This window comes from Carcharodon carcharias, chromosome 27 (genome assembly GCF_017639515.1).
Source record: "Carcharodon carcharias isolate sCarCar2 chromosome 27, sCarCar2.pri, whole genome shotgun sequence".
Classification (NCBI taxonomy): Eukaryota; Metazoa; Chordata; class Chondrichthyes; order Lamniformes; family Lamnidae; genus Carcharodon; species Carcharodon carcharias.
The window spans coordinates 17,204,561-17,276,649 of record NC_054493.1 but is presented as its reverse complement, the minus strand read 5'-3'; the positions used below and the strand labels follow the sequence as shown (position 1 = coordinate 17,276,649).

The 72,089-nt window shown below is 44.5% G+C and overlaps 2 protein-coding genes and 1 pseudogene across 3 annotated transcripts; 1 reads left to right on the top strand and 2 right to left on the bottom strand.

The window, feature by feature from the left end:
- Positions 1-3,450: 3,450 nt before the first annotated feature.
- LOC121270319 lies at positions 3,451-16,163 on the bottom strand (annotated as a pseudogene).
- Positions 6,005-9,899, top strand: LOC121270548 (zinc finger protein 235-like). Its single transcript, XM_041175909.1, has 2 exons — positions 6,005-6,340; positions 9,154-9,899. Exons 1-2 carry the CDS (start codon positions 6,315-6,317, stop codon positions 9,443-9,445), a joined length of 318 nt encoding a protein of 105 aa, XP_041031843.1. The 5' UTR covers positions 6,005-6,314; the 3' UTR covers positions 9,446-9,899.
- A 10,718-nt stretch (positions 16,164-26,881) lies between the features above and the next one.
- On the bottom strand, positions 26,882-41,761 carry LOC121270639 (gastrula zinc finger protein XlCGF8.2DB-like). Of its 2 annotated transcripts, none has more exons than XM_041176025.1 (2): positions 41,713-41,761; positions 26,882-32,817 (listed from the first exon to the last, which is right to left on the bottom strand). In XM_041176025.1, the coding sequence occupies exon 2, from the start codon at positions 32,457-32,459 to the stop codon at positions 31,521-31,523; it is 939 nt and encodes a 312-aa protein (XP_041031959.1). In that variant the 5' UTR covers positions 32,460-32,817; positions 41,713-41,761; the 3' UTR covers positions 26,882-31,520. The 2 variants fall into 2 exon arrangements, with proteins under 2 accessions (XP_041031959.1, XP_041031960.1); XM_041176026.1 differs by lacking the exon at positions 41,713-41,761 and adding an exon at positions 33,431-33,525.
- Between the last annotated feature and the right edge of the window lie 30,328 nt (positions 41,762-72,089).

Here is a 72,089-nt window from a genome sequence, read left to right as displayed (position 1 = left end):
AGTTATTGCTTTAAGTCAGCCCTTGAATTGATTGTGCTTTTATCCTCATGTTTCCGCAGTTCACTAAAAAATGTTGAAATGATTGCTTCACATCCACAGGATTTCATCTGTTTAAAGCCACAAACAGAAAGGTCCAGTTTTCTCCTGGAGTTTCAGACAAATCAGCTTTCAAAATGATGCGGCGTTTCAGCCAATGAGCGAGATCTGGGCTCAGCCCCGCCCCCCATTCACTCCGATTGGTTGGAGGACCAGCAGCTTCCGCCCCAGCCCCGTCCCCTCTTCCTATTGGTCCGCAGCTGCCGTCTACCAGTCGGGCAATGTGATTTGGAGCATGCGCAGTGCGAGTGACGTCCATGGACAGACGCTTGTTTGTAGCATCTTCAGGCCGTGAGCATTAAACGACACAGTGGCGGTATTAGGGGCCGTGGGTGGGCGGGAAGGTTTCATAAACACCAATTGTAGGCGAGAAATTCCAACTAAGAGGCTACCGGTCCCGCGGCCACACTGAGCGGCAGCTATCGGCCCTTCCCCTGTTATGAAACCCGGGTTAACGGTCTCCACTTTTATCGGGGGCAAAGAGCAGCAGGACGCATGCGCAGCCGCCACCTTTTTAGGGGGCAACTTGTAGCAGGGCGCATGCGCTTTCATCACTGGCTGCAGGAACATGTGAATGAGGAGCAGAATCAGGCCATTCGGCCCCTCCAGCCTGCTTCACCATTCAATAAGATCATGGCTGAACTGACTGTAACCTAAACCCCACATTCCTGCCTACCCCCGATAACCTTCCGCCCTCTTTGCTTTTCAGGAATCTATGTAGCTCTGCCTTAAAAATAAAAGACTGCTTCTACCACCTTTTGAGGAAGAGAGCTCCAAAGACTCACAAGCCTCTGAGAGAAAAAAAAACTCATCAGTTCTAGATTCTCCCACAAGAGGAAACATCCTCTCCACATCCACTCTGTCAAGGCCCCTCAGGATCTTGAACAAAAGTGAAAATACCTGGAAAAACTCAGCAGGTCTGACAGCATTTGCGGAGGGAGATACAGTTGACGTTTCGAGTCCTTATGACCTTTCATCAGACCCTCCCCTCAGGATCTTAAAGGTTTCAATCAAGTCGCCTCTTACTCTCCTAAACTTCAGTGGACACAAACCTCGCCTGTCCAACCTTTCCTCTTAATGCAATCTGCCCATTCTTGGTATTAATCTGGTAAACCTTCTTTGAAATGCTTCTAATGCATTTATATCCTTCCTCAAATAAGTAGACCAATACTCTACACTACTCCAGATCTCTCACGAGTGTCCTGTACAACTGAAACATAACCTCCCTACTTTTGTATTCAATTTCCCTCACAATAAACAATAACATTCTGTTAACTTTGCTAATTACTTGCTTACCTGAGAGAATGTTGTGAATTTCTATCCTGGACTGACAGGGATGGATTTTGCAAACTCCCTTTCCAGGGGGTTAGATGGGAAGGATTTACACCCAGCAAACTCAAATCGAGAGATATGTTTGTCATCTCTGATATAGGTCTTTAAAATTCTGATTGGGTTGGGCAGATAGATGTGGACAGAATGTTTCCACTTGAATGTCTAACCAATACTGGGGGCCATGAATACACAACAGATATGAATAAATCCAAGAAGAACACAGGAGATATATATTTCTTAAGACAGCTATGAAAATGTGGAACTCACTACAACTGGATGTGGTTGAGAAAAATAACAGATACTTTAAAAAGGAAACTAGATGAGAACATGGGAGAAAAGGGATTAGAAAGATGAGCTGAAAGCCTGAGATGAGGTTGGCAGAATGGAGGGGGACTTGTGTGGACTAGAAACTCCAGTACAAACTGGATAGACTGAATGGCCTGTTTGTATCATGTGTACTCTATGTAAATCTTTGTAACTTACTTTACAGGAAAATAGAGGAGGAGGATTTGCAGTCAGGAAAAGCAAACCAAACCTCACGTCTGACATGGTCAATTGGTTCATTGGAATCTGAAGATTCGTACATCTGAAGGGATTTAATTGACTGCCTCAGCTGGAAACTGGTGAGAGGCTGTTCACCTGCTCCTCCTGTGGGAAGGGATTGATAGAGCTGGTAAACATGCTGACACGACAGCGAACTGACAATAGTGAGAGACCATTCACCTGCTGTGTGTGTGTAGGAAGAAATTCATGTGTTCATCCAACCTGCTCAATCACATTTATGAGGATCCTCTTCAATACTCTGACTGAGAAAAGCTTTAAAATCTGTGAGGAACTGGTCCAACACCAGCGAGTTCACACTGCGTTCACTCTGATAAGAGACCTTTTCAATGTTCTGAATGTAGGAAGAGCTTTAAAAGAAGCAGTGACTTGCTGAAAAACCAACGCACCCTCACCGGGGAGAGGCCGTTCCTCTGCTCCGAGTGTGGGAAGGGATTCGCTCATTCGTCCGGCCTGCTGAGGCACCAACGCACTCACAGTGGGAAGAGGCTGTTCACCTGCTCCGAGTGTGGGAAGGGATTCATTGATTCATTCCGCCTGCTGAGACACCAGCGAGTTCACACTGGGGCAAAACTGTTCACCTGCTGTGTGTGTGAGAAGCAATTTACTCAGTGTTACAGCCTGCTGAAACATAGGTGGCTTCACATGTTACCGACAAAGTTAGCATCGGTTGTTGCTGCTAAGAATCAAGTCCAGGACTGAACCTTTCCTCCTTTCTAACTTTAGATTATTTCAGTTCTCAGACATTCAGTTACTCTTATGAACAAGTCCCACCTCCCCATACCTTCCTGAGTGTCTCTCCTAGCCTTGAGATCCAGGGAAGGTATCAGTAACATGCACTGGATCAGGGAACCCAAACTTAGTCTGTTAATCAGTTCAGCTATTGGACTTAGTGTGGGTCCGATAGCATCTCTCTCACCTTCGATGTGTGAATAGAGTATCACATCTGTAAACATGGTTTAAATTGAAATCCATTCAGTAAATGTATTGGAGAGGAGCCTGCAGGTTGATGAGACTCTGTTAAACTGTCAGTGTGCTCCTGTACTGTACTCTGTGTTTTGCCTGTAATAGAAAGTGCCTGAACCTTTGTCCTGGTGGAACCTTTGCTGTTATGAAATATGGGTGTATATTAACGAGCCTCACCTCCTCTCATGTCTGCTGTAATTGTGTAGAAAGGGGATGTGTAAAAAGTTGGTCTTTGTATGGAGATGTAAACCAAGGAAATGGTACCTGTGTGTGATAGTGACACAGCCTTGTGTGACTCAGAACAATGCACAGATATCCTTGTGGTTGTGGTTTGAGCAAGGCCAGATCATGAATGGAGTCAACAAGTTAAATATAAATATCTCGAGTGTAGCTGCAGCTTGTTAGATCAGAACTGGGGAGAAGGGAACTCTGAATCCATTGTATTATCTCTGTTCTCTGGATAGGGTAACTACGTTTTTTGAATATAATGGTATTTTATTCAAGAAATATATTCACAGCTCAAAGGCTGAATTGTAACTTAAATCAAAAAAATTCATAACATTTAAAATAAAGACTAAATAATCAAGTTAAAAACATGGAAACGTGACAATCATATAATGATAACAATAGATAAATTCAGCAGCTAACAGGGAAGTGGTGAACAGGATATTAAAAGAAAGAATATAGAATTAAAATTATGTTAAAATTACACACCAATACACTATTCCTATATTATAGGCTCTGAAGAAAAAAATATGACATTTATAAGTACTTCATTGAGGACTGGAATCATGTAAGGAATTACTCAGTCTGTATGATTGCAGTGCTGTTAATAAAGTCAGGAAAAGACAATCTGTTGTTGTGAGCTTGATTATCTGGTGTCTGAAACCACAAGATTCAATATTTAGAGTCAACAAGATGAACAAGGAAATACGTCACAGCCCAATATTCCAGCTCGATATTCACAGGAGAAAGTCTGTTATCTAACACCTGGAGTGGACAGAACAGAGAAAGATCCCAACTGTAAGAAACCCTCAAATCATTTGTAAATATCTTTCAAATGCTGACAGATTCCAACCGTCAGTTTCCATTACATTGAAGTCAGTGGAAGGTGAGAGAGGTTAAAGGTTCTGTATACAAACACAACTTGATGTTGTCATTGCTTTACATTGGTAGAATTAGGAGTGTCACATAAAACATTTTAAATCTTCATCATAATTACCATCATTTTCAGGCTTGAAACTTAAACCTGTTTCACATTCAGTCAGGAACAGATCACAGTTTTACACCAATCTCTGATTTGACAGCACGTTTCCAGCATTCACCATTGTTCTTCCTGACTCTAAACACAGTTGCAAAGGAGCCTTCTGTTCTGTGTCTAGGAGCTCTGAACATTGGAAGAGTGCGGCTGGGCCACATTTCTTACACAACTCAGGATTAACCTGCAAGTTCAGTCCTGGATGTAACTAACAACAGCAATAACAGAATCCAACTCCTGCAGTCAGTTGTGAACTCACTGGTGTCTCACCAGGTGGGATGACTGAGTGAATCCCTTCCCACACACAGAGCATGTAAACGGCCTCTCCCCAGCGTGAATTTGCTGATGTTTCAGAAGATGGTATGACTGAGTGAATCCCTTCCCACATGTGGAGCAAGTGAACGGCCTCTCCCCAGTGTGAACTCGCTGGTGTGTCATTAGGTCAGATGACTGAGTGAATCCCTTCCCACACCTGGAGCAGGTGAATGGCCTCTCCCCAGTGTGAACTCGCTGGTGTATCAGAAGGTGGCATGACTGAGTGAATCCCTTCCCACACCCCGAGCAGGTGAACGGTTTCTCTCCAGTGTGAACTCGCTGGTGTGTCAGAAGGTGAGATGACCGAGTGAATCCCTTTCCACACTTGGAGCAGATGAATGGCCACTCCCCACTGTGAAGTCGCTGGTGTGTTCGCAGATACTTCTTGCTTTTAAAGCTCTTCTCACAGTCAGAACATTTAAAAGGTCTCTGGTCACTGTGTACAAGTTGATGTTCAGTAAGACGGGATGACTGAGTGAATCCCTTCCCACAGACAGAACAGGTGAATGGACTCTTCCCAGTGTGAACTTGCTCATGCGCCAGCAGGTCAGATGAGTAAGCAAATGCCTTCCCGCACACACACCTGAACGGTCGTTCCCCCGTGTGTACTCGCTGGTGTGTCAACATACTGGATAACTGAGTGAATCCCTTCCCACATAGAGAGCAGGCGAACGGTTTCTCCCCAGTGTGACTGCGTCGATGAGTTTCCAGCTTTGAAGGGGAAATGAATCCCTTCCCACAGTCCCCACATTTCCATGGTTTCTCAGCAGTCCTGGTGTCCTTGTGTATCTCCAGGTTGGACGATCAGTTGAAGCCTCGCCCTCACACACTTGTACGGCTTCTTCCTGCTGTGAATGGTGATGTTTTTCAGGCTGTGTAACTAGTTAAAGCTCTTTCCACAGCCAGTTCACTGGAACACTCACTTGGGTGTGTGAATGTCTCGGTTCTTTTCCCCCTGTAAAAGGCGTTTACCAGAGTTATCATTGTAAACACAGGATAGAAATTCAGAACAGAAAATTCTAGTTTCCTCTTTCATTCCCCCAAATCTATAAATCTCTGTCCCACACACTCCTCTCCCTCTCTGCTCGTTGTTCCAGATTCAGTGTCCTTATTCTTTTCTCTCCAGATTCTCTCTCCTCCTGTCCTTGAACTGGTAACTCAGGCTGTGGATCAATTCCACTCCTTCACTTTAATTCCACCAAATACTTTGGGTCAAAACAGCAAATTATATTTCATGTCTCTATTAGTAATTTTAAATAAACAGAAATAAGCACCTTTTCCCAATTGGGCCTTAGGTTAAGGTGGATGCCGAACAGAAGCCGGAAGCGACAGATAGAGATTCCCGACCAATAGGAAGAGAGGGGGCACGGCTGGAGGACCTATTGAGAACAGCTTGTCCTCCAACTAATCGGAGTGAATGAGGGGCGGGGCCTTATCCTCGCGGCATGAGCCTCGCACAGGCGCGGTGCAGAACACTGAGGAGCGTGCGCAGTGTAGGTGCTGTGGCATCCACGGGGAGAGTTGACCCCGGGCAGGGGAGGAATAGAGCCAGTGGGTGGACTGAAAGGCTTCACAAGTATCTTTTGTACGTCTCAGGATCCGAATAAGAATCTAGAGGTTCCGCGTTTTGACCAAACGCAGCAATAGCAGCGGGGCTTCCGATGACAGCCCCGGGGTAACGGCCGCCATCTTGACAGCAGGAAAGTGCAGAAGTGCGCATGCGCGGGCATCCCTGTCCCTTTCAGCAGGAGAGAATGTTGTGCATTTCTATCCTGGACTGACAGGGATGGATTTTGGAAACTCCTTTTACAGGTGATTAAATGGGAAAAGATTTCGGGTATCAGCGTGATTGGAATAGCACCGAGATATTCAAAATCCTGGTCAGATCACACCTGGAGAACTGTGTGAGAGTTCTGGACACCACAGCGTAAAAGGACATGCTGTGTAGGCCTCTGAGGAAGTGCAGATTTACCTTAATGACATAAAAGCAAAACTCTGGGGATGCTAAGTTTGGAATTAAAATAGAAATTCTCGAAAAACTCAGCAGGTCTGGCGGCATACGTGGTGAGAGAAACAGAGTTAAGGTTTCGAATCCAATATGACTGTTCTCCAGTTCCAGCATTTTCTGTTTTATTTACCTTACCTGAACCCGGACTCCAAGGGTTAAATTAGAATGAGTTACATAAATCAGTTATTACGGCACAGAAACGCCATTCCTCCCATCAAATCCATGCTGGCTCTCAACAGAGCAATCCAGTCAGTCTCATTTTCCCTTCTCTATACTTAAACACGACACATTTATTTTCCTCAAGTGTGTGTCTCGGTTCCTTTCTAAAATCATTGATGAACTCTGCTTCCACCACCCTCATTGGTAGCGAGTGCTGAGTATTCCCACTCACTGTGAAAAAAATATTCTCCCCGATATCTCCCTTGTATCCCTTGCCAAAACCTTAAATGTGCTCCCTAATCTTTGTCCCGTCACCTAATGGAAATAGCTTTTCCCTTGTACATTTCATCTAAATCTGTCAAAATCTTGTGCACCTCTTTCAAATCTCCCCTCAGCTTCTAGGTCCAAGGAGAAACCCTGCTTCTCCAAACTAACCTTGTCGCGAAATTCCATTTTCCCTGGAACCATTCTGGTAAATCTACCGTGCATCCGCTCATTGAGCCTCATATCCTCCTTAAGGTGTGGTGAACAGAACTGGACTCAAGAATTTTCTTCTGATCTAACTGGAGCTTTATAAAGGTTCAGCATATTTTCCCTACTTTTGTACTCAATGTCTCTATTTATGAAGCCCAAAATCTCATATATTTTCCTAACTGCTCTCACAGTCTGGCCTGCCACTTTCAAAGATCTGTGTACGTGAACTCCCAGGTCTCTTTGTCCCTGCACACTCTTTAGAACTGTACCATGAAGTGTATATTGCCTCTGCCTATTCCTTCTACCAGAATTCATCACCTCATTGTGAGTTCTGAAGAAGAATCATATTGGACTCAAAATGTTTACTCTGTTTCTCTCTCCACAGATTCTACCAGATCTGCTGAGTTTTTCCAGCACTTTCTCTTTTTACCTCATTTGAATGTTATATTCCCTGGAATTTAGAGGATTAAGAAGTGTTTTGAGCAAAGCTTTCAGGGTGTTAATTGGAACTGGTAGGCTAGATAGAGAGAAATGACTCCCACTGTTGAGGAATCTAGGACGCGGGGACGTAGTCTGAAAGTTAGTGTCAGATTTTTCAGGAGTGAATTTGGAAACACTTCTCCATGTAAGCTCGGTAGAAATTAGGAGCTCTACTCATCAAATGGCAGTTCATGCCAGGTCAATGTTAATTTTAAACCTGACACTGATGAATCATTGCTAACCAAAGGTATTAAGGGACATGGGGCAAAGTGTCACCGATCAGCCATCATCTCGTTTCATGGTGGAACAGGCTTGAGGAGCTAAATGGCCAAACCTTAGAATCGTAGAAACTTACAGCACAGAAGGAGACCATTCAACCCTTTGTGCTTGTGCTGTCTCTTTGAAAGTGCAGTCGTGTTTAGACCAACACACCCACTTTCTGTTTGTAACCATGTGAGTTCCTCATTCTCAAATCCCTGTCAACTTCCTTTTAAAATTCCTTATAGGATCAGATTCCAGTACCTTTTCAGGTCGAGAGTTCCAGATCCTAACAACCCTCTGTCAGTGTAGAAACTGCTGAATCCGATATTGAATCTGGAAGGTTGTTAAGTGCCAGATTGAAAGATGAGCTGCTGTTCCTTGGGCTCCCATTGGAACAATTCAGGACAGAGAGGTCAGAGTGGGAGTGGGGCAGAGAATTAAAATGACAAGTGACTGGAAACTCAGGGTCAAGCTCACAGACTGAACAGAGGTTGTTCCACAAAGTGATCACCCAATCTGTGTTTGATCTTCCCAATGCAGAGCAGACCACATGGTCAGCACTGAACACAGAAACTAAATTGCAAGTAGTACAAGTAAATCATTGTTCGGTTTCATGGTTCAAATCTTGGGAACAGCCTGAAGAAAGATTCTTTATTTGAAGTGTAAAGATTGCAAAGTCAAGCAAACTGATCATCAGAATGTTAAATTCTGAATATTAAATTCTATTCCAGTTATAAGGATTTTTAATATCAACAGAAATGAAACCCATTTGTCCGAATGAACATGGTTCAGTCCTGGATGTGATTAATCCAGCAGAATCCAAGCCCTGCAGTCACTGGTGAACTGGCTGGAGTTTCAGCAGTTCAGATGATCAATTAAATCACTTCTCACACACGGAGAAGGTGTACGGTCTCTGCCCATTGTGAACTCAGTGTTGTCTGTATTGGACATGATGGTTTTCCCATGTACCAGCTTCCCTTGTCTTTCTGGTTGGTGGGGTTTGTTGGTTTGGGAAATTCTGTTAAAATTCTGCTTGAGGTGCAGATGGATGAAGTCCATCTCCTTTTCCCCTCTTCCAACTCTCTCTCTCTCACTGTCTCCTACCATAAAGGTCAGAGGCTTGTGTAGGCCCAAACTGGGTGGCAGGTTCCCTTCCCTGAAGGACATTAGTGAACCTGTTGGATTTTTAGGACAATCCAATACTTTGATGGTCACTTTTTCTTGTTTTAAATTCATTTTACAGGAAATCGGAAAGGGAGGATTTGGAAGTGGGAATCTCAAACCAAGCATCAGATCAAGGCCTGAAAGAGACACTCAAATCATCAGGATCTGAATACCATTGGATTTTGAACATGGAAGGAAAAAGCACCGTTCATAGTGAGGAGAAACTGTACACGTGTTCTGTGTGTGGACGAAGATTCAGCCAATCATCTGGCCTTCCGAAACACAAGTGCAGTCACGACTGGGTGAATCGTTGGAAATGTGGGGACTGTGGGAAAGGATTTAATTACCCGTCTGAGCTGGAAATTCATTAGCGCAGTCACACCGGGGAGAGGCCGTTCACCTGTCCCGACTGTGGGAAGGGATTCACTTGTTCATCTACCCTGCTGACATACCAGCGAGTTCACACTGGGGAGAGACCATTCACCTGCTCTGAGTGTGGAAAGAGATTCACTCAGTCATCCACACTGCTGAGACACCAGCGAGTTCACAAGTAACTAGAGTGATGGAATTTTCCGACTGAACCATGTTCATTGGGGTCTGTTTCTGCTGATGTTAATGAATTCTAGCCCAGTTATAGAACATAAGAAATAGGAACAGGAGTAGACCATTCGGCCCCTCCAGCCTGCTCTGCCATTCAATAAGATCATGGCTGATCTTCTCGTGTTTCGATTTCCACATTCCCATCTAACCCTGATAACCTTTGATCCCCACCTTTGATTCCCATATTATGGATAAAAGTCAAATAAATCAGCTTTGTGTAAAACACGCAATGTGTGTAGTCTTTTAAATGTTTCTAACACAAGTTAGTTTATTTTGAAGGGCTCTCCCACTCCCCTATCTCCTCAATTCTTATCTCCAACAAGTGTGAGGAGCTCGAGGAGCTTTTCTGTCACTAAGATTGAGACAGTCCGATCAGCTGCCCCTGCTGCTTCCCTCCCTTCCACTAACACACCAGGCTGAACTGCCTCTAATTTTCATTCTTGCCCGAGACCTGAACTCACGTCTTTCTTTAGTTTCTCTCCCATCTCCCCTCCTGCCCTCTAAGGGCTCATCTTCTCCATGAATCCCACCTTCTGCTCTATCGACCCTATTCCCACTAAACTGCTGATCAGCCAACTTCCCCATGTTCACTGACTTTATTAATGGTTCGCTCTCTCAGGTACTGTCCCTCTCTCCTTCAAATTTGCCATCATCAGCCCCTCCTCAAAAAACAAACCCTTGACTCCCCCGTCCTTTCACTGACCCACCTTCAGGCTCTCTTTCCTCTCTAATGTCCTTGATCCAAAGTCCCAAATCCATGCCCACCTTTCCTGGACATCCATGCCTGAATCCCTCCAATCAGGTTTCTGCCCCTGTTACAGTGCTGAAACAGCTCTTATTAAAGTCACAAATGACATCCTATGTGACTGTGAGAAAGATAAACTTTCCCTTCTTGACTTGTCTGCAGCCTTTGACAAGGTCGACCACACCATTCTGCTCCATCACCTCTCCACTGTTGTCCAGTTGGGAGGAGCTGCTCTCTCCTGACTCAGGCTGTGGGTCAATCCCACTCCTTCACTCTAATTCTACTAGATAATGCAGCTCACAAAGAAAAATCATCTTTAAAGACTTTATTAGTAATTTTCAATGTTTGGAAAGAATCATCTTTTCCAATTGTGTCCAGTGGTTAGTTCAGTCAGAGCGTCCTTCTTCCCAGGTCTGTTCCAACAAGCTGTGTTTATTTGAGTCACATTTGTACAGACTCACTCACTCGGTAAGTGATCAGATCTCACAGAACTATGACACAAGCTGTGTCTATCTGAGTTATATTTATACAGTCTCATTCACTCAGTAAGTGATCAGATCCCACTGAACTCAAGCTGTGTCTATCTGAGTTACATTGATACAGACTCACTCACTTGGTAAATGATCGGGTCTGATTGAGATACAGCAACAATTTATATTTATATTGAGCTTTTAACATAATAAAATGTCCCAAGGAGTTTCACAGGAGCATAAGGACATATTAGGTCAGATGACCAAAGCTTGGTCAAAGAGGTTGGTTATAAGGAGCGTCTTAAAGGAGGAAAGTGAAGTAGAAAGGTGGAGAAGTTTAGGGAGGAAATTCCAGAGCTCAGGGTCCAGGCAGCTGAAGGCGCAGCCACCAGTGGTGGAGAGATTAAAATCAGGGATGAGGGACATCGTTAATGGTGCTCCATGTATCAGGGCCTTATAGCCCAGGCCTCAAGGCCCAAATCTGAACTTTGCGACATTGTTTGACCGTCCCTAGTCTCAGAGAAAAGCAATTCCCCATATGAACAGCTTGTAAGATCTTTGTTTATTGAAATCATAAGAAGTTAGGACCAGTTGAGTCCTCCTGTGTACTCGATGGGGATTGACTTTAACAGATTTAAAATCCTCTGGATTTCAGTGTTACAACAGCAACATTTTAATAAAAAGAAAACATATATATATATAAATCCTGGAAAACTAAAAGAACAAAAATGGGGAAATACACAGCAGCTCAATCATTTCAAAGTGATAAATGAATGGTCACTGTTTCAAGTGGGACTCCTTCAGAATGAACACTTCCCACCAACAGCACCAAACCCCCCTACCCCTCCCTGTTCACTGAATATTCCTTCACCCACTCATCCACCCATTGCACATCCATCTAATGGTTCCCAGCCCGGACTGACATTCAGCATGAACCCAGTAAGAGGGTGAGCTGTCCCTCGGAATGTCAGAATGGACAAGAGTTGGAAGTGGTTCCAATCGATACATTTTCTGTGTCATTATTTAAAAAGGAAATTAATATATAATCAAACGCCCTTGTGCACCTTTGGTGAATTACAATTTCCAGCCCAGACCCTTCCTATTGCTTCTACATGGTGCATCCTGTGTGGTTTCAGCAGAGGGAGAGAAAGGCTGCTTACACCCCTGCTCTCACTGCTGTGAGGCTTGTGGTCTCCGTCTTCTGAGTGTTAGAGCCCCTCAGGGTCCTGGCAAAGACTGGTCCACCTGTACCTGTGCAGGGGCAGATTCAGCTGCTGGGAGAGGGGAACAGCGTGTCGGGAGATGGGGGCAGCATGTTGGGTACTGCCTGGGGGTTTGGGAGTAATGGGTGAGAACTGGGAACACTTTGATCGGTGTTCCCATTTCTGTGTCTCCTTTGTCCATCGTCCCTCTCCTGGACCAGAGTCACATCATTCCTCCCACTCTGCTGCAGACCAGTTTGGTGGAGGTCAGTGACGTGTTGTAAGATCACAGATACAGTGTCTGTCATCCTGTTTAAGGCAGCAGACATCTCCTGTACGGCTGTGGTCATGACCTGCATGGACCCATTTCAGAGCTGTGCTTGAAGCTCCATGAAGGCAGCCACTCTCTCCATAACAGACAGTCTCTGGAACTTCCTCCAGCCCTACGATCCTTCAAGCTCCCTGCGTCCCTCCAATTCTGATCCATTCCCCACACTCCCACCTACTTCACTCCACCATTGGTGGCTGTGCTTTCAGCTGTCAAGGGTCCAAGCTCTGGATTTCTCTCCCTAAACCTCTAGCCTCCTTAAAATCTATCTGACCAAGTTTTTGATCACCTGATCATGTGGAGATGGTGGCGTGGTGGTTAATTCATTGGACTAATAATCCAGAGGCCCAAGCAAATGATCTGGGGTCCCGGGTTCAAATCCCACCACAGCAGATGGTGGAATAAATCTGAATTGAAAAGCTAGTGACCATGAATCTATCATCTTTAGGGAAGGTGATCGACCTCCTTACCTGGTCTGGCCTACCTGTGATTTCAGACCCACAGCAACGTGGTTGACTCTTAACTGTCCTCTGAAATGCAAGCTACTATGTTCAAGGGCAATCAGGGATGGGCAATAAATGCTGGCCCTGCCAGCAATGCCCACATCATATGAAGGAATAATAAAAAATCTAAAGCATCTTGGGACATTGTTAAAGGTTCTATATAAATGCAACATGATATTGTTATTACCCTTCATTGGTAAACTCAGGAATGTCACACCAACATTTTCAATAATTACCAAATTTTCAGGCTGGAAAATTAAACCTGCCATTTCACGTTCAGGAACAAATCACAGTTTTACACCAATCCCTGATATGACAGCACATTTCCAGCATTCACCGTTGTTCTTCCTGACTCTAAACCCAGTCGTAAACGAGCCTCCTAAGCTTCGAACCATGGAACACATATTTCTTAAACGTCGGTATATATCACATGTTCAGTCCTGGATGTGAGTAACAGCAGCAATAAGACTCCAACTCCTGCAGTCACTTGTGAATTTGCTGGTGTCTCACAAGGTCGGATAGCTGAATGAATCCCTTCTCACATTCAGAGCAGGTGAATGGCTTCTCCCCAGTGTGAACTCGCTGGTGTCTCAGCAGGTGGGATGACTGAGCAAAGCTGTTCCTACACACGGAGCAGGTGAACGGCCTCTCCCCAGTGTGAATTCGCTTGTGTACCAGAAGGTCAGATGGCTGGGCAAATCCCTTTCCACACACGGAGCAGGTGAATGGTCTCTCCCCAGTGTGAACTCGCTCATGTCTCAGAAGGTGGGATGACTGAGTGAATCCCTTCCCACATGTGTAGCAGGTGAACAACCTCTCTCCAGTGTGAACTTGCTGGTGTGTCAGAAGGTGTGATGACCGAATGAATCTCTTTCCGCACTCAGAGCAGAGGAATGGCCTCTCCCCAGTGTGAACAAGCTGGTGAGCTACCAGATTCTTTTTGTTTTTAAAGCTCTTCTCACAGTCAGAACATTTAAAAGGTCTTTGATCACTGTGTACACATTGGTGGTCAGTGAGGTGGGATGACTGAGTGAAGCTCTTCCCACACACAGTGCAGGTAAATGGTCTCTTCTCAGTGTGACTGCGTCGATGAGTTTCCAGCTTTGGGGAATTTAATCCCTTCCCACAGTCCCCACATTCCCATAGTTTCTCCATGGTGCCAGAGTCCTTGTGTTTCTCCAGGTTGGACGATCAGTTGAAGATCAGTCCACACACAGAACATATGTACGGTTTCTCCCCACTGTGAATGGGGTGATTTTTTTTTTCAGACTGTGAGACTGCTTAAAGATCTTCCCACAGTCAGTTCACTGGAACACTCTCACACGGGTGTGTGTCTGTCTCAGTGCTTTTACAGTCACACTGATGTTTGAAATCTTTTCCCACAAACATTTCTCTTTCCACATTCGAAAGCTGATGATATTCAGGTCCTGATAAATTGAGCGAGTATCAGATGAAACGTATTTGGTTTGACTTTTCTGTCTGGAACTCCTTCCCTTCTAATACTCTGTAAAAGGAGTTGACAAAATTCATCTCTAAGTGCAGGACAGAAATTCAGAACAATCAATTCCAGTTTCTGTGGAACATTTTTCCTCTCGTTCCCCCAAAGCTGTAAATCTCCATCCCACACACTCTCCCTCCTCCATGTGCTCAAATCCAAACCCACTGCACCACCTCCATCAATTCCTCACTCCACTCCCAGTTTTCCCCCTCCCTCTACTCTGGTTGTGTTCAGTTCTTCACCTCCTGTGGGCAGAATGAGGATAAAATCAATGAGTTAATGATTTGCTCTCCTGGTCACTGGGACCCCGAAGCCCTGTCCACTCTCTGTTCTTGCCCCACAAATTACCAGCTTCATTCAGCTGAAATTTACAGCCTTCCTTTGTATATTTGTGAATTATCTCTCACTCCTTTTTCTTGCTTTAAACTCATTTCACAGCCGATTAGAAAGGGATGATTTGCAGGTGGGAAACTCAAACCAAACATCACATAATAATCTGATCGAGTCCCTTGAATTCTCAGGACCTGAATATCATCAGACTTCAAACATGGACCGTAGGAGGGGATTCAGTTAACAATCTGAGCTGGAAACCTATCAATGTAGTCACACAGGAGAGAGGCCATTCATCTGCTCTGTGTGGGAAAGGATTCACTCGGTCATCCAGTCGCTGTAAACACCAATGCATGTGTACTGGGGAGAGGCCGTTGACCTGTTCTGTGTGTGGGAAGGGATCCACTCGGTCATCCCATCTGCTGACAAACTGACAAACCAGCGTGTGTGTACTGGGGAGAGGCCATTGACCTGCTCCATGTGCAGGAAGGGATTTAAACAATCAGCCAACTGCTGCCAGCTAACCAGTGAGTTGATTCTGCTGTATTTGCTGCTGTTAATCACGTCCAGGACTGAACCATATTCATTCTGACAGCTGGGGCTTCGTTCTGCTGATTTCACTCATCCTTACAGTTGGGCAGGTGTTTATATTCTGGCAGCTTTCCCGTGGCCAGAGAGGAATTAAAAATTTGGGTCAGAGCCCCCGTGATCTCCTCCCTTACCTCCGTCAGCAGTCTGGGACACAAATCATCCGGACCTGGAGATTTGTCCACTTATAAACCTGCCAACATCTCCAATACCTTGTCACTTCCTAAATCTATTTGCTCAAGAACCTCACAGTCTCTCTCCCCAAATTCGATACCTTCACCCTCATTCTCTTGGGTGAAGGCAGATGTGAAAATCTTTTCACCTGAAATCTTTTCCCACAAACAGAACAGATAAACTTGTTTCTTTGCACATTCAAAGGTCGATGATATTCAGGTCCAGTTGAATTGACTGAACTTTGATACAATGCTTCGCGCTTGCTGTGTATAAATCCTCCCCTTTTGATCCTCTGTAAAAGGAACATTCTCTCCTGCTGACAGGGACAGGGATGACCGCGCATGCGCCCTGCTGCACATTGTCCCCGATAAAGATGGCGACGCCACATGTGCTTTGCAGCAACGCTGCCTCTGTTGAAGATGGCGGAGCCACATTGCCCCCAAAAAGATGGCGGCCCGAAAGCCCGGCCTGATGCCGAGAGAACAACTGCCGGCAAATACGGGAACAGTAGTTTCTTACCAGGACTTCAAGGTCTGCGCCAGGTATTTATGAAGAAGCCCCACCCATCAACCCATTGGCAGACCGCTCCATTCTTCTCCTGCACTCGGCTGTTTCTTTCACACGTTGCGAATGCGACACGACCTCCTAGCGCCTCCGTCGAACTCCAGCACTCGCACTGCGCATGCTCGGGACACAGCCTGGTACTACGCCTGCGAAGATGCGCCTGCAGTGAGGACAGGGCACAGCCTGTCCTGCGGAGAATGCTGGGTAATACCTCTGCCATCGGATCGCCCCCTTTGTGGGAAAAGCTCAGTTCCAGAGAGCCAAGATATAATCAAGTGATACACATTTGATGTTTGTGGCTATGTTTCGAATTTGGTTCTCAAAACATTACTAAAAGTAAAAAGACTACACCTGTTTTGTCAACATAAATCAGTTGCTCTGACAAACGGTCTGGTACATTGAGCAGCACCAGAACCATTGCAAAACAGCAGATCATCTGGCTCAGTGTTTGCCGTGCCTTTGTACACCTGCTGGTAATTTAACCTGAATGATAATTGTGTATTTCACATATGTTACATCACAACATTTAGTCAATTTTCTTGCAGCCGATTGTTTTGTCAGAAAATATATTCCAGCAATCTTAATAACCAGTTCCAAAGAAGAATCACATGGACTTGAAACTGTTATGAACAATGTATAATTTAAAGTTGAATATATATGTGTATACACACACATATATATATACACACAAATGGTTTCAGTTTCATTTAGGTTGCTGTCAGCCTTGGTGTCTGGGAGGCTGAATGGTCAGGTCTTTTGGGTTTGTTTGTACATGTACATTTTGAATGAGGTGTTACAAGCCCTGAGGTGAAAGAAATGTCAAATGGGGTTAAAAGTTTTGAGTCAGGGCAAAAAATACAAAGTAGAGAAAAAAAAAACTTTCCTGTTGCCTTGCAACAGTGATCCAGGGACAGACACAAAGAAAGACAGGAGTTGGGAGGAAGATAGTTCCGTGTGTGTGAGAGAGAAGGGATAGGAATTTTAAGTTCTCTGATAAGAAAACTTTTAAGACCATTAGCACCAGTAGTTGACTGAATAGTCAGTTATAGAATTCAGAAAAGTGATCAGTTTAGCTGAGGTGCTACTGGAAGACTGAGTTTAAGGTGTCTTGGGGAGAGATACAAGTTCAGTGAAAAACATTGAGTGAATGCTCAGGAATTTACCAGAAGAAAACAGTTTACAACTGTGCCAGTCCCAAGCGAGAAGCCTTCATGTCAAGCTAGTGGTGACTCTTTACTGGTTTATGTGTCAGTGAAAATATTGCTGGAGTAAAGTAATAGTGTAACTTTGAAGCATTTTCTTGTGGATGTATTGAGGTCTTTCCAACCTTTTTTTCTGGCATGATATAGTTCATTTTTCTTGTTTAATAAATATTTTATCCTTTGTGTTTAAAGTTAATCAGCAGAGTCATGTGAATTTGTTCAGCAACTTGCCTCCACGGTTTCTGAAAAAGAAGTCAGGATCTATCAAGCCAGCTTTCACCCTGGGATCTGACTTGTCCAGTACTAACATCAGCTGGGATCATAACAAAACATAAACTGTTTCTCTCACTCCACAGATGCTGCCAGACTTGCTGAGCTTTTCCAGCACTTTCCATCTTTATTTTTAATAACTAATGTTTCTTTTATCAAGGGGTTTCCTTACAAAGTGAACTTTCTCAACGCTACATGAAAAATGGAGCAGTCTGAGATAATAGAGATAAGAAATAGATAAATAACAGATGAGCAGTACTGAAGGTGAGTAAGTCACCCTGTGCAGATGGAATGCATTCCTGGTTGCTGGTAAATACTGGGGAGGCAATTAGTCACAAATTTCCGAAACACCTGAAATATCCGGGTGAACAAAGAGGACTGGAAGACTATAAATATTACACCCTTGCTCAAAAAGAGATGGATAAACCTGGTAATTAATGCTGGTCAATTTAATGCTGGTGATGGAGAAACTTTTAGAAACAAAAATCCAGGAAAACATTAACACCCACATTACCAAGTATAGACTGAAAAAGGAGAGCCAGCATGGATTTATTAAGGGAAAATCATTTTTAACTAACTGGACTGACTTTTTTTTGTTTGTGGGTTAACATGGAGATTGGGATGAGGAAAATGTAATAGATGTTGTGTATTGGGACTTTCAAAATGCAATTGGTAAAATTGGAGGTCATGGGATAAAGACAGAAAAGGGTCAGCAGCAGCGAGATACAAAATTGGATCAGGGTTGCAAATGAGAATTGTGGTGAATGGCTGTTTTTCTTACTGGAGGGAGGTGTAAAGTGGTTGTCCATAGGGTTCAGTACTGCTGCTTTTTATGTACATTAAGGCTTGTAATTGGGGGTACAGGGCACAATTTTGAAATTTCCAGCTGACAAAACTTGAAAGTGTAGATAAATCAGTGAAGAAAATAAGATTAGATTTTAATAGGACACAGACACAGCTGGGGGAATGGACAGACTCATGACGGATGACATTCAGTGCAGCTAGGTGTGAGGTGATACATTTTGTCACGAAGAATGAGAAGGCACTATACATACCCACTTCAGGCGAGACAAGGAAGGAGGTAAAAGAGGAGGGGGCATGGAAATCAGGCAGAAGGACTTGATATACTTAAAGAAATTAGCATAGAAAGGGAGGAGGTTCTATGTGGTCTGACAGGCTTAAAAGTAGATAAATCTCCAGACCCGGAAGAAAGGTATCCCAGGCTGATGAGTGAGGCAAGGGAGGAGATAGCATGGGCTCTGGCAATAATATTCAATACCTCTCTGGCCACTGGAGAGGTGCCAGAGGACTGGAGGACAGCCAATGTGTTACCATTATTCAAGAAGGGAGGAAGGGATAAATCAGATAACTACAGGCCAGTCAGTCTAACCTCAGTGGTGGGGAAACTATTGGAAGCAATTCTGAGGGACAGAATTAATCCACACTTGGAGAGGCAGGGATTAAACAAGGACAGTCAGCATGGTTTTGTTAAGGGGAGGTCATGTCTGACCAATTTGATTGAATTTTTTGAAGAGGTGACTAGGTGTGTAGATGAGGGCAATGCATTTGACGTAGTCTGCTTGGACTTCAGCATTGATCAGGTCCCGCATGGGAGACTGATAACAAAGGTAAGAGCCCATAGGATCCAAGGCAATTTGGCAAATTGGATCCAGAATTGGCTAAGTGGCAGGAAGCAGAGGGTGATAGTTGAGGGGTGTTTTTGTGCCTGGATGCATGTGTCCAGTGGGGTTCCACAGGGATCGGTGTTGGGTCCCTTGCTGTTTGTGGTATATATAAATGATTTAGACTCGAATGTAGGAGGGTTGATCAGTAAGTTCGCGAATGACACGAAAATTGGTGGGGTGGTAAATTTTGAGGAGGATAGCCTTAGATTACAGGAGTATATAAACAGGCTGATCAGTGGCAAATGGAATTTAATCCGGATGCACTTGGGCGGGACAAACAAGGCACAGGAATACATGATGAAAGGTAGGACCCTGGGAAGTACCGAGGATCAGAGGGACCTTGGTATGCATGTCCACCAGTGCCTTTAGGTAGTGGGACAGGTAGATAAGTTGGTTAAGACTGCATATGGGAAAGTTGCCTTTATTAGCCGAGGCATAGAATGTAAGAGCAGGGAGGTTATGCTGGAACCGTATAAAACGCTGGTTAGGCCACAGCTAGAGTATTGCATGCAGTTCTGGAATCCACATTATAGGAAGGATGTGATTGCGCAGAGGAGATTTACCAGGATGTTGCCTGGGCTGGAGAGTTTTTGTTATGAGGAGAGATTGGATAGACTGGGGTTATTTTCAGAGGAGCAGAGGAGATTGAAGGGGAACATGATTGAGGTGTATAAAATTATGAGGGGCATAGTTAGGGCAGACAGAAAGGAACTTTTCCCCTTGGTGAAGGGATCAATAACCATGGGGCATAGATTTAATGTAAGGGGCAGGAGGTTTGGAGGGAGTATGAGGAAGAATTTTTTCACCCAGAGGGTGATGGGAATCTGGAACTCACTGCCTGAAAGACATTTAAGACGTATTTGGATGTGCACTTGCGATGCCATTGCATACAAGGCTATGGGCCTAGTGCTGGAAAATGGGATGAGAATAGTTAGGCGCTTGTTTGACTGGCGCAGACTCAATGGGCCAAAGGACCTTTTTCTGTGTTGTAGACCTCTATGACTCTATGACATAATAAATAGAATAATTTTAAGGGGGTGTTTATGCATAAATATTTAAAGATGGCAGGACAGGTTAAGAAAGCAGCTAATAAAGTGTATAGGATTCTCAACTTTATATGTAGAGACATTGAAAACAAAAGCCAGGAAATTATGCTGAACCAATGTAATTCACTAGTTCAGTACCAGCTGCAGTATTGTGTCCTATTCGGAGTGCCACACTTTAGGGAGGATGTGAAGGCTTTGGAGAGGGTATGAAAGAGACTTACTTGAATGATTGCAGGCTAATGGATTACTACTGTTCTATGGATAGTCTGGGGAGAACCTGGTGATGTTCTCCTTGGAACAAAGATGTCTAAGAGGAGGTTTGAGAGGGGTCTGTTGGACAAGATGAGCTTAGACAGGGCATTACGGGAACTGGGAGAGAAACTGGAGAAAGGTGAGAGTTCAGGCCTCAGACGAGGAGAAACTTTAGAGATAGTTTGGTTCAGTGGGATGGTGGGAGGGTCATGGCAGGATCAACTGATTGGGTAGTCTCAATCTTAGTGATAAAGAAGTGCATGATCTCCTTGCACTTGTTGGAGGTGAGGATGGAGAAGGCAGAGGAGAGGGAGAGCACTTCAAAAGGAGCTAACTTGTGTTAGACATATTAAAAAGATTTGCCACAATGTGTTTGACATAAAGCTAATTTATCCAGATATTTATCCAGAATACTAACACCCATAACTAGGCTGGAGTTTATTAATATCAACAGAAAAAGGACTCCACTGAATGTGGTTGTGTCCTGGATGCGATTAACAACGAAATCCATCTCCTGGAGTCCGTTGTGAACTTGCTGGTATCTTATCAGGGTGGATGGCTGAGTGAATCCTTTCCCACACACAATCGAGGTGAACAGCCTCTCCCCAGTGTGAACTTGCTGCCGTGTCATGAGGTGGGATATCCCCGGGTCTTTTATAGCACTTCCCACAGTCTGGGCATTTAAATTGTCTGTCCTCAATGTGAACTTGCTGATGTGTCAGCAAAGTGTTTGACTGAGTGAATCCCTTCCCACACGCAGTACAGGTGACTGGTCTCTCCCCAGTGTGAGTTTGCTGGTGTTTTGTGAGTTGAGATGATTGCTTGAACCCAGTTCCACAATGAGACCACCTGAATGGTCTCTCATCAGTGTGAAAACGTTGATGAAGCATCAGTTCCACAGAACTTTTATAGCATTTCCCGCAGTCCTGGGCATTTAAAAGGTCTCTCCTCATTGTGAATCCACTGGTGTCTCAGCAGGTGGGATGACTGGGTGAAGCCCTTCCCACATATAGAGCAGGTGTGCGGCCTCTCCCCAGTGTGGCTGCGATGGGTGATTGAATCCCTTCCCACAGTCCGCACACTTACATGGTTTCTCCCCATTGTGACTGCGTTTGTGCTTCGACAGCCAGATGATTGGTTGAAGCCTCGTCCACACACAGAACACGTGTACAATTTCTCTCCACTGAGAATGGTGCCATTTCCTTCCATGTGCAAGAGTCTATGCTATTCAGATTATGATAAATTGGGCGACTCCGTCAGATCCTAATGGTTTGAGTTTCTTGACCACAATCCTCCCTTTCTAACCCCCAGTGAAATTGTGAAAGAGAGTTAATGTTTTAGGATGTGCAGATTGAATTACAGGGAAGAAAAATGGAGCATCATTTGACCGTCATTATCAGCTCAGAAGCAGAAAAGAAATGATTTTTGGTGCAGGAAAAATAATTCGTCAGCATGGGAAGATAAAACTGGTAAATCAGCAGTGAATAGCTGGGGGATGGCAGTAGAAACTTCATTTGGACACATTTTGTAGAAATATCAGTAAAATATCAGACATGGTTAAATTACACCCATTATTAGAGGCAGACAAAGTTAGACAGTGACAGAGAGGTGACTGGGAAGGGCAAAGGTGAAACAGGGCAATCGATGGACATTGATTCAAATCCACGGTAAAGGAGCCACACTAGCCCCAGAGATATGGAACTCTCTAAAAGCACAGCACTAAAAGCTCTAAATTGTAGATGAATGCTCAATAATACTCACTTCTGAAACAATTTCATTGTTTTCACATTTAAAATCTCCTGCTGGAGATGGCAGCTGGAAAGATATCAGAAACATTGGAGTCAGATGAAATTCTAGCAGCTTCCAAATCTTCCAACCCCTTGTAGGGGATCTCAAATATCATAACCGTCAGTCGACGATATAAATTCAAAAGAGATGGAACATTTTCAGTTTACAGCATGTAAGTCTTCCCATCCTAAGCCTGTGAAAAGAGTTGTCAAAAGACATCAAGTCAGTCCAGCATAAATACTGCGGATGCTGGAAATCTGAAACAAAATCAAAAACAAAAATTGCTGGAAAAACTCAGCAGTTCTGACAGCACCTGTGGAGAGAGAAACAGAGATAACGTTTCGAGTCCAGATGACTCAGCTTCAGAATGCTCTGTCAGACCTGCTGAGTTTTTCCAGCAATTTTTGTTTTTGTTTCGGCATCAAAACTCTCCGGGTCACTGAGACCCTGAAGCCCCGCCCACTCTGTTGCGTCACCAGGAAGGCCACGCATGCGCTCTGCTCCCCGCTGAACAAAGATGGCGACATTAACCTGAGCCGGTTTCCGGGAAAAAGCCCGAAGCTACAAAGCCAGGAGCTTTAGGTTCTTATTCGGGGCTTGCGGCCTACACAAGGTGTTTCTGAAGCCTCCCCTTCCTACCAATCAGCTCCGTTGCCTCCCTGCGCCCCGGCCGCGCTCACCTGATTCCAAAACCGTCTACCGCACGATGCTGATCAGTTACACTGCGCATGCTCCAGAGATAGGGCAATGTAGAGTGAATAGGGCACTTTCAGTTCCGCACGGAATGTTGGGTAAAAACAGCTACATCGAAACTCCAAACTGGGAATAGAAAATAATTGTTATTCACTTGAGATACTGAACAAAAGGAGACAAAAATCCCAGTGAGTGGCTGCTCTGCCATGCTACATTTCCCAAAGTAATTTAAACCATTGCTGTCCTGTGGGAATACACTGAATTATCAACATTGTTTCTCCACTCACTCCTCCCCTGAAGGAGCTGACTCTGGCTGTGTTCAATTCCACAGTCACTGGTTTTTCTGTGATAGTTTATATCCACCGCTTTACACAATGAAACAGCACAGATGGAAGCCATTCGGCCCATCATGCCTGTGCTTGTTCTTATGGAAGAACTATCCAATCAATTCCACAGCCCTGCTGGCAGGGACAGATCAATGACTATCTGCTGTAGTAATGCAAGGATTAATTGAACATATTTTCCTCTGTGTGTTTCTCAGACACACACACCCCTGTGGAAAGATCGATTGCCCAGTGTATTAAGCAGATGTTAAGGGTTCACTGGTTAGTTAAGCACACAGAATACCTGGTCAAGCTTAATTCAATAATTCTACACTCCCCACACATAACAGTGACATTATAAGTAAAGGGCCAAGTTAAGGGAGTATCCCCGGTCTGATAGAGCGGATGAATTGTAGAGTACAGTAGTAAAGCAGTATTAACACTCTAAAACCACAAAATTACCAATGTTGGTGTGTTTCAGTATGAAAGAATCCCAGATTATTGGAGAAAATTCTGAAGGAGTGAATCTTTCTCCACTTCGAGAGGCAAGTTTTGATCAGGGATAATCAGCATGGCTTTGTCAGAGGGAGATCATGCCTAACAAATTTGATTGAATTTTTTGAGGAGGTGGCCAGGTGTGTAGATGAGGGTAGTGTAGTTGATGTACTTTACATGGATTTCATTTCAGCAAAGCCTTTGACAAGGTCCCACATGGGAGACTTATAAAGAAGGCAAATGCATATGGGATATGGGGTAATTTGATAAGGTGGATTCAAAATTGGCTTAGTTGTAGGAGACAGAGGGTGATGACAGAGAGATGCTTTAGTGACTGGAAGCCAGTGTCCAATGGCATACCACAGGGATTTGTGCTCGGTCCCCTATTATTCATCATTTATATAAACGACATAGTTGACTATGTGGGAGGTAGGATTAGTAAGTTTGCAGATGACACAAAGATTGGCCGGATGGTTAACAGTGAGGTTGAGTGTCTTGGGCGACAGGAAGATAGAGACAAAATGGTCAAATGGGCAGATAAGTGGCAGATGGAAAGTGTGTGATGATACACTTTGGAAGGAGTAATTTGACAATGAAGTATTCAATGAACGGCATGACATGAGGAAGTTCTGAGGAACAAAGGGACCTTGGCGTGTGTGTCCATAGATCTCTGAAGGCGGAGTGGCATGTTAGTGGGGTGGTGAAAAAGGCTGATGGGACACTTACCTTTATCAATCGAGGCATATATTGCAAAAGTAGGGAGGTCATGTTGGAGTTGTATAGAACCTTGGTGAGGCCACAGCTGGAGTACTGTATGCAGTTTTGGTCGCCACATTATAGGAAGGATATGATTGCACTGGTGGGAGTGCAGAGGAGATTCGTCAGGATGTTGCCTGGGATGAAATATTTAAGTTATGAAGAGAGGTTGGATAGACTTGGGTTGTTTTCATAGGGAGCAGAGAAAACTGAGGAGCGACCTGATTGAAGTGTACAAGATTATGGACAGGGAGGATAGGGAGCTGCTGTTCCCCTTAGTTGAAGGGTCAGTCACGAGGGGACACAAGTTCAAGGTGAGAGGCAGGAGGTTTGAGGGGATATGAGGAAAAGCTTTTTACCCAGAGGGTGGTGTCGGTCTGGAATGCGCTGCCTGGGAGGGTGGTGGAGGTGGGTTGCCTCACATCCTTTAAAACGTACCTGGATGAGTACTTGGCACATCATAACATTCAAGACTATGGGCCAAGTGCTGGTAAATGGGATTAGGTAGAGAGGTCAGGTGTTTCTCACATGTCAGTGCAGACTCGATGGGCCGAAGGGCCTCTTCTGCACTGTGTGATTATGTGACGAATGAAGTGGGAGGCCATGTCCACTGGACCTGTCAAAGCCACATCACTGTTAAAGTCATTGGGGTTTATGTGGACTGTATCAGAATGGTGCTGTGTCTTTGTTTCCCCATGAGAGCTGTAACATCCTTATGAAATACCCACCACAATATTTAGCCCAGAAATCTGAGGTAATTGTGATCACAGCCCTTCAACCCGTTGCAGACAGAATCTCCAACTATTCTGAAAGATCTTTTGGTTGTAATTCCCTCAGTGAAAACCAACCTCTCTGGAAAAACACAGCTTCTCGACAGCAGAAAGGAAGCCACTCACCCTCCAATTCAAACTCCACAGGAATTAGTGAAGAGGGTGATAGTAATAAACAAGCAGACTGATTCAGCAGGAAAGCTGCTCCAGAGGGGATTCCAGGGGATCTACCCGAAACTCCATCACTGGCACCAGTATGACAGACTCCAGATAAGGCTGATTTAAAAACTTGTCAGGGCCATGACCTGATGTGACACTGGTCAAAGAGGCTGTATACCATAGGAAAGTCTTCCCCTCATCCCTCGCAGCAAGATTTACTCATCCTATATAAGGTTTTCTATCACAAGAATGGCTCTAATTTGATTTGAATCACATCTCAATGCCTCAGAATTTTGTTTATGAGTAAAATTAGGGGAGTGTTTCTATGTTTCAAGTCCTCGATTTGTTACATAATTACTAATGGTGGCTCAGGATGCACCGTGATGTCCATCACCACCCGAATCTGCGTCTCATCTGTGTCCAAATTAAGCCAGCTTCTGCCAAATGAAAAGTCCCATTAACATGTCCCATCTTAATGATGCCCCTGGGAAACATTGCAGATTGATTATACAGTCCCACAACCCACAGTAAAAGGAGGTGACTGGTATATCCTGGTAGTTATAGATATGTTTATCTGGTGGATTGAAGCTTTCACTGTCTGTAAAATTGATGCAGTCCCTACAGTTGAAATCTCATAGGAACAGATCTTAATCAGATGGGACTTTCTGAAAAGGTTAGAGAATGATAATGGTTCTCATTTCACTGCAGATGTAATGCAGCAGCTCTTTCATCTTGTGGGTGTGGGACAATATTTCAACATCCCCTACCACCCAGAGTCCAGTGGAATGGTTGAGAGCTTTAATCACTCTGTAGAAACAACACTGAAAAAGCTATCATGAAGGGAGCTGATGATCTGGTCAAGCCCAATGACTGGGTCACTGTCTTGCCTCTTGCCTGGCTTCTTAATGACCATTCACTCCACCCCTGTTCACTCCCCTGGTCACAGACCATTTCAGCTCATGACAGGTCTGCAAATCCAGATTGTGAATCCCCACCCGCCCCACCAGGGTCCCACTCCCCACTACTACTCAACAGACTCACAAACAGTTTCTCCAGAACCTCCCTGCTCGAGGCAGTGGAGAAGATGGTGCTGCCCATCTCAAAACTCCAGGGAGAACCACCCCACCCGTTACATTAACTGTTCAATGGGAGATAAATTCATGTTAAAAACATTGTTAAAATGGGGTGGGGCTGGGAAACCAATTGGGAAGGTCGACATGATGTTCTGAACAATAGGGAGAATCAAATCTTATATTCAGTAATTGGAAACAAGGAAAGGAAACACAATATCTATATTGCCAAGGAGTTCAGTGTAAACAGTGCAAAATGAAAAATCAGATAACCAGATGTAGAATAAATGCTTTGTTTGATTTTATCCAACAGGAACAAGATGTCACAAAAGCAAAATGGTGCAGATGCCAGAAATCAGAAACAAAAACAGAACATGCTGGAAAAACTCAGCAAGTCTGACAGCATCTGTGGAGAGAGAAACAGAGTTAACATTTAGAGTCTGTATGACTCTTTTTCAGAGCTAAAGGGAAGAAGAACTGAGACTAAATTTATACTGTTTAAGGGGGGGGGGGGTGGAGCAGGTGAAGCTGAATAAAAGGACAAGATGTGGATGGTCATCATGCCCCTGGACTGTGTCCAGAATGGAGATGTATTCCTGCTGTATGATCCTCCTCCCAGATTGTGGTGCGTTGTGATGTTCTGGGGTTGTGAACAGCGTTATATCAATGCAAGTCTTTTTGCCAAGTTGCTAACAACACACACTCTCCTGACATTGATGTCTGGAGATTTTGATTTTTGCCCCATATACCCAAACTCAGATCATTTCTCTGTACTGGGGAGAGCAATGGTCCAAACACTGACACTCGGGGACACCAGTGTTTACATCCCTCCAGTCTGAAGAACATCCATTAACCACTGCTCTCTGTTTTCTGTCCTTTCCCAAATTCCTATCCATGCTGCCCCACAACCTTTAATACCCATGAGCTTTAACTTTATCAACAAGCCTCCTGTCCAGCTCCTTATCAAACACCTTCTGACAATCCATCCACACAACATCCACTGGATTTTCTTGCTCACTGCACTGTGTTATTCCTTCAGATAATCCCTGCTGTCTGTCCTGAATGAATCCATCTCATTAACAAATGTTGAGATTCAGGGACAGACTCTCCCACTCAGTCCTCAAGTCCCTTTCCCTTATTCCTGTTGGTCTGAAGCTCACCTCAGACCCCAGGGGCAGGTTCATGGTGAAACAAATGGTCCTGAGCTGCCTTTAGAAAATAACCAGCAATCCAACTCATCAGTTACAATATTTAATCTAACAAAATTGATCAAAGATTCTGATAAAATATTCTCCAAAGTTTTCTAACATGGCGCTGAGATTGTTCGTGATGATTTCATCACGGTCACTATTACCTGGTGTAGCCCGGGTTTATTTTACATCCATTCCCGCCCATCACTGTCCCTGAGGCCCCACCCAGAATCCCATCTTATTGGAGAAAACTCAGTCACTGACCTGAGATTGGGGCTTTTAATGGTGGATCCAACAACCCAGTGTTCACCAAGAGGCAGAATCAACCCTATCTCATAAACATCAGAGCCCAAAATAAAACAGTGAACATTATCCCCCAGACCCGAATATAAAACTGAACATTATCCCTCAGACCCGAATATAAAACAGTGAACATTATCCCTCAGACCCGAATATAAAAGTGAACATTATCCCCCAGACCCGAATATAAAACAGTGAACATTATCTCCCAGACCCAAATATAAAACAGTAAACATTATGCCCCAGAACCGAATATAAAACAGTGAACATTATCCCCCAGACCCGAATATAAAACAGTGAACATTATCCCCCAGACCCAAATATAAAACAGTGAACGTTATCCCCAGACCCGAATATAAAACAGTGAACATTATGCCCCAGAACCGAATATAAAACAGTGAACATTATCCCCCAGACCCGAATATAAAACAGTGAACATTATCCCTCAGATCTGGGAGCTGCCCTGAGACTGTGACATTCCAATATTCCAGATGTGCTCATTCCAGGACCCAGAATTAAGGACCCAATTATTGGAGAGCAGGGACACCCCCCTTCAAACTTGCCTCATGTGAGGAACTACACCAATGAGGTTCAGGAATGATACAACCAGAGTCACATGACAGGTGTGTCATCGAGCAAAGCATCACAATGTTGAAGATGTGTTTCAGGTGTCTGGATAGGTCTGGAGGTGACCTTCATACTCGGCAGCCAGGGACTCCAGAATAATAGTGATGTGCTGCATCCTGTACAATATTGCACAGCAGAGAGGAGGAGGAGGGGGCAGACTCAGCTAGTGGGAGATGAGGCAGCCTGTCAGGTACTGCCTGGGGGTGGCGGGTGAGGCCGTTTAAAGGGTCAGAAGTGAGAACGCTTTGAGTGGAGCTCCCAATTGCATGATTCCTTTCTCCATCATCCCTCTCCTAGACCAGCCTCACATCATTTCTCCCACTCTGCTGCAGACTAGTTGGTATCATCCTGGTCAATCTTCTCTGCACCCTCCAGTGTCTCTATATCCTTTTCATAATATGGTGACCAGAACCGTACGCAGTACTCTAAGTGTGGTCTCACCAAGGCTTGATACAGATTCAGCTTAACTTCCGTACATTTCAGTTCTATCCCTCTAGAAATAAATCCTAGTGCTTGGTTTGCTGTTTTATGGCCTTGCTAATCTGGGGCACTTTTATTGTTTGGTGTGTTTGCCCTCTGTGATCCCCTTGTTCCTCTACTCCACCCAGATTCACCTTTTCCTACCACGGATACGAAGCTGACTGGTCTATAATTCCCTGGGCATATTCTGTCTACCATTTTAAATATAGGAGTTACATTAGCTATTTGCCAGTCTTCAAGCGCTACACCTTTTGAATGAATGATTAAATCTCTGTAGTGTGGCTTCTGCTATCTCTTCCCTAGATTTAAAAAAAATGTGGTTGCAAACCATTCAGATCCGAGACTTTATTCTCTTTGAATTTGATTTGTTTCTTTAATACAGCCCCTTTCTCGACTTTGAATTGACTTATCTCATGACTCATCTCATCATTCAATGTCACATCTCCCTGTTCTATCTCCCTGGTAAATACTGAAACACAATAATTATTGAATATTTCTGTCATCTCTCTATCGTTCCCTGTGGTATTATCCTGCCTAATCCCTTAATGATCCTATTCCCATTCCAGCCTTCCTCTTTTACTGATGTTGTCAACATCCTTCCACCTACATAAGATGGTGGACGTGCAGCAAATCAAACTGTTGGGGATGGGGGAGCTTCATATGGTTCACTTTTACTGATGGCTGAAGAGACCAATCTGAGAGAGGCAGGTTCTGCCACAGGTGGCACATATGAAATGGTTCTCAGGTGCGGTTGTGGGTTGTTGTTTTCAGTGTTGGCACCTGTTGCCAAGCCGCTGTAATGACCGTCCTCCATCCTGTGAACATACCCGAGCCAGTGAAGTCACCTCTGCTTGATGACAGCCAGCATACTTGGGAGATTTGTCTTTGAGAGGACTGCCACATTCCTGATTCTGTCCCTGAGACGCCCAGAATGTGCTGCAAACAGCGAAGGTGAAAGTTGTTGAGCTTCCTTTCCTGATCACTGTAAATCGTCCATGTTTCACAGGCAGATAACAAGGTGCTGAGGTCACAGGCCTCATAAACCAGCATCTTGGTGCTGAGAGGCAGCTTGATGTTATTCCATGGACGATTTGTGAGTCGGCCAAACGTGGAGCTGCTTTCCCTACGCGTGTATCGAGCTCTGCATTGAGAAACAGATTGTCTGTCACTGTGGACCCAAGGTCATAGATTTCACTGACCACTTCCAGTGGGGTGTTATTTAGTGTGATCAAGGACAGGGATGTGACACCCAGTCCCCAAACCACAGTTTTCTTGATGTTTACAATAAGGGAGAACAAGTTACAGACATGGGAGAGATAGTGCATGAGTCTTTGTAGCTGAGTTTCTGTGTGAGTCACTAGCATGGAATCATCACTGCAGCTGAGGTCTCCAAGACAGGCTGTATTTTTTTGACTTCACTTTCAGTCTGGACAGATTGTAGTTTGCCATCTGATCGAGTATGCAGAGAAACTCCTTCCATATCTGCAGGGAAGGCCAAGGTCAGGAACATGGAGAAGAAAATACCAAACAAAGTGGGGGCTCAGGCACAGCCCTGTTTCACTCCATTCTTCACCCTGAAACTGTCAGAAGTGGAGAAGCCAAGCTGTACAGTACAGGGTGTGTTGTTATGAAAGGAGTGGATGAGACTGAGGAGCTTTGATGGACAAAGCTCTTGTTGCACTCTCCTCCATCGCCTTTGTTTTAGTGTATGGTGATGATTATTGTGTCACACATGTCCTGGGAATGGATCCTACCTTCCAACAGAGAAGAAAGAAATCATGAAGATGTAGCAGTAAACGGGAGTTGCTGTGCTTGAGCATTTTGGCTGGAATTCCATTCTTGTCGGGTGTTTCTCAGTTTGTCCAACTCAACCATGACAGGAAGCTGCGGGAAATAGTTAAATGGAGATTGAGAGATGTCTGTCTCATGAGAGTTCCTTGATAATTTAATTTCAGAATGAAGTTGTCACTGTATGTAATGCGCAAGAAAGTCAGAATTGTCAGCAAGGATTAATCAGCGTTTTCTGATTAGAGATGTTAATCAGTGGAACCTTCCAGATGCTGAATTGTAGATTTTGCACCAAAGATTAATTTTGGATTGAAGTAAAAGTTCATAATTTTATTGTTAATAGTTCCTGGTGAGAGTTCTTCAGTTAAAGGGAAAGATCACTGACAATACTTTTAAAAAGGGACATTGCAACCCTGAAATTCAGTGACATCTCCAGAATATTAAAATCCAGCCAGTGATAGGGGTTGTTAATATCAGCAGAAACAAACCCAGACTATCAATCCTGGATGTGATTAACAGCAGCAAAATGAGCAAAATCCAACCCCTGCAGTCACTTATGAAGTCGCTCATGTGTCACTAGACTGCAGGAGCGAGTGAATCCCTTCCCACACACAGAGCAGGTGAACGGTCTCTCTCCAGTGTGAACTCGCTGGTGTGCAGAGAGAGCAGATGAACATCTGAACCTCTTTCCACAGTCAGTGCAGCTGAATGGCTTCTCCTCAGTGTGAATTTGCTGGTGTGACTTAAGGGTGGATGATACAGTAAATTTCTTTCCACACACAGAGCAGGTAAATGGTCTCTCCCCAGTGTGAACTCGCTGGTGTTCAACAAGGGCGTATGACTGCTTGAAACTCTTCCCACAGGAAGTGCAGCTGAACGGCCTCTCCCCAGTGTGAACTCGCTGATGACTCACCAGGCTGGATGACTGAGTAAATCCCTGCCCACACACTGAACAGGTGAATGGCTTCTCCCCAGTGTGAACTCGCTGGTGTTCTTCGAGGCTGGAAGTATACCTGAACCTCTTTCCACAGGAAGTGCAGCTGAATGGCTTCTCCTCAGAGTGAATTCGCTGGTGAGTCACTAGGTTGGATGACTTTGTGAACCCCTTCCCACACATGGAGCAAGTGAATGGTCTCTCCCCAGTGTGAACTCGCTGATGTTGATTGAGGTCAGATGAAGACCTGAACCTCTTTCCACAGGAAGTGCAGCTGAATGGCCTCTCCTCAGTGTGAATTCTTTGGTGTAACATTAGGCAGGTAGGCTGAGTAAATCCCTTGCCACATACAGAACAGGTGAATGGCCTCTCCCCAGTGTGAGTGCGTCGATGGTTTTCCAACCGGGATGGATAATTGAAACCTTTACCACAGTCTTCACATTTCCATTGTTTTTCCACGGTGCCGGCCCAGGTGTGACTGCGTCGATGATATTCCAGCCGGGATCTATAACTGAATCCTTTACCACAGTCTTCACATTTCCATGGTTTCTCCATGATACCAGTATCCTTGTGTCCCTCCAGGTTGGACAATCAGTTGAAGCCTCATCCACACACACAGAAGACGTGTAGTTTCTCCCCACTGTGAATGGTGTGATTAATTTTCAGGCTGTGTAACTTGCTAAAACTCCTTCCACAGACAATTAACTGGAACACGCTCACTAGGATGTGTCTTTCTTGGTGCTTTTCCAGTTACACTGTTTTTTCAAACCTTCTCCCACAGACAGAACAAACGTTTCCCCTTCCACATTCAAAGGCCGATGATATTCAGGTCCTGATGAACCGACTGACTGTCAGTTCATGACATGAAGTTTGGTTTGAGTTTCCCATCTGTAAATCCTCCCCTAATATTAGCCTGTAAAAGATTACAAAAGTTATCACTTTGAATCCTGGATAGAAATTCAGAACATGCAATTCAAGTTTTGATGGGACATTTTTTCCTCTCTTGTTCCCTCAAAGCTGTAAATCTCCGTCCCACACATTCTCCCTCCTCCCTGGGCTGAAATCCAAACCCATCTCACCATCTCCACCATTTCTTTCCTCCACTCCCAGTTTTCTCCCTCCCTCTCCTCTGCCTGGGTTCAGTTCTCCAGCTCCTGTCTGCAGACTGACAATAAAATCAATGAGTCTTACAAGGGGTTTGGGACCTCCAGCGGGTGTTTCTGAATCCTCCCCGCCCACCTCCCAGGGTTTCCTTCCTTCCCACAGATCAGATTTGAGCCCAAAGTGTAACCTCTTATTTATTGTCTCCCCTCCCCCATCCTCTGATGTGAACCATCCTCCACTCGCTGACCCAGGATGGCGGCCGTTAACCTGGGCCAGTTTCCGGGAGGGAGAAGCCCCGCAGCTGCAAACCAGGAGCTGACAATTATTCCTCAGGGTGTGCGGATCCACAAAGTGTTTCCAAATCCTCCCATCCACCGCCTCGCTCTGACTCCCCTTCTCCGGTACAAACAAGCGTCTCTTACCGCAAGGCCGTCAATAACACTGCGCACGCGCCAAGCTTGACAAGGCGCCTGCGCACTGCTGTCCAGTAGCCACACTAAGCATAAACAGAATTACCTGGAAAAACTCAGCAGGTCTGGCAGCATCGGCGGAGAAGAAAAGAGTTGACGTTTCGAGTCCTCATGACCCTTCGACAGAACTTGAGTTCGAGTCCAAGAAAGAGTTGAAATATAAGCTGGTTAAAGGTGTGTGTGTGGGGGGCGGAGAGATAGAGAGACAGAGAGGTGGAGGGGGGGGGGGGTGTGGTTGTAGGGACAAACAAGCAGTGATAGAAGCAGATCATCAAAAGATGTCAACAACAATAGTACAATAGAACACGTAGGTGTTAAAGTTGGTGATATTATCTAAACGAATGTGCTAATTAAGAATGGATGGTAGGGCACTCAAGGTATAGCTCTAGTGGGGGTTTTTTTTATATAATGGAAATAGGTGGGAAAAGGAAAATCTTTATAATTTATTGGAAAAAAAAGGAAGGGGGAAACAGAAAGGGGGTGGGGATGGGGGAGGGAGCTCATGATCTAAAGTTGTTGAATTCAATATTCAGTCCGGAAGGCTGTAAAGTCCATAGTCGGAAGATGAGGTGTTGTTCCTCCAGTTTACGTTGGGCTTCACTGGAACAATGCAGCAAGCCAAGGACAAACATGTGGGCAAGAGAGCAGGGTGGAGTGTTAAAATGGCAAGCGACAGGGAGGTTTGGGTCATTCTTGCGGACAGACCGCAGGTGTTCTGCAAAGCGGTCGCCCAGTTTACGTTTGGTCTCTCCAATGCAGAGGAGACCACATTGGGAGCAACGAATGCAATAGACTAAGTTGGGGGAAATGCAAGTGAAATGCTGCTTCACTTGAAAGGAGTGTTTGGGTCCTTGGACGGTGAGGAGAGAGGAAGTGAAGGGGCAGGTGTTGCATCTTTTGCGTGGGCATGGGGTGGTGCCATAGGAGGGGGTTGAGGAGTAGGGGGTGATGGAGGAGTGGACCAGGGTGTCCCGGAGGGAGCGATCCCTACGGAATGCCGATAAGGGGGGTGAAGGGAAAATGTGTTTGGTGGTGGCATCATGCTGGAGTTGGCGGAAATGGCGGAGGATGATCCTTTGAATGCGGAGGCTGGTGGGGTGATAAGTGAGGACAAGGGGGACCCTATCATGTTTCTGGGAGGGAGGAGAAGGCGTGAGGGCGGATGCGCGGTAGATGGGCCGGACACGGTTGAGGGCCCTGTCAACGACCTTGGGTGGAAAACCTCGGTTAAGGAAGAAGGAGGACATGTCAGAGGAACTGTTTTTGAATGTAGCATCATCGGAACAGATGCGACGGAGGCGAAGGAACTGAGAGAATGGGATGGAGTCCTTACAGGAAGCGGGGTGTGAGGAACTGTAGTCGAGATAGCTGTGGGAGTCGGTGGGTTTGTAATGGATATTGGTGGACAGTCTATCACCAGAGATTGAGACAGAGAGGTCAAGGAAGGGAAGGGAAATGTCAGAGATGGACCACGTGAAAATGATGGAGGGGTGGAGACTGGAAGCAAAATTAATAAATTTTTCCAAGTCCCAACGAGAGCATGAAGCGGCACCGAAGTAATCGTCGATGTACCGGAAAAAGAGTTGTGGAAGGGGGCCGGAGTAGGACTGCAACAAGGAATGTTCCACATACCCCATAAAGAGACAGGCATAGCTGGGGCCCATGCGGGTACCCATAGCCACACCTTTTATTTGGAGGAAGTGAGAGGAGTTGAAGGAGAAATTGTTCAGTGTGAGAACAAGTTCAGCCAGACGGAGGAGAATAGTGGTGGATGGGGATTGTTCGGGCCTCTGTTCGAGGAAGAAGCTAAGGGCCCTCAGACCATCCTGGTGGGGGATGGAGGTGTAGAGGGATTGGACGTCCATGGTGAAGAGGAAGCGGTTGGGGCCAGGGAACTGGAAATTGTTGATGTGACGTAAGGTGTCAGAGGAATCACGGATGTAGGTGGGAAGGGACTGGACAAGGGGAGAGAGAAGGGAGTCAAGATAATGAGAAATGAGTTCTGTGGGGCAGGAGCAAGCTGAGACGATCGGTCTACCGGGGCAGTTCTGTTTGTGGATTTTGGGTAGGAGATAGAAGCGGGCCGTCCGAGGTTGGGTGACTATCAGGTTGGAAGCTGTGGGAGGGAGATCCCCAGAGGAGATGAGGTCAGTGACAGTCCTGGAAACAATGGCTTGATGTTCAGTGGTGGGGTCATGGTCCAGGGAGAGGTAGGAGGAAGTGTCTGCAAGTTGACGCTCAGCCTCCGCGAGGTAGAGGTTAGTGCGCCAGACAACAACAGCACCACCCTTGTCAGCGGGTTTGATGACAATGTCAGGGTTGGACCTGAGAGAATGGAGTGCAGTAAGTTCAGAGAGAGACAGGTTAGAATGGGTGAGAGGAGCAGAGAAATTGAGACGACTAATGTCGCGCCGACAGTTCTCAATGAAAAGATCGAGAGAAGGTAAGAATCCAGAGGGAGGGGTCCAGGTGGAGGGAGAATATTGGAGATGGGTAAAAGGATCCATTGAACTGTGAGAGGACTCCTGCCCAAAGAAGTGAGCCCGGAGACGAAGACGCGGAAGAAGAGTTCAGTATCATGCCAAGCCCGAAATTCATTGAGGTGAGGGCGTAAGGGTATGAAACTAAGTCCTTTGCTGAGCACTGAACGTTCAGCATCGGAGAGGGGAAGGTCAGGGGGTATAGTGAATACACGGCTGGGGTTGGGATTGAAAGAAAGGGTGGGGACGGATGGACAAGCAGGGGTGGAGGGTCCTAGATGGGTGTTGGTGTCGATGAGTTGTTGGAGCTTGCGTTCCTTAGCACTTGAGAGAAAGAGAAAAAGTTTCTTGTTGAGGCGTCGGATGAGCCAAAGGATAAAATGAAACTGGGGGCACGTGCAGCTTTGAAAAAGGGTACGGCGGTGCTGCTGGAGGGAGAGGTCGAGTGTGTTCATATGGCGGCGCATGGCACTGAGTGTGGATTTCAGAATATGACGGGAACAGCAGTCCGAGAAACGTTTTATGTCCCGGAGATACCTGTAATCCTGGGTGGGTTCGAAACATGAGGGGTGGAATTTCAGTTGAAATCCACGTGGGGTAAGTCGGAGACGGAGACAGTCACTGAGAAAGGAGATATGGCTGTGAAAGCGGGTTTTAGTAAACACCTTGTCAAACACTAGGAGGGAAATGGAAAGCAAGGAAGGTGAGCAAGACAACAGAGAGATACGGAAATCTTGTCGCAGAGAGGAACAGAACTTCTTCAAGGAGGTAGGCATTTCTTGAAGAGCAGTGGCAGTCAATTAAACACAGAGATAAAAACAAAAAAACTGCGGATGCTGGAAATCCAAAACAAAAACAGAATTACCTGGAAAAACTCAGCAGGTCTGGCAGCATCGGCGGAGAAGAAAAGAGTTGACATTTCGAGTCCTCATGACCCTTCGACAGAACTTGAGTTCGATTCCAAGAAAGAGTTGAAATATAAGCTGGTTTAAGGTGTGTGTGTGGGGGGCGGAGAGATAGAGAGAGAGAGAGGTGGGGGGGGGGTGTGGTTGTAGGGACAAATAAGCAGTGATAGAAGCAGATCATCAAAAGATGTCAACGACAATAGTACAATAGAACACATAGGTGTTAAAGTTAAAGTTGGTGATATTATCTAAACGAATGTGCTAATTAAGAATGGATGGTAGGGCACTCAAGGTATAGCTGTAGTGGGTTTTTTTTTTATATAATGGAAATATGTGGGAAAAGGAAAATCTTTATAATTTATTGGAAAAAAAAGGAAGGGGGAAACAGAAAGGGGGTGGGGATGGGGGAGGCGCTGAACAATTTCTCCTTCAACTCCTCTCACTTCCTCCAAATAAAAGGTGTGGCTATGGGTACCCGCATGGGCCCCAGCTATGCCTGTCTCTTTATGGGGTATGTGGAACATTCCTTGTTGCAGTCCTACTCCAGCCCCCTTCCACAACTCTTTCTCCGGTACATCGACGATTACTTCGGTGCCGCTTCATGCTCTCGTCGGGATTTGGAAAAATTTATTAATTTTGCTTCCAATCTCCACCCCTCCATCATTTTCACGTGGTCCATCTCTGACATTTCCCTTCCCTTCCTTGACCTCTCTGTCTCAATCTCTGGTGATAGACTGTCCACCAATATCCATTACAAACCCACCGACTCCCACAGCTATCTCGACTACAGCTCCTCACACCCCGCTTCCTGTAAGGACTCCATCCCATTCTCTCAGTTCCTTCGCCTCCGTCGCATCTGTTCCGATGATGCTACATTCAAAAACAGTTCCTCTGACATGTCCTCCTTCTTCCTTAACCGAGGTTTTCCACCCACGGTCGTTGACAGGGCCCTCAACCGTGTCCGGCCCATCTCCCGTGCATCCGCCCTCACGCCTTCTCCTCCCTCCCAGAAACATGATAGAGTCCCCCTCGTCCTCACTTATCACCCCACCAGCCTCCGCATTCAAAGGATCATCCTCCGCCATTTCCGCCAACTCCAGCATGATGCCACTACCAAACACATTTTCCCTTCACCCCCCTTATCGGCATTCCGTAGGGATCGCTCCCTCCGGGACACCCTGGTCCACTCCTCCATCACCCCCTACTCCTCGACCCCCTCCTATGGCACCACCCCATGCCCACGCAAAAGATGCAACACCTGCCCCTTCACTTCCTCTCTCCTCACCGTCCAAGGACCCAAACACTCCTTTCAAGTGAAGCAGCATTTCACTTGCATTTCCCCCAACTTAGTCTATTGCATTCGTAGCTCCCAATGTGGTCTCCTCTACACTGGAGAGACCAAACGTAAACTGGGCGACCGCTTTGCAGAACACCTGCGGTCTGTCCGCAAGAATGACCCAAACCTCCCTGTCGCTTGCCATTTTAACACTCCACCCTGCTCTCTTGCCCACATGTCTGTCCTTGGCTTGCTGCATTGTTCCAGTGAAGCCCAACGTAAACTGGAGGAACAACACCTCATCTTCCGACTAGGGACTTTACAGCCTTCCGGACTGAATATTGAATTCAACAACTTTAGGTCGTGAGCTCCCTCCCCCATCCCCAGCCCCTTTCTGTTTCCCCCTTCCTTTTTTTTCCAATAAATTATAAAGATTTTTCTTTTCCCACCTATTTCCATTATATAAAAATAAACCCCAACTAGAGCTATACCTTGAGTGCCCTACCATCCATTCTTAATTAGCAGATTCGTTTAGATAATATCACCAACTTTAACTTTAACACCTATGTGTTCTATTGTACTATTGTCGTTGACATCTTTTGATGATCTGCTTCTATCACTGCTTGTTTGTCCCTACAACCACACCCCCCCCACCTCTCTCTCTCTCTCTCTATCTCTCCGCCCCCCCACACACTCACTTTAAACAAGCTTATATTTCAACTCTTTCTTGGACTCGAACTCAAGTTCTGTCGAAGGGTAATGAGGACTCGAAACGTCAACTCTTTTCTTCTCCGCCGATGCTGCCAGACCTGCTGAGCTTTTCCAGGTAATTCTGTTTTTGTTTTGGACTCCCAGCATCCGCAGTTTTTTTTGTTTTTACCGCACTAAGCATGCTCAGCTCACAATTTGATTGATTGACGGCGGCTTCGGACCAATAGGGAAAGGGGGCGGGACCGGAGGACTGAACTTCAGCCCCGATCTCACTCATTGGCTGAAACTCTGCATCATTTTGGAAGCTGATTTGTCTCAAGGAGAAAACTGGACCTTTCTGTTTGTGGCTTTAAACAGATGAAACCCCATGGGTGTGGAGCAAACATTTCAACATTTGTTAGTGAAATCTGGGAAAATGGTGAAACAATGTACAAAGTACTAGTAATCCAGAAATCCAGGGTAATGATCTGGAGACATGGGCTTGAATCCTGCCACAGCAGATGGTGGAATTTGAATTCAAAAAAATCTGGAATTAAAAGTCCAATGATGACCATGAAACCATTGTCGATTGTTGTAAAAACCCATCTGGTTCACTCATGTCCTTTAGGGAAGGAAATATGTTGTCCCTACCTGGTCTGGCCTACTTGTGACTCCAGACCAACAGCAATGTGGTTGACTCTGAAATGCCCCCTGAAATGGCCTAGCAAGCCACTCAGTTGTAAAAACCCGCTACAAAGGCACAAAAAAGGAATGAAACCGGACGGACCACCCGACATCGAACCAGGCAGCGGAAATGACAACGGCAATCACAGCCCTGTCGACCCTGCAAAGTCATCCTTACTAACATCTGGGGGCTAGTGCTAAAATTGGGAGAGCTGTCTCACAGATGAGGCAAGCAACAGCCTGACATAGTCATCCTCATACCTTACAACTAATGTCCCAGACTCCACCATCACCATCCCTGGGTATGTCCTGTTCCACCGGCACGACAGGCCCAGCAGAGGTGGCAGCACAGTGGAATACGGTGAAAGTTGCCCTGGGAGTCCTCAACATCGACTCCGGACCCCATGAAGCTTCATGGCATCAGATCAAACATGAGCAAGGAAACCTCCTGCTGACTACCACGTACCACCCTCCCTCAGCTGATGAATGAGTGCTCTTCCATGTTGAACATCACATAGAGGAAGCACTGACGCTGGGAAGGGCGTAGAAAGTACTCTGGGTGAGGGATTTCAATGTCCATCACCGACAGTGGCTCGGTAGCACCATTACTGACCAAGCTGGCCAAGTCAAAAATGACACAGCTGCTAGACTGGGTCTGCAGCAAGTGGTGAGGGAACAAACAAGAGGGAAAAACATACTTGACCTCATCCTCACCAACCTGCCTGCCACAGATGCATCTGTCCATGATAATATCGGTAGGAGTGACCACCGCACAATCATTGTGGAAATGAAGTCCCACCTTCACATTGAGGATATCCTCCATCGTATTGTGTGGCAGGACCATCGTGCTAAATGGGATAGATTTCGAAAAGATCTAGCAATTTAAGACTGGGCATCCATGAGGCGCTGTGGGCTATCAGCTGCAACAAAATTGTACTCAAACACAATTTGTAATCTCATGGCCCAGCATATCCCCCACTCTACCATTACCATCAAGCCAGGGGATCAACCTTGATTCAATGAAGAGTGCAGAAGGTAAGTGCCAGGAGCAACACCAGGCATACCTAAAAATGAGGTGTCAACCTGGTGAAGTGATAAAACAGGACTACTTGCATGCCAAACAGCATAAGCAGCAAGTGATAGACAGAGCTAAGCAATCCCACAACCAATGGATCAGATCTAAACTCTGCAGTCCTACCACATCCTGTCGTGAATGGTGGTGGACAATTAAACGACTCACTGGAGGAGGTGGCTCCACAAAAATCCCCAACCTCAATGATGGAGGAGCCCAGCACAGCAGTGTAAGAGATAAGGCTGAAGCATTCGGAACAATCTTCAGCCAGAAGTGCTGAGTGGATGATCCATCTTGCCCTTCTCCGGAGGTTCCCAGCATCACAGATGCCAATCTTCAGCCAATTCGATTCACTCCATGTTATATCAAGAAATGGCTGAAGGCACTGCATACTGCAAAGGCTATGGACCCTGACAACATTCCATCAAGAGTACTGAAGACTTGTGCTCCAGAACTTGCCACATCCCTAGTCAAGCTGTTCCAGTACAGCTACATTTCCACGGCTTCTCTTCACTATGAACCGTGCTTTTTCCTTCCATGTTCAAAATCCGATGATGTTCAGATTATGATAAATTGGGTGACTGTCAGATCTGGATGTGACATCTGGTTGTAATTTTGTGACCGCAAATCTTCCCCTTCTAATACCCTGTGTAATTGGTTGCAAACAGAGAAAAAGGAGTGAGAAAGAATTCACATTGCCGAGCTAAACCATTCTCCTCTGAAGATGATGGCCGTGCATGCGCCCTGAGGCTATTGCCCTCAAGGGCAACTAGGGATGGGCATTAAATGCTGACCCAGTCAGCGAAGCCCACATTCTACGAATGAACAAAGATGGCGACCTCGCGGACCATTGCCCCCAACAAAGATGGCGATCACCCTAAAACATTGTCTTCCGAAGATGGCAGTCGCACAAGCGCCCTCCTGCCCATTGCCCCCAATAAAGATGGCGGCCGTACTGGCCATTGCCTCTGAGGTTGGCGGCTGCAAAATCGATTCTAACACGGGACCGCGAGCTTCTTATTTGCAGCTTAAGTCCGACGGCCAGTGTTTATGAAACCTCCTCTTCCTACACCGGGTGCTTATGAAGCGTCCCCTCTCCATCGTCCGCTCCATTCGACCTCACTCACCCGCTGCCTCCAATCAGTTTCTGCTCTCCCTGCGGATCCAACACTAGCCCGTCCGACAACACCCAACTGCGCATGCTCCAGTCAGAGCGCTATTGTGCTTGAGCAATGATGTCATGTTGTGCAGATAGGACATATTCTGCCTCGGTGAATCCTGCGTAAGCGCACCGCCATTGACAACCGATATTGTTAAATCTAAAATCATATTTTGTGGGCTGATTCCGATTTGAACGCTAGATATTAAATGATTAGGTCAGCTGATATAGCATCCAAGTTCATGGGATCTGCATCATCGTTTTGTATTTAACTAAAAGCAGAAAAATCAAATGTCAAATGTGAGCTCACTGGAATCTCAGCAGGTGGCGTGAACAGGCGTTTCCTTTCTCACGTAGAGAACAATTAAACAGCGCCTAACCAATAAGAGTGCGCTGATTGTATATAATTGCTTTGAATTTTTAAAACTGAAATGTTAACTGGTGGAAAAACTGAATCGATCCCTTCACACATATGAAGTATCTGAATGGTCTCCCACCGATATGACTGCTGTTGTGTCAGTAAATGGGGTGATCAAGTGAATCCCTTTCCACATGCAGCTGACGAACAGTGTTTCTGTGATATGATTGTACTTGTGAGTTTCGAGATCAGATTGACTTCGCAAACTTTTGCAAACAATTTCCACATTCCTGAAGTTCCCTGGCCAAAGAAAAGCAAAATACTGTGGATGCTGTTAATATGAAATAAAAATGGAAAATGCTGCAAATACTTTGAAATTGAGCAACTTCCAGATCAGAGTTTGAATTGATTTGATATGATGCAGCTGTGGCATGTGGGAACTGGTGGACATCAATATGATTCACAGCAACCACACCTGCTCGAGGAATTTCAGCTCAGAGTTGTTGAGCTGGGGCCTGAAGTTTAGACAATGTGATATATCAGGGAGGGAGAAAGTTCCCTGGGCAATTTGATCCAGAAAGCAGTCAGTCGCCTTAAGTTACATAAAATCAGATTCAGTCTGTGGTCAGGAACAGGAGGGTGTGACTACTCGTGAGACAAGTATGGGTATGACAGGTCAAGAGACAGGTCCGTGCACTTGTCTAACAGGTTCAAAATTCTTGAACCCTGCATGGACAGCAGCATGAAATGTGAGCAAAGTGACCCAGTAATCCGGGTACTGAGTTCCAGGGAACCAATCAAGTGGGGGGAGCAAAATGGAATGTCGTAGCAGTAGGGGACAGTAGCCAAGAGTGTGAGTCATTAATGGTGTGCAGCCTGCCAGGTAATAGATTTAAGGTCATTCCCTTAGAGCTACGGAGGAATGTGGAGATGGAGGGAGCAAGCCCAGTTTTGCTGGTTCAAGTAGATACAGCAACATGAGTAGAATCAAGTAAAAGGATCTAGTAAAGTTGCATGAGCAGCTCGGGTCTAAATTGAAAAGTGAACACAAAAGTGATAATCTCTATTAATTCTAATCTCATTATCATCTGAGCCACCAGTAAATTGGCATAGAGTAAATGAGATCAAAATGTTGAATTTGTGGTTCAATGTTTGGTATGGGAGAAATGGGTTATGATTCATGGGCAATAGCACCAGTAGGGGGGAAAGAGGGAGCTGTACCATTGGCAATGGTGTTCACTAGAACTGCACTGGGATTAGTGCCCAGGTGAATCACAAAACTAGGACTGTAGAGATGGCTTTAAGTGAAATATTGGAGGAGGGGGAAGGGATGAGGTGAGGAGAAATTTAGAAAGTTGACAAGAAAGGATAAGGCACTAGTGGAGGCTAGCAATGTGGGTAATGATAACCAGAGTGTGATAGGGAGGGACACAACGTACACATGTAAGAGTGCAACAGCAAACAGGGTCACAGTAGGGGAAAAAATGACAGAAAGACAGATTTAAGACCGTTAATCTGAATGTATCAGCACTTGTAACAAGATGGATGAATTGGTAGAAAAAATAGAAATAAATTGTTATGATAACATGGCCATTTCAAAGATATTTCCAGAATTACTAAGGCTAGGAACTGAATACTCAGGGTATTTGACATTTTAAAAGGATGAGATGAAATGAAAAGGGCACAGGTTAGGCCTGTTAATAAATGATGAGATTCGTACAGTAGTGAGAAATGATCTTCGCTCAGAAGATGAAGATGTGGAATCAGCTTGTTTGGAGGTAATGCAATTAAGGGTAAGAAATCACTGTTGAGAGTATGTTTTTTGTCACCTAATAGTATTGAAATGGTAGGATTGATAATAATTGAAGAAATAATGCAGATTTGTGAGAAAGATAATTTAATAATCACAGATAATTGTAATCAGTATATAGATTGGACAAATTGAATTGGCAGAGGTAGCACTGAAGATGAATTCATCAAGTATATTCAGGACAGATTCATCGAACAATACATTGTGGAACTAACTAGGGAAAAGGCTAACTTAGCTCTGTTAATGTGTAATGAGGCAGGATTAAGTAACGCTGTAAGACATTTGCATTGCATGTGAAAATCAGACAGGTCATTCGGAATCCTGTAATAATCATGTGTTGGATCAGTTATCACACTTTCAGGAATTCAGCATCCTTAGTTGATGCTGGTTTGTGATGGGATAATTGAGGATACAGGAGTTCGAACTCAGCAAATATCTCTTCCTATTTGATTTGGGATGAAAGCAATCCAGAATTGAAACCATGCGGAGGAACATACTCCTTGCTTTCTGACAGTACATGGCCAGAGGGATGTGTTACATGTTTAGTGGAGTTGTTAATTGTGTTGCCAAACTGCATATTTCCAATATGTGGATAATAAGTTCACTATATTTAAATACGCAGCTGCATGTAATAATTTCCTTGCATGTCTTAATGGGCTACATCCTGCACCCAAATTTACCTTTGAAATGAAGCAGCCAAATGAATTCCCTTTCCTTGACCTACTAGTTGAGAAACCTGCCAAGGGATCCTCAACCACAGTCTAACGCAAGCCTACCTTCACTGATCAAATTATGCATTGGGATTGTTACAGTTCCACGCACTATAAGATCGGTCTTGTAAAGAGGGGCTAAGCCATTCGCAAGCTTAATGCTGAAATAGGGAACATCAAAGGCATCCTACAGTATAATGGCTTCCCTGATCAGAGCATTTCATGCTTTTTATATCACACAAAATCATGAACGGGCCGAGGAACATTACTTTCAGCTCTGAAAAGTGCCCAGTCTACCTTAGATTACCCTGGAAGGGAAAAGTATTTCACAAATTTGAGCAAGAGGTGAAGCTAGCTGTTTCAGACTGCTACTATGCAGTAGCAACACGAATGGTATTCACCACTAACAGGATGCTGCCGTCAAATCAAAAATTCTGCCTATGACACAAATAAGTAATGTGATATATGAATTTCAGTGCCAGTGTGATGCTAGGTATGTAGGTTGTATGCCCCAAAAGACACGTGTATCATATCAAACAGCATGTCCCAGCTGTGGTCTACAGACTGTACCTAACCAGTCCATGCTTACACAACTCAAAACAGTGTCCAACATTAGATGTAGTTCCACGATTGGACAACATTTATTGAATAATCCTCAGCGTGCTAATTACACTGACAACCAATTTAAGATCATCAGTCGGGCTCACATTCTGGCACATTTGCATGTACTGGAAGCTACATATATTAATACACATGACCCTGTTCTAAGCTGATAGAAAGAACATGTACACAAATTGCACCTGTTTCAGCAAAACAAAATAAGTGACAGCCATTCGCTGACTCATTCCTCAGGGCAATGCCTTGACCAATCAGGGTCAACCTGCCTGGTTTAAATTTCAAGTAATGCCCAGCTGTTAACTGTCAGTCAGCATCACTGGTGCATTATCCATGGCAACACCTCTACCAATCAGCGTCCACTTGCCAACCAATCAGCACTCTCTTTTACAGTATAAATTATTGTTTTCCCTTTATATTGGTATTCATGAAAAGTGTCATGATGAGTGAAAGGTGAAAAGCTTCAATATGTCTTTTTTGAGCAACACTCAAGTTCTGTATGACCAAACGGTAATTGCATGAGTTATGGTGACATAGCAATACCTACATACACATTGGGTGAAGGGTTGGGTGAAGGCACTGGGTCACCAGGGCAGAAAATGAGTATTCCTTATGTTAGAAAGCATTTCAAATCATGAAACTGGCCCAAGTTAAGTAAGGTAACAGGGAACAGTGAAATGCTGCACCAACAGGTACTTGCATCATGGAGCCACGAACATGTTAAACGTCTATAACCCAGTTCAGCTTGGAGTATGGGTGATAGAAAAGGAGGCAGAGGAAAGGAATTGAACTGAATTGCCCTAAAATGAAGAAAGGACCGATCAATGGGTTAGTGGTTACCAGAGCGTACAAACAACTGCACAATGACATAGCAGATGAGATTGTGCCTGTCCTCATATAATTCAGAGGCATTCCCCTCCCAGAAGTCCCATGTTCCAAACAATATCAGGGATTCTTTAATTAGTTAGTGGTAAAGATGATATAAGACTTCATGAACAAGAACTGTGCTCAGAACGCCTGGGGAGAATTATCGGACCTGGGAGAACTAAACGCAACATGAGAGAAAAACTTTGATAATGTTGAAGGAAATCAGAAAATACGGAAAGGGAGTATGTTGAGGAATTGGTGCCACTGCAGGCTCTGCAATTTGGAACAGGGTTGGTATAAAAAGTATGATGAAGCATAATGAGGCAATGGGAAGAGAGCTACAGGCAATGTTGTTAGATGACAGGGAAAGAGGGAAAGAGATAGTGGAAGAAATGGGCTGAAGTCTTTTAACCACTAAAGATGAAGTAATCCCTTAGCAATGAATTCAAGAGACTATGAACAGTATAATCTGGGACAAACATGAGGTCATAGAAGAGACAGCTAAGGCTATTACTTGTTCTATCTATGGGATCTACATGCAAGATCAGGAAGGGACAATACTGGAGGACATAGAGAGTAAACACATTTTAACTTATGTTAATGATGCCATGCTAGGTGGAGTGGAAAAGGCCTGACGGCTTGGGTTATCTGACCTAGTAAAGGGAGATGGAAAATATTAGTGTGGAACTGTCGTACCTGTGGTACTATGCTTTCTTATCTTAGAGGAAGGCACTGAATGGGAAGCCTATAAAGTAGACTCCATTGGTACCTATGATGACAGAATCCATGTATCTCACATAACACACCCAAATACCCTGATTATTTGAGGGTGCACACATTGAATGTTATGCAGAAAGGGTGGAGTTTTTAATGTGTCATTGTGATGTTAAGAACCTGGGGAAACCAGCTTGTGAGCTCACTTTAGATCATCGGTCACTGACTTGCAAAATAGGTTTGAAGAATTGGAAGGATGAGGTCAAAAATACCACGTGTACATAGGCCAAGGGGTCTATTGTTTCACTGCGAATGATATGTGGATGAAACATGGGACATGATGGAACCACTTTTTGTTTCAAACCCACTCAAATGACCGTGATTGGAAGTGAGGTTCTAATCCACATACCTACTCACAATGTCACTGAACTGAGAATCGGGTTTGGAATGCAGGAGCGAGCATTGAAGGCCATAATTCAACTTGGCCACCCCATACCCCCATTGTCCCCGAATCTGAAAGATATCGTCAAGGGAACTGAAGCTTCCCAAATACGTGGTTAAGGTGCAGAATGAGAGGAAAGAGAAAGGAACTTGGAAATGGCAAAACCCACTCATGGCAAACTGTTGTCAATGCAAATGAAGACTCCTGGTTTGTGTTTGTACCACTCAAAAGCACAATTGTCGTTATTTTCATCATTCATTTCTTGAGGGTCCTCACCAGGAGCTTGCAACTTCGTACTTTTGATCTGAGCTGGAGGTCAATTCTGATGCCCAGTAGAAACCAATGAAATAAATTGAATAGCGAGGGATCAATATATTGGACGATATATTTCATCTTCAATCCGGGGACTGTTGGTAGTTTCAAAATCAATATTTTTAGTGTTACTCGACTGTTTTGTAATCTGAGTCAATACATTATTTAATATAGAAAGCTAACATGCTCAAGAAGCCATTTTGAATTAATCCAGGAGACATTTTAAAACTAACCAGTTACTGCATGTTTGGAAACCAGCCAGGAATGATTGAACAAAATAGTGAGCCTCAATTGTGACACAGTTGAAGGATAAGTTATTCATCAATAGATGTATTGGTAAAGGCTGGACAAATAACCTTTAACAGAAAGCCTGTAATGTTTACACATAATTTTAATTTAAAATATACTAATTGTATATTATGAGACTGTACATTGTAAAATGATGTTTCTCAAGCCAGTCCAGAAAGATAAGCTGTGCTAATTCGAAGCCTACATGACCCTGTGGAGTCACACAAAGATGGGTAATGAATAAGGCATTATTCAACATGGTTTTGTGAAAGGGCATCATATTGTATTACTAGATGGGAAGATGTCCACAGATGTGAGATATCAATTATAAATAACAGACAGTTAAGTTAACCAATTTTTTTCTTCATCCATGAGATGTGGGTGTTGCTGACTAGGCCAGCACTTGTTGTCCATCACTAATTGCCCTTGCGAAGGTGGTGCTGAACTGCATTCTTGAACAGTTGCAGTCCATGTGGTGTAGGTGCACCCATACTGGAAGGCCCAGTCTAAAGAGCCTCGGTGAGTTCCTGCAATGCATCTTATGGATGGTGCACACTGCTGCTACTGTGCATTGGTGGTCGAGGGGGTGAATGTTTGTGGATGGGGTGCCAATCAAGTGGGGAGCTTTGTCCTGGATGGTGACAAGCTTCTTGAGCATTGTTAGAGCTGCACTCATCCACGCAAGTGGCGGGTATTCCATCACATTCCTGACTTGCAGATGGTGGGCAGGTTTTGGGGAGTCAGGAGGTGAATTACACACTGCAGTATCCCTAGCCTCTGACTTGCTTTTGTAGCCACAGAATTTATATGGCTAGTTCAGCTTATTGTTTGACAGTTAGGCTAAATCGAGGTAAGAAAATATGAGTTAAGGGGGTAAAGTGAAGGCTTGGAGAAACCATTTTGCTGGCATGTTCTCCATGTACTGACTGTCCAAGACAGGATTCTGAAAGATCGACTGTTCACGACCAATCATCACTTCACACCTTCAGCTTGTTCACCTGAGGAGGATGTGAGAAGTCTGTTTAGTTGTTGAACTGTTTCCTTTTACTGTTAATTGAAAACTTGTTTTCTATCTTTTTAATTTGTTACCTTTTCATTGTTAACAAATCTTCTGGATTTACCATCGGAAGTGTTCAGTCTTGCCCAATGGCTGAGTCTAGCGTGAACCAAATGATTTCCTGGATAATTCATAATCAGTTGAACATCGAGTCAAATGAGTTGTACCCCATAAATTATCTGTAACACCCCTTACACCATGAGATCCTATTTTGTGCAGTAACCTTTGATGTGGCACTCTGTCAAATCCCTTCTGGAAATTTAAGCATAGCACAACCATAGGTTCCCCTTACCTTGTTACTTCCTCAAAGAACTCCAATAAATCAATCAAACATTATTTCCCTTTCACAAAACCATGTTGACTCTGCCTGATTACATTGAGATTTCCTAAGTGCACTGCTAAACCTCCTGAATAATAGATTCTAGAATTTTTCCAATGGCAGATGTTAAACTAACTGGCCTGTAGTTTCATACTTCCTGTCTCCCTCCTTGAATCGAGGAGTCACATTCACTATTTTCCAATCAGATGGGATTTTTCCAGAATCTCAGGAATTTTGGAAAATTAAAACCAATGCATCTACTATTTCAGCAGCCACTTCTTTTAAGATCTTATGATGAAGTCCATCAGGACCAGGGGACTTGTCAGCTTTTAGTTCTAATAATTTTCTCAGTACCATTTCCAGTAACTGGTACCTGTTTTAAGTTCCCTATAATTGGTTTCAGTTCCTTCTTTCCTTTCACCTCCTGATTCACACTTATTTCTGGGGTGTCATTTGTATCCTTTACAGTGAAGACACACACAAAACATCTGTTCAGTTCATCTGCCAATTCCTTATTTTCCATTATTAATTCCCCAGACTCACTCTCCAGAGGACCAACACTCACTTCACGTATCCTTTCCTTTTTTAATACTTGTAGATATTGTGTTTCTATATTTCTCGCTAGCTTTCTCTTATATTCTCATCCCCACCCTCTTTATAATTTTCCTTAATCATTCTTTGCTGTTCCTTATATTCTTTACATGGTATTACAAAAACTGTAGCTTTCCAATTGTTGTTGACTGTTCCCTTGTGTTCGTCTCTCAGCTGCAGTTTTACCCAGCACAGCTATGTCTGTGATGTCACATTCATCTCACATTTATAAAGCTCCTTTCACCCAGTGAGAAACAGCCCAAGGGACTTCACATGAATGGAGCAGACAAACGGCCTCCTCCTGGTGTGACTGCGTCAATGAGTTTCCAGATCAGAAGGGCAATGGAATCATCTCTTCCCACATTCCCTACATTTCCATGGTTTCTCCCTGATGTGAACGGTGCTTTTTGCTTTCATGTTCAAAGGCTGATGATATTGAGGTCCCAATGAATCGAGTGACTCTGGCAGATTTTGATGTGATGTTTGGTTTGACTTTCCCAACTGCAAATCCTTCTCAAACTCTGTAAAATGAATTTAAAACAGAAACAAGGAAATATGAAACAAAACCGACAAAAACACAAAGACAGGCTGTGACATTGAGCTGAATGAATCTGGTAATTTGTGGGGCTGGCACTAGGAAAAGTGACTATGAAAACTGTTGGATTGTCATAAAAACCCAACTGGTTCACTAATGTCCTTCAGGAAAGGGAACCTGCCTTCCAGTCTGGACCTACACAAGACTCTGGCCTTGATGGAAGAGAGAGTGAGAGGTGGAGGAGGGGTAAAGGAGATGGACTTTATAGATCTACAATTCAACGAGAACTTTTGATTGAATCTTTCAAACTCATGACCCCCACCATTCGGAAAGACAAGAGCAGCTGGTGCATGGGGAAACCATCATCTCCAAGACACACAGCAGAAAGTTCACACTGGGGAGAGGCCGGACACCTGATCCACGTGTGAGAAGGAGTTTAATCGATTATCCAACCAGCTGACACACCAACGAGTTCAGCAGAGACCCCAGAGGCTGGATTCTGCTGTTAATCACATCCAGGACTAAACCATGTTCATTCTGATAGTTTGGGTTTTTTTCTGCTGATGTCAATAATCTCTGTAACTGGACTGAAGGTTTAATATTCTGGAAGTAGACTTGTTTTACTTTGTAGCCCTTGCTCTTCAAATAAAGTATTTTTCTTCGGCCTGCAACAAAGTGATTTGCTTATAATGTTTTCAGTTTAGTTGCTGAATTCAGTGCTGACCATGTGGTCTGCTCTATGTTGGGAAGATCAAACACAGATTGGGTGATCACTTTGTGGAACAACCTCTGTTCCGTCTGTGAGCTTGACCCTGAGCTTCCAGTCACTTGTCATTTTAATTCTCCGCCCCACCCCCACTCTGACCTCTCTGTTCTTGGCCTCCTGAACCGTTCCAATGAAGCTCAATGGGAGCTCGAGGAACAGCAGCTCATATATCGAATCGGCACTTTACAACCTTCCAGAGTCAACATCGAGTTCAGCAGTTTCTGCATCAAGAGAGTTGTCAGGATCTGGATCACGCTACCTGAAAAGGAGGTGAAACCTGATTCTATAAGACGTTTTAAAAGAGAGTTGACAGGGATTTGGGAATGAGGAACATACAGGGTTGCAAACAGAAAGTGGTTGTGTGGGTCTGAACATAAGTGCTCTTTCAAAGAGACATCACAAGAACAAAGGGGAGATGGTGGCATTGTGGTATTGTCACTGGGCTAGTATTTCAGAGACCTGTGGTAATCCTTTGGGGACCTGGGCTCAAAACCCACCATGGCAGATGGTGAAATTTTGAATTCAATAAAAATCTGATGATGATCTTTGTCTTGTTAACTCAGGGAAGGAAATCTGTTGCCCTTACTTGGTCTAGATGTGACTCCAGACCCACTGCCATTTGGTTGACTCTTAAATGCCCTCTGAATGAGGGCAATTAGGGATGGGCAATAAATACTGCCTAGGCAGTGATGCCTACATCCCATGAATGAATTTTGAAAAACAGACTGGAATGGTCTCTTTCTATGCTGCAATTTTCTATGATTCCAGGAGTTGGCCATTTAGCTCCTTGAGCCTGTTCCTCCACGAAATGAGATGATGGCTGATCTGTGATCCTTTGCCCCCATGTCCCTTAATAGCTTGGGTATTCATCATTGACATTGATTCATCAATGTCAGATTTAAAATTAATGTTGACCTGGAATGAACTGCCATTTGATGAGTAGAGTTCCAAACTTCTATTGACTTTACATGGAGAAGTGTTTCCGAATTCACTCCTGAAAATTCTGACTCTAACTTTCAGACCACATTCCTTAGTCCTAGATTCCCCAACCAGTGGGAGTAGTTTCTCTCTATCTACCCTACCAGTTCCAATTACCATCATGAAAGATTTTATCAAATCATTTCTTAATCTTCTAAATTGCAGGGAAAACAACTCTCAGCCATTTCTCACAAAAACCACTAGGATTGTCAGTCTCTGTTTGAAACCTTATTTTCCATTAGTTTCAAACCTTCACCGTTAGGCAAGCATTCTGTGTTACCATGTTATAATACTGACAGGCACAGTGTGGAGTCAATCTTTATTTGGTATAGATTTATTCACAGAGTGAAACATTACAGGTATATACCTCCAATTCCATGCTATGTCACTTTATATGTGTCTCTTTATATGTCCCCATTATAACCATCCAATCAATGCCCTCCATCTGTACATACTTAACTTCAATTGATACAATTAACAGCTACAGTCAGAGTGTCTAAAAGGTCTCTAATCGGTGTGACTGCCGTAATGTTTCATCAGCCCAGATAAACAGGTGAATTCCTTCCCACACATGGAGCAAGTGAATGGGTTCTGTCCACTGTGAACTCGCTGGTGTGTCTGCAGGTGGGATGCCTGAGTGGATCCTTTCCCACACTCAGAGCAAGTGAATGGCTTCTCCCCAGTGTGAACTTGCCGATGTCTCAGTAGGTCAAATGATGTTCTGAACCTCTTTGCACAGTGAGAGCAGCTGAAGGGTCTCTCCTCAGTGTGAATGCATTGGTGGTTCATCAGGTAGGCTGAGTTATTAAAGCAGCTCCCACAGTCAGAGCATTGAACAGGTTTCTTATTGGTGTGAGTGCCCTGGTGTCCCAGGAGACTAGATGACTGACTGAATCCCTTCCCACACACAGAGCAGGTGAACGGCCTCTCCCTGGTGTGAATGCTGTGGTGTCCCACCAGACTGGATAAGTGAGTGAATTTGTTCCCACACAGAGAGCAGGTAAACAGCCTCTCCCAGTGTGAATGTGGCGGTGTCCCACCAGACTGGATAACTGAGTGAATCCCTTCCCACACTCAGAGCAGGTGATTTCACAGGGCAGATGACTGTGTGAATCCCTTTCCACACATGGGAAAGGTGAACAGTCTCTCCCTGGTGTGTGGACTCACTGGTGTATCAGCAGATGTGGTCCACATGAACTTTAGCATGTTGGATCCAAAATTGGCTGAGAGGCAGGAAGCAGAGGGTGATGGTGCAGCAATGTTTCTGTGGCTGGAAGCCTGTTTCCAGTGGGGTTCCGCAGGGCTTGGTGCTGGGGCCCTTGCTGTTTGTGGTGTACATAAATGATTTGGACTTAAATGTAGGGGGTATGATCAAGAAGTTTACGGATGACACGAAAATTGGTAGGGTGGTAAATATTAAGGAGGATATCCGTAAACTGCAGGAGGATATCAATGGACTGGTCAGGTGGGCAGAGCAGTGAAAAACAGGATTCAACCCGGACAAGTGTGAGGTGATGCACTTGGGGAGGGCTAACAAGGTAAGGAATTACACTATGAATGGCAGTACCCTGGAAAGTACTGAAGATCAGAGGGACCTTGGTGTGTATATCCAGAGATCCCTGAAGGGAGCAGGACAGGTAGATAAGGTGGTTAAGAAGGCATATGAGATACTTGCCTTTAATAGGCAAGGCATAGAATACAAAAGCAGGGAGGTTAAACTGCAACTGTATAAAATGCTCATTAAGCCTCAACTGGAAGGCTGTGTGCAGTTCTGGTCGCCACATTATAGGAAGGACTTGATTGCACTGGAGAGGGTGCAGAGGAGGTTTACCAGGATGTTGCCTGGGCTTGAGCTATGAGGAAAGATTGGATAGGCTGGGGTTGTTTTCCTTGGAGGGCATTGATTGGATGGTCATAATGGGTACATGTAAAGAGACACTTCCTGATATAGCATGGAGTTAGACGTATATACCTGTGAGGTTGAGAGGGGATCTCTCTGATAGAGGTGTATAAGATTATGAGGGGCATAGATAGGGTGGATAGGAAGGCACTTTTTCCATTACTAGAGGGGTCAATAACAAGAGGGCCTAGATTTAAGGTAAGAAATGGAAGGCTAACAGGGGAGTTGAGGAGAAATGTTTTCACCCAGAGGGTGGTGGGAGTCTGGAACTCACTTCCTGAAAGGGTGGTTGAGTCAGAAACTCTTGTAACATTTAAGAAGCATTTAGATATTCACTTGCACTGCCATAGCCTCTAGGGTCAAGGACCAAGTGCTGGAAAATGGGATTAGTCAGATCTTTGTTGACTGGCGTGGACACGATGGGCTGAATGGCCCCTTTCTATGTTGCAAATGTCTATGAGAATATGAGGTTGGATGAATCACTGAATTCCTTCCCATACTCAGAGCAGGCTTCTCACTGGTGTGAATTCGCTGGTGATTCCGAACGTGGATGATCATGTGAATCCCTTTCCACACTTGGAACAGGTGAATGGTTTCCCCCGGTGTGAACTCGCTGCGCAGATGAATCACTGAACCCCTTTCCACACTCAGAACAGGCAAATGGCCTCTCCTTGGTGTGACTGCATCGATGAGTTTCCAGCTTCGATGGACGATTGAATCCCTTTCCATAGTCCCCACATTTCCACAGTTTCTCTATGGTGCGAGTGTCCTTGTGTCTCCCCAGGTTCTCCAATCAGTTGAAGTATCATCCTCACAAAGAACATGAGTATGGTCTCTTCCAGGCTGTACAACTGGTTAAAACTCTTTCCATAGTCAGTTCACCGGAACACTCTCGCTGTGGTGTGTGTGTCGTGGTGTTTTTTCAGTCACACTGATGTTTAAACTGTTTGAAGGAGGCAGAACAGATAATTGTTTCTCAATTTAAATATCTCACAGAATAAAAACAGGTTCCACAAAATCACCAGCATTTCCCCCCTCAGCATATTTGGCACTAATTCCAGTTACAGGGTCCCACAACTCTCTGTATTTCCCAGGAGGGAATGAAAATGTTTTACTCGCAGAGGGTTAGACAGAGGAGGACGTTTTCGATTGTGTGTGAAACTAAAAACAAAAGCTCTGCTGTTTAACTCAAACTTGGAACAAAATAAGGGGAAAACATTTTGCAAAGTCCCTTCCCCGTCAGCTGAGTGCCCAGCACGCAGGCGCAGAAAGCGCTGCTGATTGAGCTGTCCGGAGCAGGCGCAGTACGGCTGCCACCAGCAGCTGATCTCTTTCTGGACCAGCCAACTGCTGCAGAGTGGGGGAGCCGAGCGGCTTCTCGCTGCCGGTTTCCGGAAATCAACACCTCTTTGTTCTTTTTGTCTGTGACATCTTTTGGTTATCTCCTCCTATCACCGCTTGCTTGTCCCAACAACACCCTCCCCCCCTTAAACCAGCTTATATTTCACCCCTTTCCTATTTCTACTTAGTTCTGTTGAAGGGTCATGAGGACTCGAAACGTCAACTTTGTTCTTCTCCGCCGATGCTGCCAGACCTGCTGAGTTTTTCCAGGTATTTCTGTTTTTGTTTTGGATTTCCAGCATCTGCAGTTTTTTGTTTTTATCCCGGAAATCTTGGTTGGAGAAGATGTCGGGGGAAGGAGAACAATGGGTGCGACGTCACCGCGATTCAGGCCAATAGGAATCACTCTGCTCCGCGGAATCGTGGACGTCACAAGGAGCTACGTTCCGAGCACACAGTTCCCCATTGGGAGCAATATCACTGGAGGCAAAATGCTGAGGACTGGACAATAGCTCAGCGCGGCTGGAGGTCAAAGTCTCTCCCGCCTCCACGTGGGGTCGTATTCCTCTCATTGTCTTCCTGCGGGAAATTGACCACTGGGAAGCTTTGGAGGACAGGAAGAGCGCTGGTCGTCCTGGCAATTAGAGCGCGGGTTTTGTATCAATGAAGATTGAGCTTCACACAGACGGAAACTCGTCTTGAATCCAATGTCTGTGAGTAAAACACTTTCTTTTCTTCCCCCCTTTCCGTTTATTTTCTAATTCTGGGTTTAAATTGTTGAATTACAGAAACTGAAGAGAGAAGTGAATCCAGGGAGGGCGCAGACCCTGGAAAGGTTGGCCCAGGCCTTTCTCTTTCTCTCAAAGACACTGATATCCTTTCCTCCCTCAGCCTGACACATTTATTTGTCTGGCTAAAAGGATGGCCTCTTTCCTAATGTTTACAATTAAAGGGGTGGCTTCCCCAGCAGATGGCTGACATTTAAAGCGGCAGTAAATTAATATTGGACAGAGATATGTTTAGTGTTGTTGTATGGTACGTATTAAATGTATTATTTATGGTTCTGTAATTAAGTTAATTTATTATTTCTGGCCTTGTAATACAGCACTGTAGCTACATTATATATTTCCAGTCATAGAGTTACGACAGAGAAAGAGTCCATTTGGCAATTAGAGCCCATGCAGACTCTCTGGAGAGCAATCCAGTCGATCCCATTCCACCTATATATCGCCATTCCCCTGCAACTTTATTTCCTTCAGGTGCCATCGTAGGCAGCAAGCTCCAGGTCATTACTGCTGGCTGTCAAAATAAAGTTCCCCCTCACAGCCCCATGTATTTCTAATCATCTAATAATGTACAGTACATTACACACATTTTTAGTTCAGTACTACTGGGGGTATATTAGATACAGCAGAGTGAGAATAGAGACTGTGGGACGGAGATTTACAGCCACTGGGGAATGACAGAGGAAAGAATGTTCAATAGAAACTAGAATTGCCTGTTCTGAATTTCTATCCTGTACTGACAGTGGTGACTTTTGTAAACTCCTTTTACAGGATATTAACAGGGGAGGAGTTGCAGACAGAAATCTCAAACCAAATGTTACATCAAGATCTGACAGAGTCATTTGATTTATGGGATCTGAATGTCACTCGTCTTTGAATCTAGAAGGAGAAATGTTTTTCTTTTCTGCCTGCTTCAAGAGATTTTAAATGTCAGCGCGATCAGAAAAGTACCGAGCGACACATACACACACCTGAGTGACAGTGTTGCAGTGTACTGACTGTGAAAAACACTTTAGCCAGTTCACAGCCTGAAAAAACATTGTGCTATTAATAGCATGGATAGACTATACCTGTGTTCTGTGTATGGACGAGTCTTCAAGTGATCATTGAACTGGGGTTACACACAAGGAAACTCGCACCATGGAGAAACCGTGGATATGTGGAGACTGCGGGAAGGGATTCAAATACCCATCACAGCTGGAAATTCATCGACGTGGTCACACTGGGGAGAGGCCGTTCACCTGCTCTGTATGTGGGAAGGGACTCAGTCATTCATTCCACCTACAGACACATAAGCAAGTTCACACCAGGGAGAGGCCATTCGCCTGCTCTGAATGTGGGAGCGATTCAGTAATTCATCCGACCTCCAGAAACACAAGCGTGTTCACACTGGGGAGTGGCCATTCACCTGTTCTGAATGTGGGAAGGGATTCACTCAGTCATCCACCTACAGACACACCAGCGAGTTCACACCGGGGAGAAGCCATTCACCTGCTCTGAATGTGGGAAAGGATTCAGTCATTCATCCGACCTCCAGAAACACAAGTGAGTTCACACTGGGGAGAGGCTGTTTATTTGCTCTGAGTGTGGGAAGGGATTCACTCAGTCATGTCTCCTGCTGAGACACCAGCGAGTTCACACTGGGGAGAGGCCATTCACCTGCTCTGAATGTGAGAAGCAATTCATTCATTCATCTGACCTCCAGAAACACAAGCGTGTGCACACTGGGGAGAGGCCGTTCATCTGCTCTGAAAGTGGGAAGCAGTTCATTCATTCATCCCACCTGCAGACACACAAGCGAGTTCACATCGGGGAGAGGCCGTTCACCTACTCTGAATGTGGGAAGGGATTCACTCAGTCATCCCACCTGCTGAGACACCAAGCTTGTTGGATTCTGCTGTTATTGCTGCTGTTAATCACATCCAGGACTGAACCATGTTCATTTAAAAAAAAAATATATAAATATATAAATTATATATATTCGTTCATGGGATTTGGACATTGCTGGCCAGGTCAACATTTATTACATTTATTTCTTATTATTCTGACAGTTGGTGAAGTGGGAGGGTTTCTTTCTGGCCGGTCTCAAAACTTTGCTTCAAGTGTGTTGATACTCTTTGAGCCTGGCAGTTCACATTTCCACTGAAATGATCCACAAAAGCTGATAAAGTAGATTTGTTTTATTCTGGATAGTAAATAATGTTTCCTTACCATTACAGGTAGATCTAAAATAAATAGTGTGCTGGAAAAACTCAGGTCTAGCAGCATCTTTGGAGAGATGTTTTGTTAATGCTTCAAGTCCATTGTGACTCTTGGCCAGAACTAAAGAGAGGGAGAAATGTGATGGGTTTGATGCTGCTGAGAACGGTGGGAGGGCCAGGTAGAACAAACGGGAAAGTCAGGGATTGGTTAGAGGGAAGGCAAAATTAAATGAAAAAATGCCATGGAACAAAAGGCAAGGGGAATGGTAATGGTTGTAGCAAAGAAACAAAGCATTGGTCCAGAGTAAGTATTAATGGCAGAATAAAGGACAACTTTGTCTGAAAGCAAAAACATGAAAACAAGATGCAGACTGGCACTTGGCAAAAAAAAATCAGAATGGAGCAGAGTTGACAGTCTGAAGTTGTTGAACTCAGTGTTGAGTCCGGAAGGGTGTAAAGTGCCTACTTGGAAGATCAGGTGGTATTCGCCCAGCTTGCGTTGGGCTTTTTGGGAACATTGCAGCAGGCCAAGGACAGAACTGTGAGCATGAGAGCAAGGTGGTGAATTATAATGGTGAGCAACTGGAAGGTCAGGGTCCTACTTGTGGACTGAGCAGAGGTATTCCACAAAGAGGGCAAAGGACAGATGAATTAAAGACAAACCGTTTAGGTCCAGAACATTGTGCACATCCTTTTATTCCAGTTGTCTTTGATCATTAAGTAATTTTCTGTCTTGTTTTTAACTATGTTCTGTCTCATTAATAAACTTTTATCACTAGAAGTATTTGATTTTGCTGGACTTTTCCTGATTAGATTTATGCACTTTAGGGAAAGTGGGTGAGAGGGATTGGCAGGTTCTTTTAACAGAAAGTGAGAAACTCTAAGTTAATTGGCCAAGGAGCCAGAGGGGGCGATGAGATTTTCCTTTTTCACACAGTGAGTTGTTCTGATCCACCTCAAAACAGATTCAATTGTATCCTTCCAAAGGGTAAATACTTGAAAGGGAAGAACTTGCAGGGCTGTCGGAAAAGAGCAGAGCAGTAAGATGAATCAGAGAGGCCTTTCAAAGAGATGGCAGGGGCATGATGGGCTGAATGCACTCCTTCTGTGGTCTGTTAATCTGAGCATCCTGCTTTTGTGCAGATTAAAAGGGACAGATTTCATTTCAGCCTCTTTCCTGTATATGTATTTAAAGAGATGGGTTTCTCTTTAGCTCTGAGTAACTGATATAACAATGCCTTCATTCCTCTGTATGTTTAAACATTGAAGCCAGACATGGCCGATTTATAGTCAACAGCCTTCCCATAGCTCTCCCTGGACACACCAAGGAAGCATTTGACTACTTAACAATAATGGCATCCCCTGAAAATAATTCAAGCATCACAACAAAACCAACTTATATTTATAGTGCACCTTTAAACATCCCAGGGAGCTTCACAGGGCAGCAGACTTTCTCTACTGAAGAAAACTGGTCCAGTTCTGTACATTTCCGAACATACCGCTTTTGTCTAAGATCAAGCTGACATCACACCGTTCCATTGGGATTGCTTAATCTGCTGATGTCATCCCATTTTACTGTAATTATTTCATGAGATTACATCAGCATTTTCTCAATACATTATCAGCTGACACCAGGCTATATATTTCATTGGGAATGTGCGATTAGCTGATGATTGCACAATCCTTTATCATTGTGGGGTAAGCAGAAACAACCAGTCTTGTGATTTCCTAAACAGAATTTTTTGCGACATGTATATAAATGATCTTCATTTTTGGGAACACTTCACAATAAAATTAACGAATTTGCCAGTGCAAATGTTTGTGAATTTTCAGCCAATTTGTTATCACTGTTTACAATATATTGTTGGAGGAAAGAAAACATTTCTCCCAATGTTGATAAATCTTCTTTATAAATTTGAATATTACTGAAAAAAAGACATGATGTTGAAGCTTTTTGTCCTGCACTCATCAAGATAGATGCAAGAATACCAATTTTCAAAGGAAACTACAGTTTATACAGTCTGAGAAACAGGGTGTTGATTGATTGGCAAGTGGACTCTGATTGGTTGAGGCATTGCCATGGAGAATGCATCAGGGAACAATTACCCAAAGCTTTTATTCAAATTCAAAAATGGCAAGTTAACTCTGGTTGCCATGGGGACTTCATCAGGGAACAATTGTCCCCCAAGCTTTCCTTTAATTGAAAAGTTGCAATGCCTGGACAAATTCCATTTGCCTGCAGAAGACCGGGCCTTGTGTATGAATATAAAAAAAATCCAGGATCTGGATCTGTTCCACATGTTCACCGAATCTAATGTTCCTTAGGCCATAACCTTATTGTGTACCATGTTTTATTCAAATTCATTCATTAGCTTTTGAGACATATTGTTACAGACAGACAAACAAACCCAATGCGGTTTCCTCTACATTGGAGAGACCAAATACAGACGGGGTGACCGCTTTGCGGAACACCTTCGGTCTGTCCGCAAGCATGACCCAGCCCTCCCTGTCGCTTCCCATTTCAACACACCACCCTGTTCTCATGCCCATATATCTGTCCTTGGCCTGCTGCAATGTTCCAGTGAAGCTCAATGCAAACTATCATTCGACTAGGCACTTTACATCCTTCTGGACTGAATATTGAGTTCAACAGCGTTAGATCAATTACTCTCTCCTCCATCCCCACCCCCCTTCCCAATTCACCTTTCTCCAATAATTTATATATATTTTTCTTTTACCCACCTATTTCCATTATTTTTAAATGTATTTCCATCCATTGTTTTATCTCTACCTTTTAGCCTATTTTGATCCCTTCCCCCATCCCACCCCTACTAGAGCTATCTATACCTTGCTTGTCCTGCTTTTTACCCTTAACGTCACCATTAGCACATTTCTTAGCGAATATCACCACAGTCAACACTTTTTTTGTCCTTTTGTCTATGACATCTTTTGGCAATCTCCACCTATCACTGGCCCTCTACCCAGCTCGACCTGCCCCATCCCCCCTTAAACCAGCTTATAGTTCACCTCTTTTCTATTTTTCCTTAGCTCTGTTGAAGGGTAATATGGACTCGAAGCATTAACTGTATTCCTCTCCGCAGATGCTGTCGGACCTGCTGAGTTTTTCCAGGTATTTTCGTTTTTGTTAGGGATGAAAACATGCTCTGTTACTACAAAAGAGCATCATCTCACTGAAGAGGCATCAGGCGAATCCGCATTCAACAAGCTGCTCTGAAAACTCAGTTGATATTTTGACAACTGTGACAAATTCCATCCCAGCAGTGGAGACAATCCACAACATTTTAAAACAATCACCATTCGAAATAAAACAAACCACAACAATTGAGAAGAAAAAGTCAATTCTCCCAAGGTGAACAGATCCTTGGAAAAATTCCAGGATCCGGTCTTTGCCAAAAATGAATCAGTTCCTCCATGGTCCATATGCTGTCAGTATATCAAGTTCCAGTAAAATCTGTGCATTGGTTTGTGAGATAAATTGTTTAGAGACAAACAGAATAACAGCAGAGAGAATATTGCCTTTGCCCATCTTCAGTGGCAGAGGTTGTTTCAGTACATTGACCAGTCCTGATGTCTATTCTCAGCCTGCATTACCCAGGGGAAAAGGGCTGGATTCTGAGAGAACTAAGTCAAGGCTCCCTCTTTAAATGGCCAGTTCCCACAATGTATTCTGTGGCCTGTGAAGGGAAGCAGCCTCGGTCCATACTAAGAGTTCCTACCGCAACCCCCCCCTCCCCCGCCACAGTCACCTCTGCTAGCTCCTCGTCTGCTGGATGATCTGCCGGTAAGGATAGGAGCATGTCAATTTAAAAAATAAACCTGCATTTATATAGGGCCTTTCACCTCAGGGAGCCTCAAAGCCCTTCAGTGCCAATCAAGAAATGTCACTGTAGGAAACATGGCAGCCAATTTGTGCACAACAAGCTCCCACAGTCGGCAATGTGATAATGGCCGGTGTTCTGTTTTTACTGATGTTGATTGAGGGATAAATATTGGGCCCCAGGGCACCCGAGGAGGGGGGGGAGTGGGGTTGGGGGTGTGGGGTTGGGGGGGAGTTGGGGTGTTTGGCGGGGGGGGTCGGGGGGTGTGAATTCCTCCCCCTCCTGCTCTCCTTCCAATTGTGGCCATTCAATCTTTTACATCCACCTGAGAGGGCAGATGGGGCCCTTGGATTAATGTCTCACTCGGCAGATGGTCCCTCCAATAGCACAGCTCTCACTCAGTGCTGGCACCTGGAGTGTCGGCCCTGGGTTAGGGAGGCTTGAGTGTCTGGGTCGAGGATTCAAACCCCCCACCTCCTGACTCAGAGGTGAGAGTTCTACCCACCATCTGTTTGTCTGTTGAATAGAATCAGCTAACTGGTGTTCTAGAATTATGGAATTGTTACAACACTGAAGGAGACCATTCAGCCCACCCTAGTTTGTGTGAGCTCTCTGCAAGAGTGGCTAACATAGTGCCATTTTCTGCTACCTTTTCCCTATAACCCTGTCAATATTTATTCTTCAAGTAATGATCCAATTCTGTTCTGAAAACCATGACTGAATCTTCCTCCAAGCCCCTTCATCCCTGGTACCATTCTAGTACATCTCTCACCCTCTCGAAAAAATTCACAGCTTTCCTCCAGTGTGGGGTCCACATAGAAAGTTCCTATTCGAGAGGGACAGAATTGAAATGCAGGGAGGTTATGTTCAACTTGTTTAGAACCATGGTTAAACTACACTGGGAGGACTGTCAACATTTGTGATCTTCATTTAGAAAAAGGAGACAGGCACCACAGAAGGTGCCAAAATGTTCACAAGGATCAGACCAGAATTGAGAGTGTTTAACCCTCAGGAAAGGCTAAGATTATGAAGGGGTTCAATGATCCAATCAGGATTTCATGTGAAACCTCTTTAGCCAGTGAGTGTTGAGAATGTGGAACTCACGACCACAGCAAGTGGCTGAGGTGAACAGCATGAATACATTTAAGGGGAAGCCAGAAACATGAAGGAGAAAAGAGTAGAAGGATATGCTAATGGGGGGAGATGAATAGGGGTGGTTGGAGGCTCATGTGGGGCATAAATACTGACAGACCAATTGAGCTGACAGCCTGGCCCAGTGCTGCGGACTCAATGGAACAGAGACAAATGTACTTGAAACACGATTTATTACCCAGTATGAAATAAACGTACTTAATCAGCTTTTGTAGATCATTTCAGTGGAAACCTGCACTCCCAAGCTCAAATGACATCAGCCTGCAGGAAACAAAGTCGTGAGACTGGCCAGTCCAGCAGAAAGAAATCCTCCAATCCTCCCATTTCACCAACTGTCGGAATGAACATGGCTCAGTCCTGGATGTAATTAACAGCAACAAGAGCAGCAAAACCCAACTCCAGTCATCACTTGTGAACTCGCTGGTGTATCAGTAGACTGGATAGCTGAATGAATGTTTTCCCACACAGAGCAGGTGAACAACCTCTCCCTGGTATGAACTTGTTGGTGTCTCAGCAGACTGGAGAACTGACTGAAACCCTTCCCACACATGGAGCAGTTGAATGGCCTCTCACCAGTATGAACTCGCTGGTCTCAGCAGGATGGATGAATCTCTGAATCCCACATTTGCAGATGGATGGCCTCTCCCCAGTGTGAACTCGCTGATGCATCACCAGGTTGCATGACTGAATGAATCCTGTCCCATACTGAGAGCAGGTGAATGGCCTCCTCCCAGTGTCAACTCACTGGTGGGTCTGCAGATGAGATAACTGAATGAATCCTTTCCCACACTCAGATCAGACGAAAGGCCTATCCCCGCTGTGAACTCGCTGCTGTGTCAGCAGGTTGGATGACTGAGGGGATCTCATCCCACATGCAGAGCAGATGAAGGGCCTCTCCCCGGTGTGAACCCACTGGTGTGCCAGGAGAGCAGATGAATCACTGAATCCCTTCCCACACTCAGAGCAGGTGAATGGCCTCTCCCCAGTGTGAATGCATTGATGAGTTTCCAGTGTAGATGGAGTGCAGAATCCCTTCCCACAGTCTCCACATTTGCATGGTTTCTCCATGGTGCGGGTGTCCTTGTGCCTCTCTAAGTCAACTGTTCAGTAGAAGCCTCGTCCTTACACAGAACATGAGTACAATCTCTCCCCTCTGTGAATGCTGCAATGTTTTTTCAGACTCTATAATTGGTTAAAGCCATTTTCACAGTCAGTGTGCTGCACTACTCTCATTCAGGTGTGTGTGTGTGCCTCTGTGCTTTTCCAATCCCATTGATGCTTAAAATGTTTTTCCACAGACAGAACAGACAAACTTTCTCCTTGCACATACAAAGAGCTGATGATTTTCAGGTCCTCAAGAATAGACTGACTGTGTCAGATCCTGACACGAAATTTGCTTTGAGTTTTCCTTATACACATCATCCCCAAATGCCCTTTAAAAGGAGTTTACAAAAGTCATCACTGTCAATGCAGAATAGCAATTCAGAAGACAACTCCAGTTTCTATGGAACATACTTTTTCTCTTATTCCCCAAAAGCTGTAAATCTCTGTCCTACGTACTCTACCTCCTTCCTCACTCTGCTTTACCAAATATACATCCTCCCAATTCTCCTGAAAGTAACGATTCATGCTAATCAGCAGGTCCATGCACACTGCTTCCTATCCAGGGCACAGAGACCTGGAAATCATCATGCAGCTGCTAGCTATCTAATATATATTTTTTTTACTGGATTAAAAATGTGTGTAAAACACATCGCATGACTTGATCAGAGATACAGAGAGGATGCAAGGAGGAGCTTTATTTAGGAGCGAGTGTGCATGACCTGGAACTCTCTGCCTATCAGGGTGGTGGAACTGGAGATGATCAATGATTTGAAAATGAAATTGGAAGGTCCCTTGAAGGAAATAAACTTGTAGGAGGATAATAGGATTGACTGGATAGATATACAGAGTCAGCATGGACTCGAGTTGCCACTCCTGTGCCGTAATGACTCTAAGACTGGAAATATACAACATAGCTAGCGTACTATATTACAAGACTAGAAATAATTCTAAATGAAATTTAATATAGAGCAATAAATAATATACCAAATATTTACCATATAAAAAGGCTCGACATATCGCTGCCCTATATTAATTTACTGCCGCCTTAAATGTCAGACATAGCCTGGGGAATCCACCTCTTCAATTGGAAACGCTGGGAAAGAGGCCATCCTTTTATTCAGGCAAATAAATGTGCCATAAAAGCAAAATACTGTGGAGTCATACGGACTCGAAACGTTGACTCTGTTTCTCTCTCCACAGAGAGACGCTGTCAGACGTGCTGAGTTTTTCCAGCATTTCTGTTTTTGTTTGAAATGAACGTGTCGAGCACAGGGTGTCAATTGAGAGAGACCTGGGCCAATCTTTCCAGGGTCTGCACCCTCCCTGGATTCACTTCCTTTCCCATCAGTCAACAATTTACCCCCAGAATGAGAAAAGAAATGGAAAGGGGGAGAAAATAAAATATTTTGTTCACAAATATTGGACACGGGACTGGGGACAAAGTTTTTGTTTGTGTGAAGCTAGTTCAGAGACAGAGAGGAGCAGCAGCTTTGCTGGATAGTAACGAGCAGTTCTGTCGAAGGGTCATGAGGACTCGAAACGTCAACTCTTTTCTTCTCCGCCGATGCTGCCAGACCTGCTGAGTTTTTCCAGGTAATTCTGTTTTTGTTGAGCAAATTTACTAGTTCATCGTCCAACATCCGCATTCGGACAATGGGGGAAGCTCCGTGTAGCCATTGGGACAATGCCCGCGCTCTGATTGGCTGGAAGACCATCCACCTTCCGGTCCTTCAGCTCTTCTCACTGGTGGGTCAGAGTAGCCTGCGCCTACGTTGTGGGGTGGTATTTTGCCCACCAATGATATTGCTCCCAGTGGGACACTGTAAGCTCGGAACGCCCCTCTGAATCATTGTGACGCCCAAGGCAGCCAATAGGAATCACTCTGCTCCGCGGTGACGCCTTAAGGTTCCAGTCTGCAGGCCAGGCGCGCGGACACGGGAGCCCCGCCCCCACCCATTGTTTCCCCCACCCCCTCCCCCTCTATGAGCCAAGGTTTCCAGGCAACCGGTTGTCGTCCAAGATAAAATACTGCGGATGCTGGAAACCTGAAACAAAAACAAAACTAACTGGAAAAACTCAGCAGGTCTGACAGCCTCTGCGGAGAGGAAGAGCAAGCGTTTCGAGTCCAGGTGACTCTTCTTGTCAGAAGTTGTCAGACCTGCTGAGTTTTTCCAGCGAGTTTTGTTTTTGTAACCGGGTTGACGTCTCCGGCCAGAGCGAGAAGCCGCTCGGCGAACTCCCCCCCCCCCCCCCCCCACCTCCTCTACGGCAGCTGGTCCAGAAAGGGGACGAGAGTTAAAAAAAAGAGATAAAAACAAAAAACTGCGGATGCTGGAAATCCAAAACAAAAAACAGAATCACCTGGAAAAACTCAGCAGGTCCGGCAGCATCGGCGGAGTAGAACAAAGTTGACGTTTTGAGTCCTCATGACCCTTGAAGGGTCACCGCCGATGCTGCCAGACCTGCTGAGTTTTTCCAGGTAATTCTGATTTTGTTGTGAAAGGGACGAGAGTGACCGCTGGCGGCATCTGCACTGCGCGTGCTCCAGACAGCTCGGGTCAGCAGCGCTTTCTGCGCCTGCGCGCTGGGCTGGCAGGTGAGGAAGGGGATTTGTGATTAACTTCACACAGACACTAAAACTTCCTCCTCTGTTCAACATCTGTGAGTAAAACACTTTCTTCCACCCCCCCCCCCCCCCGGAAACCGGAAAGTTGTGGGACTCTGCAACTGGAATTAGTGCCAACTAGGCTGAGGGGGGAAATGCTGGTGATTTTGTGGAACCTGTTTTTATTGTATAAACTGTTTAAAGTCAAATTTATCCTGTCAATTCGAGTATTATTTGTCTCTCAATTCATGCTTCATTGATCCTGGTTTTAGTTTGATTGTTCGGCATTTTTTTCAAAAGTGAAACCTTGTCCTTCAGTTTACTCCGTTGGGTTTGTCTGGGAATTTGTTTATTTTAATGTTATTGGTCTTCACGGAAATCGTAACAACAAATATATGTCTAGTGTTGTTATATGAGATGACTCTTTGAAACTTTGGGGAACAGAGGCCCAGTTCCATTAATCCCTCCTCATAGGAAAATCCTGTCCCGCAGGCATTATTCTGGTGAACCTTCGCTGCACTCCCCCTGCACAAGTAGGTTCTTCCTTAGGTAAGAGACCAAAACTAGTAAATATTCCAGGTAAAGGAGGAAGTGTGTGTGGGATAGCTATTTACATAGTTATTTGGAGAACAAGAAAGGAAATAATGTTTCTAAGAAATTAAGAACAGGCAATTCTAGTTTCTATCCTGTGATGACCTTTGTAAATTTTTACAGGATATTAGAAGGGGAGCATTTACAGATACGAGAATCAAACTAAATGGAACAGAGTCACTCAATTATTGGGACCTGAATATCATTGGCCTCTGAATCTTGAAGGAGAAATGTTTGTTTGCTTCAGAAGGTTTTAAATATCAGTGTGACTGAGAACGCACCAAGACACAAACCCGAGTGAGAATGTTCCAGTGAACTGAGTGTGGAAAGAGCTTTAACCAGCTACACAGCCTGTAAGAACATTACCACTTACAGCTGGGAGAGACTGTACATGTGCAGGTTTGTTGATCAGCCTCAGCTGATCAACAAACCTGCAGACAGGTTAGGAGACCTGAACCATGGAGAAACGTTGGAAATGTGGGGATTGTGGGAATGGATTCAGATCTCCATCTCAGCTGGAAATTCATTAACGCAGTCACACTGGAGAGAGACTGTTCATCTGCTGTGAGTGTGGGAAGGGATTCACTCATCCCACCTACTCAGACACCAGCGGGTTCACACCAAGCAGAGGCTGTTCACCTGCCCTGAGTGTGGGAAAGCTTACATCGATTCATCCAGCCGGCTGAGACACCAACATCTTCACACTGGGGAGTGGCCGTTCTCCTGCTCTGAGTGTGGGAAGAAATTCAGTCGATCAATCTACCTGCGGAAACACCAGCAAGTTCACAAGTGATGACAGGGGTTGGATTCTGAAAAGATCTGCAAAAGCTAATGAAGTACATTTATTTTATCCTGGATTGAAATATTGTTTTTCCTACCACTACAGGTAGCCCCTCTTCATCTCCCCCATCAGCATATCCTTCTATCCCTTTCTCCCTCACATATATATCTAGCTTCCCCTGAAATGTATTCATGTTATTCACCTCAACCACTCGCTCTGGTAGCGAGTTCCACGTTCTCACCACTCGCTGACTAAAGAGGCTTCTTGTGATATCTCTATTGGATTATTGAACCCTTTCATAATCATAAAGACCCCCATCAGGTCACCCTCCAGTCTTCTCTTTTCTAGAGAAAAGCATCCAGCCTTTCCTGAGGGTTACATGCTCTCAGTCCTGGTATTATTCTTGCAGGGCAAACCAGTCACTCCCATCACCCTGTTCTATACCTATATCCTTTCATGTTTAGTTTCCTCAGGTGCCCATCCATTTCCCTTGTTAAATCGTTCATCGTCACTGCTTCCAACCCATCATAGGCAGCCAATTCCAGATCATTACCACTCATGCATAAAATAGTTCTTCCTCACAACCCCCTACATCTCTTGATGAGAAAATATCAAGCTGTTCCCCTCATCCTCGTACCATCAACTGATGGAAACAGGTTTTCTTTGTCCACCTTATGTAAACCTGACATAATCTTGTACACCATCAAATCTCCCCTCAACATCTTTTGGTCTAAGGAGAACAACCCCAGCTTATCCAACCTAACCTTGTAGCTAAAATTCTTCATCCCTGGCACCATTCTGGTAAATCTCTCAAGGACCCTCACATCCTTCCTAAATGTGGTGACCAGAACTGGAGTCAGTATTCTCTTGTGGCCTCACCAGAGCTTTATAAACTCTTGGCATTATTTCCCTGCTTTTGTTCTCAATACCTCTGTTTCTGAAGCGTAAAATTCCATATGCTCCAAACAGGAATATCAAAACTTTTTAATTTAACATAAAACGCATTTGAACAACAAAGAAGCCTTCCTGTTGTCTCAAAAAGAGAATCCAAAATGTTTGGGTCTGGGAAATGAACTCAAAAATGAAGTTCCACCTCCAACTGGAGCATGAAAAAGACAATTTAAATGTGGAATTGACTGGGATTTTCCTTTTGCACTTAAACAATGGAGAAACTACAAACATGGAAGAAAATAAAATTCGCAAGGTGAACTCTGAACAGACTGTTTTTCAAACTGAAATTGAAAATACACATACGAACAGCAATGAGGGCTCTCTTGCAGAAAGAACTTCGGACTATAATTATTGTAAGAAGAAAACTTTCAGAAAACACTGCAAGGTGTAATATTTCACATCTTCAGTGGAATGTGATTCCTGGACATGGAATTTATCAGTGTGCTGTTGTCAAGATTAAATGTTTCTCACTGTTTTTCACACAGAAAGCAGGCAGTCTGCAGTTCGCTTGGAAGCAGTCAGCTGTGGGACCAGGAGCTGTGAACCAGCTGTGGGACTGGAAGACTAGAGGGCCATTAGGAACGAGGGGTGTTCCCAATTGTTAAATCCCTCAGTAAGAAGGCAGTGAAGCCCACACTTGGACTGAGGAGTCCACAGTTTTGGGGTCTTAAAGGAAAATTGGAGGGTTGTTTAGCCAAAAGCTAATGGAAGGACCACCATAAAATCTCGGAGCTTAGAGAACAGCTGGAATACTGAGGAGTATTAAAGTGAATTCTGGAGAGCTTTGACATTCCTTTGGGATGGTCCCAGGAACAGAAGTGAATGAACCTTTAAGATATTGTTAAGTACAAGGAAACTTTTGGGTGGAGGGAGTTAAAAAGTAGAACTGGGTTGATAGCTTAAGTCTTTATAAATTATCGTGTTAAGTTTGTAGTACTGGTATTTGCCGTTGTCAATTTGAAGTGGACAATGGCGGGACTATTATGTGTATTGCACATTATAAGATAGTTAAACATAGGACTCAGGAACAGGAGTCGGCCATTTGGCCCCTTGAGCCTGTCCAACCATTAGATAAGATCATGGCTGTTGTTAAGATATACAGCAGGTTGTAAGTTGTGATATTCTAAATGGGATATAGCGAGGGTTGGACATTTTCATTTCTTCCTGGGAAAAATGTTGTGAAGATCTAGTTTCATAATTTTAATGTTTCAGTAATATAAATTAGTTTAGGAATTGTTTTTATTGTAAGATCAATGGAGAACCTGGGCTGAGAATCTGACAAAGACACCCTGAGGGAATTTGCAATCACAAAGTGTGTCCCATGTTGATTTAAGAAGCCAAAGCTCGAAGGGTAAGAAGCAGGTGGGCTCTTTTAGCTGGAGACCTGGAGACATTGGGTCTGACAATTATTGTCCAGTCTTTGTTAGAGAGGTGAATTCTTCATGCAGACCTCAGGGAAAGAGGTTTGGTTTTAAAGCTAAAAGTTAATTAATTTAAATATCAATTGGACATCCCAACTGGTCTCTGTTACCATGGGGATAAGTGATTCAGGGTGGAGCCTTGCTTGGAATTCTGCGTGTTTCTCACAGAAAGCAGGCAGTCTGCAGTTCGCTTGGAAGCAGTCAGCTGTGGGACTAGGAGCCTAGAGGGCCATTAGGAACTAGGGGTGTTACTGATGTTTAATTCCCTCAGCAAGAAGGCAGTGAAACCCACGCTTGGACTGAGGAGTCCACAGTTTTGGGGTCTTAAAGGAAAGTTGGAGGGTTGTTTAGCCGAAAGCTAATGGAAGGACCACCATAAAATCTTGGAGCTTGGAGAACAGCTGGAATACTGAAGAGAATTATAGTGAGTTCTGGAGAGCTTTGACATACCTTTGGGATGGTCCCAGATATCGTTAAATATTAGAGAACTCTTGTGAGGGTGGGGGGAGTTAAAAAGTAGAATTGGGTTTATAGCTCAAGTCTTTATAAACTACAGTGTTAAATTTGTGATGCAGGTTTTTAATTTTCTATTGTTTGATATACACAGTAAAGTTTGTTTTTTGTTGAAAACGTGGAATCTTGTGGTGTAATTCTTCCAGTTTATCACTGGGTGTTCTAATTTCTCTTTAATCACTAATGGTCCTGACCAGGATTATAACCATACATACAAGCAATATTTCAAAACAAATTGAAGAAAAAATATGATTTTCTTTATTTTGTATAAATCATTACATTATAAGACACCCTTCAACTAGAATCCTCAATAGTTTCTTATTCGAGAACTTCTTTTTGTGAAACAATCCAATAATTGATGACTAAAAATGGAACTAGTTGTAGTGCTTTCTAAAGCAGGAGGGCTATTGCCCAGCACTGAGTGTAATTTAGGATTTCTTCCATGGACCAATTGATAAGGACCATACCCTCCAAACATCTGAAGTGAATTCTTTACATGAATCGTCCGTGCCAGTGCAGTTGTCAACTTGCAGTTTGACTGATCTGTTAAGATGTAATGCAGCATTTCATTGATCACCATGTGATTCTTTTCACAGAGTCCATTGCTGAAAGGACTTTAACCTGTGATGTTTATGACCATAATGTTCATGTTTTCACAAACGTCTCTAAACTCATCATTAACAAATTCCCCTCCATTATCAGTCAGAAACATAGCTGGTGCCCCAGGTCCAGTCCCCATCCATTTCTCCTTAACTTGGTCGATAATCACCCTTTTGTTCTAGCTATGTATTATTGGAGA

Excerpts from the sequence above, each read along its gene's own strand:
- LOC121270548 (XM_041175909.1), top strand. The coding sequence starts at position 6,315 with ATGGATTTTGGAAACTCCTTTTACAG. Across the intron at positions 6,341-9,153 it reads TTTGGAAACTCCTTTTACAG|GAAATCGGAAAGGGAGGATT; the intron begins GTGATTAAATGG and ends TTCATTTTACAG.
- LOC121270639 (XM_041176025.1), bottom strand. The coding sequence starts at position 32,459 with ATGGAGAAACCATGGAAATGTGAAGACTGTGGTAAAGGATTCAGTTAT.